Source organism: Schistocerca nitens, chromosome 7 (assembly GCF_023898315.1).
Source record: "Schistocerca nitens isolate TAMUIC-IGC-003100 chromosome 7, iqSchNite1.1, whole genome shotgun sequence".
Lineage (NCBI taxonomy): Eukaryota > Metazoa > Arthropoda > Insecta > Orthoptera > Acrididae > Schistocerca > Schistocerca nitens.
Window position 1 is genome coordinate 146,334,825 of NC_064620.1, and position 72,089 is coordinate 146,406,913.

Consider the following 72,089-nt stretch of genomic DNA (forward strand, 5'->3'; position numbering starts at 1 on the left):
GACTGATGACCTCAGAAGTTAAGTCCCATAGTGCTCAGAGCCATTTGAACCATTTATACATGGTGTCCCAAAAACACATCAACAAACTTTAGGGACAGGTTCCTTAACTTACTCCAGGACAAGTTAACAAGGGCTGCAAAGCTCATACCTCTCGAAATATGAGCACTTGCTCGGTACAAAGCGTGTGTTTCACAGTAGTGAAGGTGAACAAGTGTTCATAGCTCTTAAAGAATGCATTTTAGACTCCATGTTTACCAAACTCTTTTCTTTCTTTGGTCAATACTTCCTCCTCCCAACTTGGGGAAAGCAAAGACCTTGCAGTATTAGAGATACGTTTTGTAATATCGAAGAGGAATAATTATTAGTACCTCTTAAGGTATGCATTCTAGATCCCATGTTTACGCGACATTTTTTACTTATTTATGTGTAAGGATCCCGTCCCTAAAGTTTTACAGTGTTTTTCTTTGGGAACACCCTATAATGTAGAATAGTTCACCGCGTGACGTGACACTGAATCGCTCAGTGGGCAGTAGTCATAATGTTATGGCTCGTACGGGTGTATCAACAGCGGGCAAATAAATCGTCGTTTGTTTATTCCTAAGTGATTGCGAAAAATGTGGGTAGTTTTCTGAAGCATGCAATTGTCACACACTAGGTGTACTGACTTAGAGAAACACAGCGTTCTGTATATTTTTTATTGTACTACAATAAAAAGTACCAGAGTAAATTGAAATTTATTTTTTTCATCTTGGCGGTGACGGTTACCTATTGGTGGCCTAGCAGCGGCTCCTCGTATTACCTGGGTAGATCAGTTGTGGTCTGGAAACGTTTACTACAACGGAATCCGGTCACCACCAATAGAAAGAAAAAGGAATGCTATTCACATTGGTATTTTATATTCTTATATAAAAAAATCGCTGAGTTTGCAATAAGTTGCCAGCATTGACTTTTATTAAATTCGTGTTTCAGTCTTTAGCGGTTCCCTGTGGCTAACTCAGGAGAATAGTTATTGTCCTTCATCCAGGCGCTAAAGTTGCGAAAGAAGTTTACTTCTGTCTTAATCATCCAGCTTGGGCGAACCACCACTTTCAAGGGGCCAGATTTGAAATTCACTGCAAATGCCATTTTTACTAGCACGGAACACGCTATCGCGGGCCCTAAAAAAAGAGCTCGTCTGACTGCATGTTGATACTATTCGACCGCTACACTGAGAGCCTATGAACAATTGAACCACACAATTCCTAGGGGTGAGCAACTTTTCTCGACTGCAAGCGTCAATTGTAATGTTGCTTTTACGATTTTATATCACTTTAATGACACACGTATCTCATCAGTTCTCTCTCACTCTTCGACATATAAAGGCGATATGAAGACATACAGTTAATACATTGCCTTCTAAAATTACAACCACCCCATATTTTCTGTGCGATGGTTCCAATTTTCGTAAGTGTGACTGTAAAGGTGTTTGGTTGAATCGACAACCTTTAAATTTGTGTGATTTATCGTGTAGATTTAAGTGATACACTGAATGGGATACTGCAACATTTGCGCTACTGGCAACGGAGATTTCACGAATCAGGAAGAACACGAATGATGGTCTTCTGGAAAGTTTCTGTGGTAGTAGTCTACATTGATTTCGTGACGTTTATCAAATGTGATGATACCCGATTTTGTAATTTCTATCCCAATAATTAACAGCAGTCGCTTTACGATTCAGAATATCCACCTCTAAAGGAAGCAGACTGATAGCAGCAACATTTTGTGGTACGGTGAAGCACGGGAGAGGGATTAAAATTCCATTCGTTACCGTAAGTGAAACGAACAGAACCAAGGAATCGTTTTATTCGTCCTGGAACAAGCTGAAGAATATCTTACTGAACTATATTATTTCGTCAGACGATTGTCCGAAATGTTTATAAGCCAAGTAAATAACATTTGTAAAATCAGAAATTAACTACGATGGAAAGTGTGTTAACGAACGCAAAATGAAATCAAAAAGATGAATCTAGAAGATTTTTATCTGAACTTTTCCAAGGTTTTTTTTTCAGTTTAGGGCATTAGCATGCCAACAAAAGAATTAAACGAAGGCCGATTATTTTTTAATCTGATAATGTTCTATATAATGGCCGTTTCTTTATTTGCAAACATGTTTTTAATATTCGACATAACGCGGTTTGTGAACAGATATTTTGTTCGAGCATGCCTCAGTACAAGACTTCGAGAAAACACGTTCTTTTATCGCCGGCCGGAGTGGCCGTGCGGTTCTAGGCGCTACACTCTGGAACAGAGCGACCGCTGCGGTCGTAGGTTCGAATCCTGCCTCGGGCATTCGATGTGTGTGATGTCCTTAGGTTAGTTAGGTTTAATTAGTTATAAGTTCTAGGCGACTGATGACCTCAGAAGTTAAGTCGCATAGTGCTCAGAGCCATTTTAACCATTTGAACGTTCTTTTATCGATGCTATCAATTTATCACCCCTGCAGTGTTTTGCTAAATCTATGGTAAGTTGCTGTAAATCGGAGGTTCTTTTACGGTGCTTAAGACCACTTAATGGAACCTAAGTATGCACGGGAGCATTGTAAATTTTTACGAACTACATTCTCCTTTTAAGCAAATAGCCGTTATTTTAATGGCACATGCTTCTGCTCAAACATGAAACGTAAACAACGGAAGCGTTTCTCATTTACGTTTCGTACAACGTTAGTTTTTCTTTGCCGTGTTCTGTCGTCATTGGCAATATACCAGTAAATAACGAGTAGCAAAACACACTCCAGTGAGTCACTATCTGCTTCTGTGTTCTGCCGTTTTTTGTAGAATTTTATGGGATGTTGAGTGGTGGTACTTTAAAGCAGATGATGAATGTTTGTGGGTCGTTCGTCCTCTTTATCGTCACGTTTGTTCCGAAAAGCACTCGAAGTCCATCAAGCAAAATTCCCCATTCAAGCGCAGTCACCATTCAGTCAAATGCCTCTCGTCACTTCGCACAGATAAAAACCTATTTACGAACTCTGCAAATGTCTTTTAGTTCTCTTCGCGCAGCCGTTACTTTAAATAAGCGTCCTTATGAACAAAAAGAGATGTTATCACGCCTCTGAAATCCGACGTGAGTGCACTACGAAATAGTTTCGGTTTACGACATTGAAATAAGCTGGAAAGCTTTGAACAACATGGAAATAAGTTTTCAGCAGACGATGATAAAACTTCGCCGAATCTGTTATTTTTGGGAGGCAGAAGTAGTAAGCGGATAAACGGGGACTCCACGCTATTTTCCGGAATAGCCCATACTCAGTGTCATGATTTTGAGTTCGGCTTCCTGGGATGCAGTGAAATCAGAAAGCGGAGATCATTAGACCAGTTCTGTTCATGAGTCCACTGGATTATTTTTTTAAATTCACAAGTAGCAGAAAACGTTGGAAGCTATTTAGGAGTGTTCGAAAATAATGCGCCCGTCTGTAAGAAAGTTGCAACGCTAGAAGGCAGTATAGGTTTCGAGAATGACCTAGCCTACAGAGAATTTATGAGAATTTACGCAAATAAATGTAACATATTGTGCATGCACAGGAAAAGAAATCCATTACTGCACAACTATGTTATTGATGGCAAACTCCTGGAAACAATATCTACGGTAAAATATCTAGGAGTAACTATTCAGAGCGACTTTAAGTGGAATGAACACTTAAAAATAGTAGAAAATGCGGATGTTAGCTTCGATACATAGGAAGAATCTAGGAAAACGTAACTCATTACAAAGAGCAAGTTCGATCGATTCTTTAATATTTTTCATCAGTTTGGAATCTTTACCGAGCAGGACTGACTGAAAAGATACAGAAGATCCAATGAATAACGGCATTTGTTGTCACGGGTTAGTTTATTCAGCGTTAACAGGTATGCTCAACAAATTCCTGTGGCAGACGTAACAAGAGAGGCGTTGTGCATCACGGTGAGGTTTACTATTCAAATGTCGAAAGAGAACTTTCCGAGGCGAGTCGGACAACATGTTAATTCCTCCCACAGACGTTTCACGAAATAACCACTAAGAGAAAATACGAGTTATTGGGACTAATGGAGAGGCTTACCGACAATTATTCTACCCACGCACCATTCGCGAATGGAACAGGGAATTGCGAGGGGGGGGGGGGGGGGGGGGGAGTACACTCCGCCACACACCGTCAGGTGGCTTGCGGAGTAGGATGTAGATATAGATGTGGCTTATTGTTTCCTGTATATGCCGCAGAGAATGTAAAAAATTTATATTATTGTGTAACCACATCGACAGTACTTAATTTTTTTAAGAAAAAACAGTCCAAATCTGAATAAACTGTTTATTTTTAATTCTGGTAACAAGTTTCGATCTTTATGACCATATTCAGACCATAGGCTCTGATATATATAAGTTTGTGTGTGTGTGTGTGTGTGTGTGTGTGTGTGTGCTCATCACGTCTTTCATGCGGCGCCCAATGTCGACAGGAAATGTCTCTCTGTCTCCCTTTGTTCGACAAGGTTTGATGAACCCTCTGCCAGGCACTTAAGTGTGAATTGCCGAGTAGTGACGTAGGTGTTATTGTTGACGTAGCCATGTTTACTAAATTTTGCACACTGTATACCACGCACCCAACCACAAATTTTGTGAGTTATTCTTCGTTCTGCGTTGTAAACGTACAGTAACTAAAATTTCTCTGGCGGCTATTCTTTCAGGTGTTGCAGACTTAACGAGCAGCAATTTATTTAGTTATTATACACTGCCGGAAAAAAATGGAGCACCCTCAGAGAATGTGTCCAGTGGCATCAGGATTAAATATGTACATATCGAGGCGTGCAGCATTAGTAATTCATTTGTCATGGTCATTGGCGATCAGATGACGCTAGGGAGACGTGTCCATGCGCGCTGTGTTTTGACTCTACAGGCAGTGACTGGGTGCCGAGTTCAGAGGTGAACAGTGTTTGCAACATTCATTCTAGGGTACAACCACGCCCCGCCAGCGAATACGTACTCCTCATGAAAAACTTCAGCCACTTGAACGTGATCGCATTTTGGGCCTGAGGGAAGTTGGATGGACGTATCGACTGCTTGCTGCATATATTGCTCACAGTATATAGGTGGTGTGTTCCTGCTTTCAAGAGTGGTCTGTTCAAAATTCCCACTCCTGTAGAGCAGGTTCTGGACGTCTGCATATTTCATGCGCACACCAAGGTCGATGGAATGTGCGAGCAGCGGTGCGGCCACCTTCCAGGGACGGAATCCGGGCACATATCGAACCTGCTGTGTCATGAGGGACCGCTGGTAATCGTCTGTTTACAATACGATTAACGTCATGTGTTCCTCTGGCCAGGCTACTGCTGACACCAAGACACTGCCAAAGATTGCCACTCCAGTGTCGTGAAATGGTTGACTGGAGAGAGCAATGGCGTTCTGTTGCCTTCAGTGGTGAGAGTAGGTTCTGTTCGTATGCAAGTGATGATCTTAACGTGTATTGCATAGATCTGGTGTACTGTCTGTTCCGGAATGCGTTTACTCACGACACATAGTTCATATCCCAGGCGTCATAATGTGAAGGGCTGTCATTTACAACGGGCAGCCACATTGGATGTTTCTGCAGTGTGAAGTAACCGGTGCCCGCTACATTGCTGAGGCTGTTATCCAAGTGATGCTGCCATTGCTTTGACAGGAAGCTGATGTGATTTTTCAGCAGGACAGTGCACATTCATATACGACTGGTACGATGCAACTTGGTGTTTGTGGTGTACAACAACTGTCCTATCACTAGATTTTTGCCAGTTGAACACGTAAGGGATACGGTGAGTGTCTTTTTTCAGCAGGACAATGCACATTCATATATGGCTAGTTCGATGGACCTTGCTCTATGTGGTGTCCTGGTCAGCAAGGTCTACAGATCTCTTGCCAATTGAACACGTATGGGACACAGTGAAGTGGAAGTGTACTCATTCTCCAGAGCCTACAAGAACCACTGCCGAATTTGCAAAGAAGATGAGCAAGACGCTTGGGATCATCTATTGCAGGGTGCCCTTCGGCACCTTTAAGATCGTTTGCTTTCGAGAATACATACCTGCGTCACACTGCTTGTTGATGCGACGGTTTGGACACATTTTAGCATGAGTGAGAAGTGTGGGCTTTTGTAGTAAATTAGTCGGTGGGATGTGTTCGAAGTATTTTCATTGGGGGGAATGCAGTGGGGAAGGTAGTGGGAATTCTAGCGAGATCCTCTCCTGGGAATGCAGAATCTCTAGCAGAAATAAATTGATAGAGGACAGGAGTGTAAGATCTGTGCCTTTCAGGTGCAGTTGCAAGACTTAAAGGAGGAACTAGATAGGTTGAGGAGGGTGAAGGGTGCTGGGGAATGGGAACTGGCAGTTGGTAAGAAGGCAGCTAGTAGCAGGAGATATTCAGATACTTGCGCTTGGCGTATATGCAATAGATTAGACCAACTGTCAGAGTTGAGTGGAGAGAAGCCTCTTGTAGCTGTAGGTGTAGGAAACATGCAGCAGTCATCAGCAGTTAGGAAGCCTAAGCCAGTTGCAAATTCTAACAGAGAGAAGAAGGTTCTGCTGCTAGGTAGTTCACACAGTGGAGGTGTGGGCCAGCAGTTGCAGGAAGTGTTGGGAAGTGAGTACCATGTCACCAGCATTGTAAAGCCTAGTGTGGGGCTGGCTCAGGTGAGTGGCAGCGTAGGGGGGTTATGTAGGAATTTTACGAAAGAGGAGCAGGTAGTAATTGTGGGTGGAGGAGGGAACAATCTTGATATGGACGGGGAATATGATGTAGCTGGTGACCCGGTAAAGATAGCTACTCAAACAGGTGGCACTAATGTGCACTTCGTGCAACTGTTTCAGGGTCAAGATCGGCCTCATCTTAACGCTACTGTGAGGTGTGTTAATATGGAGCTGCAGAAGACATTGATGGTGGAGGGCATGGGTCACATTTCTGTGGTACCAGTTGACTCTATCAGCAGATCAGGTTTCGCTAGACAGGGCCTGCACCTCAATAGATATGGGAAGTGGAGGTTGGCAAAGCTTATTGGTGGCAGTGTAGTGGGTGATGATGGGATCACACATAGAAAAATTCCTGTATTAGTTGGTGTTAGAGGTGCACCTTTTTTAGACCGAAGTCAACTGATAGGTATACCTACTTAAAGGAAGTCACTCTAGCAAAGGAATCACCTTCAGAGGAGATCAGATATCCAGGTAGAGGAGGAATCAAAATATAAGAGGTATTAGAGATAAAGTTAGTGAACTGTTTATAGATGTTGACTCTGACATTATTGGTATACCAGAGCACCGCTTGAATAATTTCACAGTTCAGAGGCTTTCTTTACCAGAATACTGATTAGCTGGCTGCTTTTCAAGGAGTTCTTTGCGGAGCAGGGGAGTGGCCATGCACGATAAAAACAGTATCCCACTTCATTCCGTAGATGTATCATGGCATTGCACTGAACAGGTATTTGAATGTTGTGTAGGCGAAGACGAGTTTAGTGAAAGTAAACTTCTAATCGTTGTTGTTTATAGGTCCCATAATTCTGACTTCAGAGCATTTCTGAAGCTAGAGAGTGTTCTTCGTTCACTTTATAGAAAATACCAAAATTTAGTTATATTTGGTGAGTTCAATATTAATTTTGTATATGATTGTGCAAAAAAAGGATGCTGGTAGATCTCCTAAATTCATGTGATCTGATGTAGACTGTAGTTTTTTTCAACCAGGGTTCAAGGGAACAGTAGCTCAGCCATTGACAATGTTTTTATTCATTCTTCATTACTTGAGGGGCATTCTGTTATTAAAAGGGTGAATGGCCTTTCAGACCATGATGCACAAATTTTGACACTAAAACACTTTTGTACAAAAAAAATGTTACATATAATTACAAACTATGTATAAAAGCTAATCCAACGGCAATAGAGAGTTTTCTAAACATCGTTAAGGAACAAGAGTGGCAGGATGTTTATAGCGCCGATAACATAGATGACAAATATAATGCTTTCATTAACTCATTTCTCACGCTCTTTGACAGTTGCTTTCCATTAGAACATTCTAAACTGGGTGCTAGCAGTAAAAGGCAGCCTGGGTGGCTGATTAGTGGGATAAGGATACTATGTAGAACAAAGAGGGAAATACATCAAAACGTTAGAAGTAGTCGCACTCAAGCTACAGTAGTCCAAACAGTATTTCAAACTGCTTAAAATGTCATTAGGAAGGCAAAGAGTAGACGGTACGCAAATAGAAGGAAGTGTCTGGTCAGCAGCACAAGGTCGACGATATAAAGTCAATTCGTAGTAAAATTATTTCTGTTACTGATAAGTCAGGTATGTGCACTGTATTAAATAATCATTTTCTGAGCATTGCTGGTGAATTAAATATAAACTTAGTTTGTAAAGGGAATCAACACTCTTGGAAAATGCATTTCCGAGAGTGATGTCTGAAATACTCTTCTGTGATACTGACAAGGGGGAGATTGAATCAATAATCAAATCATTAAAGACTAAGGAATCTCACGGATATGATGGGGTGCCTCGCAGAATATTAAAGTACTGTGCTTCACATGTTATCCCAGTACTTGGCCAATTTGTAATTTTGCCTTTAAGAATGGTCAGTTTCCTGAACGATTAAAGTACTCGATACTGAAGTTGCTTCATAAAAAGGGAAAAACGTGTAGTGTAGACAATTTTATACCTATTTCTATGACATCAGTGTTTGCTAAAGTTATTGAAAAGTCTGTGTATATAAGGATAACTGATCATTTTATATCACATAATGTGCTATGAAATGTACAGTTCGCCTTTAGAATTGGGTTTACAATTGAAAATGCTATGTTCTGTTTTCCCTGTGAGGTACTGGATGGATTAAACAAAATGTTTCGAACGCTATACATCTTGTTTTGATTTAACTAAGGTGTTTGATTGTGTTGAGTATAAAATATTGCTCCAGAAGTTGGACCATTATGGAATACAGGGAGTAGCTCACAATTAGCTGACCTGTTACTTTAACAACAGACAGCAAAAGGTCATTATTCACAGTGTTAGGAATGGCTACTATGTGGGTCTGAGTGGGGCATTTTTAAATGGGGGGTGCCCCAGGGCTCAGTGCTGGGACCACTCCTGTACCTTATTTATATAAATGATGTGCTGTCTAGTATTACAGGTAATTATAAAATACTGGTGATTTGCAGATGACACTAACTTGACAGTAAAAGGACGTTATGTGCAACATTGGCTCTGTTTCAAATAGTGCAATTCATGACATAGGTTCTTGGGTTGTATAAAATAAACTAACGCTACATCACAGTAAGACTCAATTTTTACACTATCTATCACACAATTCAACAAAACCTGACGTTTTAATTTCACAGAATGGGCATATGATTAGTGAAACTGAACAGTTCAAATTTCAAGGTGTTCAGACGGATAGTAAACTGTTGTGGAAAGCCAGATTCAGGATCTTGTTCAAAGACTTAATGCTGCCATTTTTACTATTCGAACGGTGTCTGAACTAAGAGGTCGTTCGACACGAAAATTAGTCTACTTTGCTTACTTTCATTCGCTTATGTTGTTTGGTATTATATTTTGGGGTAACTCTACCCATTCTCAAAGGATGTTTTTGGCTCAGAAGCTGTTACTTCGGGCAGTAAGTGGTGTAAGTTCACGAACCGCTTGTCGACCCCTGTTCACTAGTCTGGTTATTCTGACACTGGCGTCTCAACATGTATATTTTTTACTGTCATTTGTTGTTAACAATATTAGCTTATTCCCAAGAATTAGCAGCTTTCACTCAGTTAATACTAGGCAGAAATCCAGTCTGCATTTGGATCGGACTTCCTCACGTTTTGTGCAGAAAGGCGTGCAGTACAGTGCTGCATTCATTTTCAACAAACTACCAGATTAATTAAAAAATCTTAGCATTAATCCACGCGCTTGCAAATGGAAACTGAAGAGTTTCGTCATGGGTCATTCCTTCTAATACGTCGCGGAGTTCCTTGAAAAACGGAGAGCAGCGCGCTTCGTCACAGGATCATTTAGTAATCGCGAAAGTGTTACGGAGATGATAGATAAACTCCAGAGGAACACTCTGCAAGAGAGACGTTCAGTAGCTCGGTACGGGCTTTTGTTGAAGTTTCGAGAACATACCTTCACCGAGGAGTCAAGCAGTATATTGCTCCCTCCTACGTATATTTCGCGAAGAGATCATGAGGATAAAATCAGAGAGATTAGAGCCCACACAGAGGCATACCGCAATCTTTCTTTCCACGAACAATACGAGACTGGAATAGGAGGGAGAACCGATAGAGGTACTCAAGGTACCGTCCGCCACACACCGTCAGGTGGCTTGTAGAGTATGGATGTAGATGTAGATGTAGAAACGGATTCCTATGTTATATTATTGATTGCTTTTACTTAAACTTAAGGCTTGTCTTTTTAGGTTCATAAACATTTTATTTTATCTGTTATTACATTAGTCTGTAATTTCATGTTCTGACACGTTTCATGGCCTTGGAGATTTGCCCCTCAATTTGGTCCCTCGGAACTAGACGTGTAAATAAAAAACAAAAAAATAAAAATAAAACTCTTTATTGTGACATGTGTGGTTTCATGTGATCTGAATTCGGTATTAGATATTGTTAGAACAGTCAACTACCTGTTACCTCACTTCTCAAACGACCTCGCCCTTGACAGTGTTGTATATTTTTCTTTCCGGCAGTGTGTTTGCGTTCGCCGCCAGCTGCCGGTGCCCTGCACGTTGTCAGCCGTCAGCGCCAGGCCGCTGTTGGCGGTTATATCTCAGCGCGCCGCTCCGCCGCCGCCGCCGCCGCCGCCGCCACCGCCGCGGTCACCGGCCTATAGGCGGGCGCACGCACCGGCAGATCCGGGAGTCTTAGCCGCCGCCGCAGCGAGCGCCGGCTCTGGCCTTGGTATTTGGACGCGCCGGCCGTCAGGCAGCGCCCAAGGCCGCGCGTGCGCTGCGTGAGCCCGGCTTCGCACTCTCCTCCGCGCTGACGCACAGGTATGCGTGCGCCTGCGGCCTGTACCTCTCTCTCCCCAGTCCGGCAACTCTGCTCGGCTCACTGCATTCAACGGGTAGCAATGCAGCTAAACAGCCAGCTCGCTGGTCATACCAAATTACACTACTGGCCAATAAAATTGCTACACCAACAATAAATGCAGATGATAAACGGGTATTCATTGGACAAAAATATTATACTATAACTGACATGTGATTACATTTTCACGCAATTTGGGTGCATAAATCCTGAGAAATCAGTACCCACAACAAACACCTCTGGGCGTAATAAGGGCCTTGATACGCCTGGCCATTGAGTCAAACAGAGCTTGGATGGCGTGTACAGGTACAGCTGCCCATGCAGCTTCAACACGATACCACAGTTCATCAAGAGCAGTGACTGGAGTATTGTGACGAGCCAGTTGCTCGGCCACCATTGACCAGACGTTTTTAATTGGTGAGAGATCTGGAGAATGTGCTGGCCAGGGCAGCATTCGAACATTTTCTGTATCCAGAAAGGCCCGTGCAGGACCTGCAACATGCGGTCGTGCATTATCCTGCTGAAATGTAGGGTTTTGCAAGGATCGATTGAAGGGTAGAGCCACGGGTCGTAACACATCTGAAATATAACGTCCACTGTTCAAAGTGCCGCCAATGCGAACAAGATGTGACCAAGACATGTAACCAAAAATGGTTAAAATGGCTCTGAGCACTATGGGACTTAACATCTGTGGTCATCAGTCCCCGAGAACTTAGAACTACTGAAAGGGTACAGTACCGCCCAACATTCAAAATAGGTACGAAATTCTTGTCAGAACAACACATTTTTTGTGTAAAAGTAACTCAATTTCAATGAATACAGCGAAGCCGGATACCAGTGTGGGAAAGAATGACAATTTATTTATTTAATTGATCACATGTGCACTCCCTCAAAATAAATCCCTACATCCAGTTTGGTGAGATCTGTGAAATGAATGAATGTATGGTCGTCTGCTAACCACAGATAGTGAATCGGAATATATGATCATCTTTGAGTCGATCCTTTGGCTACCTTTGGTGGGACCAAAGAGATGGAAGTTACCAGAGCTTTGAGCGTCTGAAAGGTGGCTGACCAATAAGGTAGCAAGGTGCTTCTCCCACTTCGACAGAGGTGCGAGAGAACCGGAATACGGCCATGTTTCGGCACTCTGGCGCTGAACCTTCTGCTGTAAAGACCTGTTTTTTTGTTGTGCTCCATAATGAAACTGTGGAGGCATAGTATGGATGTGGAATATTTAAGAGTAGTTAGAACTAATCATTTCTCTTTCCCAGGAACTTTTGTGGGGAAAATTACAAAATGAGGCAGGTAATTTTAAGGGGATTGTAGTAAACCAACGGTCACAATGAGCCCACGTGTAGTTATAAGTTGAGATACTAGCGTGTGTACAATAAGCTGAAATATTTAAGAATTAATAGCGTGTGTACAATAAGCTGAAATATTTAGGAAATAGCGTGTGTAGCATAAGTTGAAGTATTTAAGAAATATCATTCCGTGTGACGCTAAATTTAAACTCTGAGAGAGAATCAAGGTGAGTCGGCCGTTTTTCCAGCAACGCCACTTGGCTTGCATTGCACAGGAAGACGTGCGTTTATCTCCAGAGTTCACAGTAGGAAAGTAGAATTACAAAGTGGGGCAGTGTCGTGTGAAACTGGGATAGATATTGATTGAAGTGGGAAAGCGGAAAGTGATGATGTTGTAACAGTTCTTTGTGTTGTATTTCATATTGTTGTGTTGTATATGTCATGTAATTTGGGTATGTGTGTTTTGCATGGGGGTAGCAAGATAGTTTCGAAAGATTTGTGGGTATGCCTGTTCCTTCTGTATCGCTCGATCTGGAGGAAAGTCTCGTGAGGATGATTGTGAGAGGCGAAGTGTGAGGTATAATAAAAGATCCACCATCCGATCCAGGGAGTGCACTGTTGCGGTAAATAGATTACGAGACCATAGTATAGAGATTCACTAACGTAAAGCCATGCCCACTGGGCGGAATTTCTCATGTGATTTTGTTGTAGGTTGTAGAATTTGTGTGTTTAGGAATAAATCAAATAGTGAAAAGAAAGAGATTGGTGGCGTTTTTCATTAAATTGTATGTTATCGTAATGTCCCGAATTTATATAAAAGCCGTTAAATCAAAGACAAAAAGTAAATGTGGTATTGCCAGTGCGTAGTGTGCAGTCAGAGTTCTATGAATCACTGATAGTCAGATGCGTGTTTCCGTTGCGTATTATTCATGCAGGAGGATAGTTTGTAACTAAATAGTAAGATACGAGAATTCATGTTGCTCGATAAATCAAGGAAGAATCCACTCGCTTGGCAAACCACTCATCTTGCAGGCCTGACTGCTTGATGCCACAGTATGAGAAAGGCAAGTGGGTGCCTGAAACACGCAATCCCGTGCGGCGCAAACGTCGTCGAACTGTTCGTGCAGATGGTTGTTGTCTTGCAAACGTCCCAATCTGTGACTCAGGGATCAAGACGTGGCTGCACGATCCGTTACAGCCATGCGGATAAGATGCCTGTCATCTCGACTGCTAGTGATACGAGGCCGTAGGGATCCAGCACGGCGTTCCGTATTACCCTCCTGAACCTACCGATTCCATATTCTGCTAACAGTCATTGGATCTCGACCAACGCGAGCAACAATGTCGCGATACGATAAACGGCAGTCGCGATAGTCTACAGTCCGACCTTTATCAAAGTCGGAAACGTGATGGTACGCATTTCTACTCCTTACACGAGGCATCACAACAACGTTTCAGCAGGCAACGCCGGTCAACTGCTGTTTGTCTATGAGAAATCGGTTGGATACTTTCCTCATGTCAGCACCTTGTAGGTACCGCCACCGGTGCCAAACTTGTGTGAATGCTCTGAAAAGCTAATCATTTGCATATCACACCATCTACTTCCTGTCTGTTAAATTTCGCGTCTGTAGCACGTCATCTTCGTGGTGTATCAATTTTAATGGCCAGTAGTGTATATTTTAGCATGTCATCTGAAGGCCCCTGGTAACGATCGAACATGTTTGTCATACTCACTGTTTACCATTCAGTTCGCTGTCTCAGATCTACCATCTAAGTTTGTCGAACTTAACTCCGCTCTTGCGGCAGCTGTTACGCATTGCGTATTGTGTCGCAAAGTACTCCCGTGTGCAAAACCTAAAGAGGAAAATAACTTACACACGGTGCGTCACTGGCAAATAGCACTGCTCGACCAAACTTGGAGCATACGTATAAAAAATTGCTACACTGTAGACAGAAGTAGTTGAAAGAAATACGCAATGAGACGAACGAAGATGACACTTTCTTTCGAAGGCAATAACTACACTGCCATCACCGCGATTCATGGTGGACCCCTGGATGTTGCAAAGAGAGAGACGTGGTTCTTAATACTGTGTGTGATGACCACAGACGGCAGTGCTTGCTCTGTTTCCAACGTGCTCCCATCCTGGCCACAAGGTTGGAAGGACCTCTTGTGGTGGGGCGTGCCGTACTTCCACCATTTGACAACTGCTGCCGGTCGTTGGTACATGTGCACATGCGACAATACGCCTCCCCAACGCATTTCTCATGTGCTCATTGGGATTTATGTCGGGGGGAACGGGAAGGCCAGTATATTCCCCGACTATGCTCTCGTTCCAAGATCCACCTGCGCAGTTCGATACGGTCGGGCACTTTCATCCAAACAAAGGAAATCATGCCGAACACACCCTTGAAAAGATGCACACGGCGAGGGAATGAACGCTACTTTGACCTATGCCGGTACCCTGGTATCGAGAGAGATGGGAACATGCAACGCCTCCAGGATATCGAACATAATCATTTTGGTGGTCCAGGAGTACTGACCTCCAAATCTTGGAACACGGTACACTCACTGGTATTGTGGCACTTTGCTCCAGAAGTTGGACCATTACGGAATATGGGGAGTAGCTCACAATTGGTTCACCTCTTACTTTAGCAACAGGCAGTTAAAGGTCATTATTCACAATGTTGATAACGGCTGTGATGTGGGGTCTGAGTGGGGTACTGTCCAGTGGTGGTGAGGGGGCGGGGGGTGCCCCAGGGATCAGTGTTGGGGCCATACCTGTTCCTTATTTATATAAATGATATGCCCTATAGTATTACTGGCAACTCTAAAATATTTCTGTTTGCTGATGACACTAGCTTCGTAGTAAAGGATGTTGTGTGCAACGTTGGCTCGGTTTCAAATAGTGTAGTACGTGATCTAAGTTCATGGCTTCTAGAAAATAAACTAACTCTAAATCACAGTAAGACTCAGATTTTACAGTTTCTAACACACAATTCAACAAAACCTGACGTTTCAGTTGCACAGAACGGGAATATGATTAGTGAAACTGAACAGTTCAAATTTCTAGGCGTTCAGATAGATAGTAAACTGTCGTGGAAAGCCCACGTTCAGGATCTTGTTCAAAGACTTAATACTGCCATTTTTACTATTCGAACGATATCAGAAGTGAGTGATCGTTTGACACGAAAATTAGTTTACTTTGCTTATTTTCATTCGCTTATGCCGCATGGTATTTTATTTTGGGATATCTCTTCCCATTCTAAAAGGATATTTTTGGCTCAGAAACAGGCAGTTCGGGCAATAAGTGGTGTAAGTTCACGAACCTCTTGTCGACCCCTGTTCACGAGTCTGGGTATTCTGACATTCGCCTCTCGATATACAGAGTGAGTCACCTAACATTACCGCTGTATATATTTCGTAAACCACATCAAATACTGACGAATCGATTCCACAGACGAAACGTGAGGAGAGGGGCTAGTGTAATTGGTTAATACAAACCATACAAAAATGCACGGAAGTATGTTTTTTAACACAAACCTACGTTTTTTTAAATGGGACCCCGTTAGTTTTGTTACCACATCTGAATATATAAACAAATACGTAATCAGTGCCGTTTGTTGCATTGTAAAATGTTAACTACATCCGGAGATATTGTAACCTACAGTTGACGCTTGAGTACCACTCCTCCGCTGTTTGATCGTGTGTATCGGAGAGCACCGAATTACGTAGGGATCCAAAGGGAACGGTGATGGACCTTAGGTACAGAAGAGACTGGAACAGCACATTACGTCCACATGCTAACACCTTTTTATTGGTCTTTTTCACTGACGCACATGTACATTACCATGAGGGGTGAGGTACACGTACACACGTGGTTTCGGTTTTCATTACGGAGTGGAATAGAGTGTGTCCCGACATGTCAGGCCAATAGATGTTCAATGTGGTGGCCATCATTTGCTGCACACAATTGCAATCTCTGGCGTAATGAATATCGTGCACGCCGCAGTACATCTGGTGTAATGTCGCCGCAGGCTGCCACAATACGTTGTTTCATATCCTCTGGGGTTGTAGGCACATCACGGTGCAGATTCTCCTTTAACGTACCCCACAGAAAGAAGTCCAGAGGTGTAAGATCAGGAGAACGGGCTGGCCCTGCAGATGCTGCTCGCCGACCGTGGCCCGTGTTTGTTACAGCACGCAACTGAACGTCGGAGGTTTCAAGCGTCAACTTTAGGTTACAATATCTCCGGATGTAATTAACATTTTACAATGCAACAAACGGCCCTGATTACGTATTTGTTTATATGTGCTAACAAAACTAACGTGGTTCCATTTTTAAAAAAAACGTAGGTTTGTGTTAAAAAACATACTTCCGTGCATTTTTGTATGGTTTGTATTAAACAATTACACTACTTCCTCTCCTCACGTTCGGTCTGTGGAATCGGTTCGTCAGTATTTGATGTGGTTCACGAAATATATCCAGCGGTAACGTTAGGTGACTCACCCTGTATATATTTTTTACTGTCATTTCTTGTTAACAATATTACCTTATTCCCAAGAATAGGCAGCTTTCACTCGGTTAATACTATGCAGAAATCAAACCTGCAAAAAGGTATGCAGTGTACTGCTGCATCAATTTTCAAGAAGCTCCCATTCGAATTGAAAAATCTTAGCAGTAATCCACTCGCTTTCAAATCGAACCTGAAGAGTTTCCTCATGGGTCACTCTGTTCTATCTAGGAGTTCCTTGAAAACTTCAGCTGATTCTAATTGCATTGTTGATTGCGTTTACTTGAACTTATGGACTGACATTTTTCGGGTTCATTTATTTTTATCTGTTATTACTTTTATGTTGTAATTTCATGTACTGATAAGTTCCATGACCTTGGAGATTTGCTCCTCAATTTGGTCCTACGGAACTTGACGTGTAAATAAAAAATAAATAAAAAAACTTTACTGCTTCCCCATGTGCGTCTCTTAATGGGTGTATTTGGCCCTGCATTCATTTTTATGGAAGATATTGCGCGACCGTATCGAACAGCGCACTTGGAGGATCTTTTGGAAGCACAGTATATTCGGCGAATGGACTTGCCTGCCCGTTTCCCAGACTTAAACCCCATCGAGCACGTTTGGGATGCGTTGGATAGACGTACTGCAGTACGTTCACATACACCAAACATCCAGCGATTGTCAACCGCGCTGGTTGAGAAGTGAAACGCCCCACCACAACAACTCTTTAGCAACCTTGTGGCCAGCACAGTAGCACGTTACAGAGTTTGCATTGCCATCAGTAATGATCACACACCCTATTAAGAACTATGTCCCGCTGTTTCTAATGTCCACAGGACCGTCATAAATTGCGTTGACATTAGTATAATTATTATCATTATATAAAACTACCAATTGTGTTCGTCTCAAAAACTTGTTCGAATGGCTCTGAGCACTATGGGACTTAACATCTATGGTCATCAGTCACCTAGAACTTAGAACTAATTAAACCTAACTAACCTAAGGACATCACACAACACCCAGTCATCACGAGGCAGAGAAAATCCCTGACCCCGCCGGGAATCGAACCCGGGAACCCGGGCGTGCGAGGTGAGAACGCTACCGCACGACCACGAGCTGCGGACAATGTGTTCGTCTCAAAGCGTATCTCTTTCAATTACCTTCTGTACTATGATGCATTCGTACCGAACTATGCTACTTGGCAGTGATACATCATGCGACAGATACTTTCGTCCTTCAGTTCTGTACAACAGCGTATTTTGTCGCTGGCCAATGCAGAGATTGCATTTCTTGTATTGAGTTTTACGTTGTGTGTAATGGAGGAAATGAAAACAAGGCACTGGCCCATGGAATGGTTGAAACTGACTGATAAATATATACACGAACATTTTCTAAAGGGCGTATCACACTAGAAAGCTAATTATTACATTAGCTTTCTCTCAAAGAAAGCTCAAACTTTTAAGAACCTGTTGCATTTACACCGCCCCTGAAAAATAAGACACACTTAAAAGCAAATGTGTTCTCTTCGACTTCGTCCTCTAATGAAAGTTCATTAGAAATCAAAGGCGGAATGTGTACATCTTCCGTGGAAGAATCGGAGACCTTTGAGCTTTTTATTTTATTGCACCCCTACTTGTACGAGAGCTATTTGGAAAATAAGGACCGGTTGGTAGTGAAATGAAAACCATAGTGAAAATTTTTAAAAAAATTATTCGCAACAGTTAGCCACAACTTCCCAGCTACCTCTGTAAATAGTCGCCGCTCCGACTTAGACATTTGTCGTGGCGGTGTACGAACATTCCAGTATCCTCGTCACAGAAAGCAGTCACCCGTGCTTTCCGCCAATTCTCAGCACTGGACTGCCTTTCGTTATTTGTGCCAGAATGTTGTCTTCGTAGCCAGCGGTCCATGTGAGCAGAGATGAACAACGGAGGAAGCTAATTAAGAGCTGTATTGTGGGTGATCAAACGCTTACCATCGAAAACGCTGCAGGAGTCTCTTCATTGCCCCTACACAATGCGGCTGAGAATTGTCACGAAGAAAGAAACGCATGACATTTACGGTATGTGGGCTGCATAGCTTCAGGCGAAATCTCTCACCAGATCCACATACTTGGCGGGAGACACTGTTATTTAAGGCATTTCTACGTGATCACTTTGCGCTCTGAACTGAAAAGAGCGACGTGGAGCGATCGACAGGCACAGTAAAGGCACTGCCCAACACATTTGTGCAAAGTTCCATCAGATCTTCACAGTGGTTTCCATTTCGCACCTAATCGCACCTCACTTTCCAAAAACGCCTCGTACGTTGTGTGTAGAATACTGGCTTCCTTTAGCGTCTTCCTGTGTAATATGTGTCTGGGATAGACCCAACACCTGTACCATTACGTTAACTAACCGCACTCTTGTTTTTATTTTTGCCCGTAGTTTCCACAGTTTGGGGACTCACGACGCAGTGCGGTAAATTTTAATATATCTTGCTCGTTAAAAATAGGCGGCGAAACGTGAACACTTACAACGTACGCCATCTCGTCTAACCGGCCGTCGATCAAAGTTTCCCTCAGACACGCCAAAAATGTCGCACACTGCCACATAATTTGAGAAAACTAGGTAGACTTGGCGAATTGTTTGATCGTTTTACGGAGGACTTAACAGTAGGAGTAAAAGTAAGATAAGATGACAGGAGTCTGTCATTGTAAGTAAGGTTCCAATGCCACTGCTTAAAATGTTTACCGATTATTACGACAGCTGTTTCGGAAGATTTACATTTTCAACTACCTGCGTATACAAAGTTTCAGAAGTATAATGTGCTATACTTCTATAGGAATTTTAGACTTAATTTTTTATAAGTGAGTAATTTCGTGATTTACTGAGGTCATTTATCGATTTCCGTCCCATTGGGCAATTCCTTCGTGGTGAGTTTTTTTTTTTCATCTCAGAATTTATTTCTGTCACATCGTCTATTACATAGCGTCCATGCATTCCTCATCCTTATCTACTTGTTTCCTTCGTCTACTTCAGCTGCTATCATTTCCCTGTTATTTCTCAATTTTCTCGGACGTGTTAACTTCTCCGAAATTTCAATCCCTCCAAACAGCTGCCATACATTTACGTTAAATCTCATTATTCTTTTTAATAGCTTACGAAAGTACTGCACAGATAGGGAGATGGAAGTGGAATGCCCCAGAAAGGAAAAGATGGGAAACGTCACCAAACGCTGTCCGAAGGGCTCCATTTTAGGTCTAGTGTTCTAGGATGTTGGCATACAGTCATTACTGAATCAGCTATAGTATGAGACAAAAGGTAGAGACTGGATTGCCTACACAGACGATTTGATGATTATAGTGTCTGCCAAGACAGGGGCTGAATTACGGCAAAATAGTAGTAAATTTCTTCAAATACTCGTACTTTGTAATTGGTGCACATAAAATAATTAACGATAGAACAGTTGATATTTAATTAAAAAGAACCTTGTAATGTTGTTGCTTTAATTTGTTGTGAAAGCGGTGCTGATAGACAATAAAAGCGGATTAAAAGTAGTGAGCTGTCTGGGGAAGTTAACCTTGCATTACTGAGCAAGTGTTTCACCAGGTATCCAGTCTAGCTTACCAAATTCCCAACCAGATTAACATTAATTATAATCTTTTAATAGTCATACGACAACCGGTGATATGTATATAAAAAAGAGAATTTTAATAAAAAGAAATAAATCAGTTTATATTTGGAAATTTATTTTAACATTGATCATTGAAATTTCAGCATATTAAACTTGATTCATAACTAAGCTGGTGTCTTATTTAGGATTGTGAAAATGTGAGATTGTAATCTTACGGAACACATCAAATATGGAGCCAAGATTGGGAGACTGCATACAACACTGCATTCATAAAATAACACACGAAGAACGTTGAAACATATGCAAGAGGAAATTAACCACAACCAACCGATTCAATTTTCACCCAAAGGAGTTACGTTCGTAGCGCAATCCTGTCCGTCATGAAATTACCACACACTAGTATACTAAATTCATACTAACTCTCTGTGAAATCTTCCCGAAAAGAATAGCTGAGGGCTACTTTGATGCTTTCACCACATGCTTCACGTGGTCAACTTGGTTTACACAAAGAGTGTAACTCCACAATAATTTTGATAATTAAAATAAATTACATCGAAACGCAATTTGCAAAAGAAAAACCTCGAACTAGTTACTATCGTCTTACTATTAACCTGATGGGTCAAACGGTTGTATAAGCACGTGGTACTGGTCTCACAAAGTACACCCCACATGGGTTGAACATAAAGAAAAGTTGCTATATTGAAAAATATTGTCAAGACGAGACGTTATAATCACACGAGCATTCGCATTTAAGATTGATGATCTTAGTTAGAGTTACTGATCAACACGTGGTTCCACTTTACTCACAAAGTAGTGACAAAGCAACTACCAGAAGATATTCTGAACTTCACACGCGAATTACACTGCGTTGCGATTTAAGATAACATTAGATATTTTAGAGCTAAACCTGAAATAAAGGTGATAAAATTTTCAGTTAGGCTGAACTTAAGAAATCCATTGTCCTACGGACTTAGCAGACACGCGCTTAGCCGGAGATCTTACCACTTCAGACGGTCGCCGTGGACAGACTGCCCTGGGCCCCTACCGAGGGTGCTTAACAGATACAAACGGAAGTGACCATAGAGGCAGCTTCCTATACCAACATGACAAGGGACGATCAGGACCATACTAAGAATAGAAACCTCTCTGCTTTTAGAAGGCGTAGCTACCTGTTCCGACGTTGGTCCTACTGTTCTCTAGCAGACAGGCTTGTCTGCTACCCTCAAGCATGCAACTAGAAATACAATTGCTCATTCATCCTCTCACACAGAAGGGAAGGGGGATGACAGTATCTTATCATATACAGTATATAAAAGAAAGCGGATGTAGGTTCCGTATGAGACTGTGTGACATGAATTACATATAAACTGTGTTTTAAAGTGTAGTAGTGTGACAGATCGTTCTTGTTTATGTGTAAAAGTAACACGTTCCACTACTCAGTCTCCTCCCAGATAGTCAGAAACGCCACAGTAAATTTAGACGAGGAATTTATGCCGTAAATGACAACAGATTTCAGAAATTAACATGAAAGGAATCCAACAGAGACCTTTCAGCCTTGTCAAGATTGAGAAACCCCGCAATCACAGTAACTGACAAACCTGTGAGGAGAAGAGAAGGGTACAGACAAACGTCGACGAAAATCATGCATACAAGGAATTCGTCTGCCAGAGAGGTATTAAAATCATGAACGAAATAGCAATAGTTCGACAAAGACGCTTTCAGCTCACTCTAATTGCAAGAAAATCCTACCACAAAACAATTTTAATCGCTATTGTGGCTGTTGTTCGATCGTATAGGCTCTTAGCTCCAGAAAGGTAAGGATAGAACAGGCTCCATGGCGAGCTCAGTGAAGTGCACAGCTGCGCCTGACAGGCGTTTATAGAAGAACTGCTGGTGAAGTTAGGCTTACTACTATTGTTCCTAGCAATAAGGAAGAGAGGTGCACAATATTGACTCAAGAAAGGTGAATACGATGAAATAATGGAGATACTTGGCCCAAGAGCCACATAAGATGAGGAAATAAAGGCATACATTGATAGAAAATTGGAACAAACCCGGTACAGAGTAGAAACAAGGAGGAGATCCTACCAGTTCCTTCCTAACATAAAATAAATACCCAGAATATCACTCTTCTCTCTGACCAACGGAGCTATACGGTGAGAACGAAGTCTTTTGCGATGGCATTGTTGTATAAAACATTCTCGGACCTCTTGCTGCGTCAATTGAGCGTAAAATCTTGACCTTTCGGCAAATACCTCCACCTTCTTTATCAGGAGCAACAGACTGCTTAAACGCTACTGTGGTGGGCTTATCTATACTGTTTGTCGGAGCAAGGTCCTATCCCAGCTTACTTACTGAAAACACGATAGTGCCCGACAGACACTTGCAATGTGGAGCAATCGGCATCCCAGACCACATCGTCTACGAGTTTGCCATTCACAAGATGTTACGGATCAGGATAGGAATATCTATGGTAATAAACCAGTCCATGGCATAATAGGGGATGAGGAGCTGAACAGCCAAAATGTCAAGTGACGAACTGCAAGCCTACACTAATGAGCCAAAACATTATGACCACCCGCTTAATAGCTTGTTTGTCCCTCTTTGGAACGAAATACATCACTTATTCTGCGTATCAGGGATCCGACAGTTCGTTGGTAGGTTTGTGGAGGTATGTCGTCTATATTTGTGTAATGCAGCATTGTATAACTGAATTTAGGCTATAATTATAAATTATAAGATTTATAATGTAGCCTAGTACATTAGACCAGCAGCATGTGCCTTCTGGATTCTGGATAAACGTATATCAGTTTACAAGGTGGCCAAAAGGTAGTATGTAGGTTTTCAAAATTATGTACATTATTCTTTTAAGCAGATATGTATATATATTTTTCTTAAACACCATTGTGTTTGTTGTGCTCACTCATTTGAAATTATGTTAAAATATAAAATGTTATATTCATACACATTAATTAATGTGCAACATTGGGTCTGTTCTTGTATCTAGATAACGTACCAAAAGAAAATAGCAGATAAATAAATACATGTTATTACACATATTAGATAAAAACGTGTAAAGGATATAGCTTAACACAGTGTTCATTATGTTGATATATTTGAATTGCCATATATTCTTTACCACATCTGTTGTTGCCGTAGTAGTCTTCAGTCTAAAGACTGGTTTGATGCAGCTCTCCATGCTACTCTATCCTGTGCAAGCCTCTTCATCTCCCAGTTACTACTGCAACCTGCATCTCTCTGAATCCGCTTACTGTATTCATCTCTTTTCTCCCTATACGATTTATACGCCACACCCTTCCCTCCAGTACTAAATTGGTGATCCCTTGATGTCTCATAATGTGTCCAACCAACCGATCCCTTCATTTGGTCAGGTTGTACTACGAATTTCTCTTCTCCCCAAATCTGTTCAGTACCTCCTCATTAGTTACCTGATCTACCCACTTAATCTTCAGCATTTTTCTGTAGTACTACATTTCAAAAGCTTCTCATCTCTTCTTGTCTAAACTATTTAAAGTCCATGTTTCACTTCCATACATGGCTACACTCCATACAAATACTTTCAGAAAGGTCTTCCCGACACTTAAATCTATACTCGACGTTAACAAATTTCTCTTCTTCAGAAACACTTTTTTTCCATTGCCAGCCTGCATTTTATATATCCTCCCTACTTCGATCATCATCAGTTATTTTGTTTCTGAATTAGCAAAATTCATTTACTACTTTACGTGTCTCATTTCCTAATATAATTCTCTCAGCATCACCTGATTTCATTCTACTACATACCATTATCCTCGTTTTGCTTTTGTTGATGTTCATCTTATATTCTCCTTTCAAGATACTGTCCATTCCGTGCAACTGCTCTTCCAAGTCCTTTGCTGTCTCTGCCAAAATTGCAATTTCATCGGCAAACTTCAAAGTTTTTATTTCTTCTCCCCAAACTTTAATTCCTAATCCAATTTTTTTCTTTTGTTTCCTTTACTGCTTGCTCGTATCTATTATCATTAATATCATTACTATTATTATGACCAACTGATGCACAATGCACATTGTAGTGATTACTCTGCATATTATTGTTATTATTATTATTGTTATATTGTACCGCTGCCATAATGTTAAAATACAAACGAACTCTCACTAGCTGTGAGGGAGGACCCAACGCCATTAAGTTTCCAAGTGAAACAAATGCTTAGATAAATAAATATTTCATCAAGTCAGAAAATCTGACAACTCAGAAGAATTGGCAATGTGAAATCAGAGGTTTGTGAAGTACGAGAGCATTCTGTCTAATCCCCCAATATATTATGTGAATCACTATAAAGTTAATGCCAGATAATACTTTTTGCTATATTCTTTCTTGTCGTTGAGATCTCTAACGGCGTGTGATAGGAATAATTAGTTAATAGCTCACGTGCGAAATGCATTTAGTCTAATTTTGCTTTCACTTTCTCGATGGTCGCGATACATGAATTAAAGAATATTTGTACATCCCACCCAAATAACTGGTTCTTGAATTTCCTAAGTTGTTGTATTTTATTTATTGATGTCAGTATTTCACGTGTCGAACGTATGACTTTCAGGATCTGTTTTGTAGATTAACAGTAGAACATCTGTGGTAAGTGAGTAATACATAAAAAGAATAATATAATGATCATTTCATAATTATGATTACAATAATAATAACGAGCATGTAAAAATGTGGGTAACAAACAGTACACCAAAAGAGTCACGATAGCACTGAAAAGCAAAGTGAATGCCGGCAGTATTATGAAGGCACGCAACACCTGGGCGGTACCTGGCATTAGACACATCGCAAGAATTGTGAAATGGACCTAAGCAGAGCTAGATAATCTTGACACGAAAATAAGGAAACTCGTGCTAATTCACAATGCACTCTACCCTCGAGAAAAGCAGATGGTAGAAGACTCTTGCCAGTGTGGCAGACTCTGGAAGAGGAGAAGCATGCTTTGGCATACTCTGTGTGAAAGATAACAAAAGAACAGCTTTTGCTGACGTCAGAAACAGAAAGATTCTCAAGGTACAGAATATTAAGAATCAATATTGGGAAGCTCTACTCCAGTGTCGGATGACTTCCGGTGCAGTAATGAAATGCATGGGCAAGCTGTGGGAAAGGTTGAGGGGAAAAGTAGATAAATCAAATACCTGATCTTGGCTGACCAACGCAGCCGTCAAGAAAGAAAGTGAACGACTGATTTCTGCTTCACAAGAACAATCCATCAGAAGTAACACCATCAGGGTCAGAATCGATAAATCAGCAAAAGATCCAAAGAGCAGAACCTGCAAAGAAGGAACTGTCGAACAAAGATCGCTCAGACTGAGTGCAAAAAGAGGCATAAAAACGTGGCACGAGTGATCCAAGGGAACGTGTGCCGAAGTTACCGTCTACCGGTGAAAAGGAACTGATGGGATCAGAAACCAGAAAAATTTGTCGAAAACGAACATGCCAAATTACTGTGGGGTTTCCTATCCCAGACCGACCCAATGATGGAACACGATACAACAAGCATTACACCTGCGGAAAAAAAAGAAGTCTGAATCGGCCATAGTACGTGATAGCAGAGTCGACGAGAAAGAACAGGAAAATCTTCCCAGATACGGGAACTTGAAAGTCGAACTAAAGCGGCTCTCGGATAAACCAGTGAAAAGGGTCACAGTGGTTCTTAACATAATGGGAGCAGTGCCGAAAGATCTTCATGGGTGCTTTGAAACCCCTGGCTACGATAAAATATTCATCTGCGAGCTACAGAAAGCCACTCTACAGGGATCTGCACAAATTACCCGCCGTTCCTTTACAAAGTCCTAGACGCTTGAAAAGTGTCCGGCTAAACAGGGTCTTTGCTTTAAATCGAGACAATTAAATATCTTGAAAACGACGAATCGTACGAAAAAAAATGTTATAGGTGAAAAGTTAATATTAGGAAAGGGGACATCTGTCTGTGCTACAAATGGCCACCTCCTAGCCACTCCTCATGCGTGGACCGGGACAAATTCGTATCTTAAAATGGAAAATCGTTCATTTTGTTGCATATTCAGACTCTGCGGCAAAAAATATGCACGGTTTATGCAATCATTGCTTCCCATTCATGTTAGATGGCGCTCCAATCGAAAAATATTAAGAGTGCCTGTTGCTGAAACTAAGAACCGACGCATTTTGTTCTACCTTTCATTTACGATGTAAGTGTAAACCTTCGTGTTCTAACGGTTGATAATTATTTTCCAAATTTACTTTATTGTTGAATTGTTGAAAATTTGATTGTGCAGTATAGCATGGATAGCCACTTCAGTGTGTAGTTAGGGATTACATTTAGCGTACGTGAATTTAATAGTTTTCTGTTCCCATCAGGATGCTTAATTCTGGTGAGCCCCTTGCCTCTCATCATTTGGGTGCTTGATTTCGGAGAGTTGGTTTGCCTCTCATCATTGGGGTGCTTGATTTAAGTGAATCCCTCTGCCTCTCAGCATTGCGTTGCTTCATTCTGGTGAGTCCCCTTGCCTCTCGCCATTGAGGTGCTCGATTTCAGAGAATCCCTTTGCCTTTCGCCGTTGGGCTGTTTGATTCTGGTGAGTCCCCTTGCGTCTCATCATTGGGGTGCTTGATTTCAGTGATTCCCCTCTCTCAGCATTGGGTTGCTTCATTTCGGAGAGTCCCCTTGCCTCTCAACATTGTATGCTTGAGTTCAGTGAATCACCTTGTCTCTCACCATTGGGGTGCTTGATTTTCCAGAGTCCACTTTCCTTTCACCATTGGGGTGCTTCATTTCGGCGAGTCCCCTTGTCTCTCACCATTGGGGTACTTAATTTCGGTGAGTCCCCTTGCCTCTCAATGTTGGGGTGCTTGATTTTGGTGAGTCCCATTCCGTCTCACCACTGAGATACTTGATTTCGGTACATCCCCTTCTGTCTCACCATTGGGTGCTTGTTTTCGGCGTGTCCCCTGCTCTCTCACCGTTGGTGTGCTTGATTTCAGTGAATCCCCTTTGGGTGCTTGATTTCGGCAAGTACCCGTTACAGGTGCGCCTGTCACTATCACATCATGGATATTTCATCTCATTACAGTTTACAATATCGTTTGTCTTGTATTCAGCCAGTAGCTGCATTTTCTTAGGATTCTTCGAATGAATCTCAGTCTGGCATCTGCTTTACCGACGATCAACTTTATATGATAATTCCATTTTAAATCACTCCTAATGCGTACTCCCAGATAATTTATGGAATTAACTGCTTCCAGTTGCTGACCTGCTATTTTGTAGCTAAATGATAAGGGATCTATCTTTCAATGTATTCGCAGCACGTTACACTTGTCTACATTGAGATTCAATAGCCATTCCCTGCACCATGCGTCAATTCGCTGCAGATCCTCCTGCATTTCAGTACAAAAAAATGGCTCTGAGCACTATGGGACTTAACATCTTAGGTCATCAGTCCCCTAGAACTTAGAACTACTTAAACCTAACTAACCTAAGGACATCACACACATCCATGCCCGAGGCAGGATTCGAACCTGCGACCGTAGCAGTCCCGCGGTTCCGGACTGCAGCGCCAGAACCGCACGGCCACCGCGGCCGGCATTTCAGTACAATTTCCCATTGTTACAACCTCTCGATACACCACAGCATCACCTGCAAAAAGCCTCAGTGAACTTCCGATGTCATCCACAAGGTCATTTATGTATATTGTGAATAGCAACGGTTCTATGACACCCCCCTGCGGCACACCTGAAATCACTCTTACTTCGGAAGACTTCTCTCCATTGAGAATGGCATGCTGCGTTCTGTTATCTAGGAACTCTTCAATCCAATCACACAATTGGTCTGATAGTCCATATGCTCTTACTTTGTTCATTAAACGACTGTGGGGAACTGTACCGAACGCCTTGCGGAAGTCAAGAAACACGGCATCTACCTGGGAACCCGTGTCTATGGCCCTCTGAGTCTCGTGGACGAATAGCGCGAGCTGGGTTTCACACGACCGTCTTTTTCGAAACCCATGCTGATTCCTACAGAGTAGATTTCTAGTCTCCAGAAAAGACATTATACTCGAACATAATACGTTTTCCAAAATTCTACAACTGATCGACGTTAGAGATATAGGTCTATAGTTCTGCACATCCATTCGACGTCCCTTCTTGAAAACGGGGATGACCTGTGCCCTTTTCCAATCCTTTGGAACGCTACGCTCTTCTAGAGACCTACGGTACACCACTGCAAGAAGGGGGGCAAGTTCCTTCGCGTACTCTGTGTAAAATCGAACTGGTATCCCATTAGGTCCATCGGCCTTTCCTCTTTTGAGCGATTTTAATTGTTTCTCTATCCCTCTGTCGTCTATTTCGATATCTACCATTTTGTCATCTGTGCGACAATCTAGAGAAGGAACTACAGTGTAGTCTTCCTCCGTGAAACAGCTTTTGAAAAAGACATTTAGTATTTCGGCCTTTAGTCTGTCATCCTCTGTTTCAGTACCATTTTGGTCACAGAGTGTCTGGACATTTTGTTTTGATCCACCTACCGCTTTGACATCAGACCAAAATTTCTTAAGATTTTCTGCCAAGTCAGTACATAGAGCTTCACTTTCGAATTCATTGAACGCCTCTCGCATAGCCATCCTCACACTACATTTCGCTTCGCGTAATTTATCTTTTTCTGCAAGGCTTTGGCTATGTTTATGTTTGCTGTGAAGTTCCCTTTGCTTCCGCAGCAGTTTCTAACTCGGTTGTTGTACCACGGTGGCTCTTTTCCATCTCTTACGATCTTGCTTGGTACATACTCATGTAACGTATATTGTACGATGGTTTTGAACTTTGTCCACTGATCCTCAACACTATATGTACTTGAGACAAAACTTTTGTGTTGAGCCGTCAGGTACTCTGTAATCTGCTTTTTGTCACTTTTGCTAAACAGAAAAATCTTCCTACCTTTTTTAATATATCTATTTATCGAGTGATAAACAATAGTACAGAAGAATACAAATCAGGAGAGGATTAGATGAAGAAGCCACTGCGTGGCAGACATTTCCATAATGATGACGAGGCGAATTTCGAGGTGTAGCGTCTCCTGATCAGCGATGAAGGCTGAATATGCAGAGGACCAACTACGAGTAATACCTGCACGTAAGGGGGTAGTACTCCTTGAATGCATGAAAAATAGCCAGTTTTCGTGATGTTTATTCAAGTAAAATAAAATAAAACGTAACGCTAAAACTATGCTATAGTTCTATTCCTTACCATTTTATCTCTCTGTAACCGCTGCCCCAGGTACAAGTGTCCCCTGAGGCCATAACATTGACCACCTGCCGAAATTCCTAAAGCCCTTTTATTGGATCGGTAACAAAATAATTTTGTGTGAGTAATTTTCAATATATATTCTAGCAGCTTGCATGGGATAACTGAAAACTATTAATTTTTGACAAATGTCATTTTATTCAGCCACAAAATCGAGACAAAACCGTGCGCTGAAAATATACTGTGGAAGATATGACGAAACGGACACATACGCTAATAGAAAATTCAATTTTGAATCCCGGCATCAAATGACGATGGAAATCGTATGTACCGTTCTCATGTTATGTTCCAACCAATCTGAAAAATACAGTTAGGAGAAAAACCCTTTTAAAGTTTTGGATTACATTTTTTGTAGTTGAGTTAAACATACGTATAGTCAGCGGTCCCTGGTGCACACAGTAATCCTTTCAGATCCAAAGGAGGCCCACCACCATCTTCTTGTTGGCGATGACAGACCTGTGGTCCTCTTTGGCAGCTTCTCTCATCCAGTGCTCTGCTCGCTCGATACGCTTTTCGTCCTATTTTGTGCAGAAGTTGTAGCTGGATGGCCGATTTCAAATTCGAGCATGTTCATAGTTGCCTTAACTCCTGTTAGGCCGTCGTTGAAACTACATGTCGACGGTACCTTTCCCACTTTCAATGGTTTACAAAGACACTTTTTCACAAATCGCTTTCCAACTTGATAACAGAACTTCTGGCGAACTTTGAATGAACACTAAAATAGAGTAGAAATCCCAGAAAACATTTTAATAGGAAAAGATAATAGATTTTTGAAATTTTCAAAGAGAATGGCACAAATAAGTTTTATGGTGGCAGCTTGTTTTTTCTGGAGGTGATAATTAAAACCTCATAGTAATGGAAATGTTACATACTATACCCCCTACACAAAATATGCTGCAAGATTGGGGAAAAGAAAGATGTACCACTTCCAGTAACACCAAGCCTAGTTAACCATTGTGGTATAGTAAAGTCCTCTATGTAGATCAGTGAGTGAGAGACTTTCAAAAAAGATACAGTGAACATACTAAAACCAACCATACAAAATTTATTTTAAATCAGCAATTAACACTCACATTAAAGAAATTGGGCAGCCATCTAATCTAAGAACAGCACACAACACCCAGTCATCACGAGGCAGAGAAAATCCCTGACCCCACTGGGAATAATATAAAAATGATGTCCATATCTGAATTATATATATAAAGCAAAGTGAATTTGTTTATGCGTGAATGTCTGGGACCTCTTACCAAACCAACCAAATTTGGCACAGAAACAGCAGGGCTCACTAGTAACAGCACTGTGAGGTTTATAAGCCCCTACCTTCAATAGGAGTGGAGATTCTGGCGAAACCTTATTTTCCAAGTCCCTGGAATGTAGACCTCCCAGCACAACAGGAATGTTGTGTGAGAATGGTACCGGCCTGTCAAATCAAGCTGCTTTTGCAGGATAGCCTACATGTCAAAAGCATGAAACGGTTTTAAAGGCTTCAACATGTAGGCTGTCCTGCATGGCAGGTGTGTTGTGTTGGAGTAGTATGCCCACTACATGTAATAAATATTTCTCTGAGATTAATTAACTAACACAACATACAGAATAATGCACAGTAATACGAATTTTTATTATTCTGGACAGGTGGACACCCCGAAAATGTTTCATTCACTGTTCAAAGGAATGTTAACATAACAATTCATGTACAGTTAACAGTTAAGCACTGAATGATAGCAACATACTGCCAAAACGCGTCACGCCAATAACCATTGGAATAAAAGTTAGACTGAAGTTAAGCAGGACCTATCAGGTCAGGTCAGGAGCATTCCTAGTCCCATATATCACAGTACATGGTACTAACTGCGACCGTGTGATTGTGTGCTGGGCGAACAGAACCAAACCTAACAAACTAAGGCAGAGCCAACGGAAGAGTTCTCCCTTAGCAGTATGGTGAAACCTGAGTGGAGGAAACACCTCATATACTGAACAAAAGGCTTCTGTCTTGTAGATGCAGCAAGGGACTGCTGAAGGCTAAGGGAGTAAATACCCAGAAGGAAAATCCTCCATTACGTTAGGACTAGCAAGCCAGTGAAACAGACCTTTTGTAGCTGCTTTCAAAACCTCTGAAAGAAATCAGCTCGATTAAGTCATGAACATGTGCAGACCAGATCCATGGATGATGGCTCACAGTGTGATAATAGGCAGGCCGACATAGCCATGCACAAACCACAGGGGAGACGACCAACGCGGATTGGCAACATCAGTTAACTCAACCTAACAGAGAAGTTGAAAGGAGAAAAATTATAAACTGGGGCTGAGTGAATCCAAGTGAAAAGGAAAAAGGATTGACAAATTAGGGAAAAAGCACTCACTGTATTGGCACGGCACAGAAAAAAAGATGAAGAATGGAGTTGATTGCATCATGGCCAACAATCTGGACGCAGTCACAGACATTCAAGACACCAGTGAGAAAATAATGAATGGAAATGTGTGTTTATGGAAAGAAAAACGGACTCTGATACAAGTGTATGCAACCTAAACTGGATGTTGCCAGAATGATTAGAAGCAGTTTGTGGATTGAGAACGAATTTTAGCTCTGTAGCCGACTGTGTACTGATATGAAGCTTTCTGTCAGGTTAGAACCCTGTGCCGGACCAGGACTAGAATCTGGTCTTTATTCTTTCTTGAGCAGGTGCTGTACCAACTAAGCTACCCGTGCACGACTCACGACCTGACCTCACAACCTTACTTCCACCAGTACCTTATTTACTACCCTCCAAACATCAGAGATTCTCTTCTGCGCAACTTGTGGGGCTTGCACTCCTGAAAGAAAGGTTATTTCTGGATGATCTGACAGATGTCATTAGTGAAGATACAACCGTAACCATAGGAGGCCCTAATGCATAGATTGGTAGAGACAGAACAGGAGAGGAACAGAATGAGGCTATAATAAATTATGTCATCATAGATGAAAAAGGAGTAGAGTAATTACAGTGGAGCCTTGACGGTGACCATCGTCTATTAGAAGCGGACTAGAAAAACATCCACATCATCAAAACCACAGAATAGGAAACTGCCAGAAATCAGGGCATGAGAACTGCAAAAAATGTGTAGGAGAGGTAATGATCAGAACCGAATAATAACAAATATATACAAAGATTAAGTGAAAACTAGAGGGGCTGAATGGACTAGACTACAGGACGTCTCGGTGAAGGAAGCGGTTGAAGTTTGTGAGAAGACAAGTGTTTAAACAAGAGGAAAGAAAACGCCTTGGTGGAACGAAAGAATGAGAACAGCAATAAGGGAAAAGAATCTTTCACGGAAGGGAAGGGACAGAGAAAAAAATGAAAGTGAAATGAAGCCAAGGTCAGAGTTCTGGAACAAATATACCGTAATGAGGAATTGGAAGTTAATATAACGGTCGTAGAAGACCAAGACATGGCAGATAATTACCGGATATTCGAAGAGGTTAGCACAAGCCATAAGAAACTATGGTATAGTATTATCAGAGGTAAAGGGAAACAAGGGAATACCATAAAAGTACTTAAAGATGAAAATGGAAATCTGCTTAGAAAAGAAAGAGCCACCAGAGAAATCTTGCAGGACCATTTCGACCAACTACTCAATAAATCAGTTGAAGAACGTAACAAAGAACCAGACATGCAAAGCACCTACAGCAAGGAACCTCCCATCGCCTCGACAGAAATATACACTGTCTTAAAAATACATATGCCAAAAGGAAAATCTCCAGGCGCAGAGGTGCAGATGAAGCGCTTGTGGGGATTGTGGAAGCTGCAGATGTCTGGGAACTGCAATAGCTACACAGAACACTCAGTGCAGTGTTTAAAGGCAAAAAGAAGTCAGAAGACAGGTGCAGGGGTGTTATATTTCCCCCGTTTAAGAAAAGCAGAAGAAGGAAGCCCACTAGATGAGAGCACAGCTTGAAAACTCTAGAGATCATACAACGAAGATTGACAATGATCATAGAATCGCAGCTGGGAGAGGAGCAGTATGGCTTCAGAAGGAACAGATCAACAGTAGGTGTACTTTTCAGTACCCACACGCTGATGGGAAAATACTGGGATAAACACAAGAACCTGTTCCTTGAATTACAAGGCATAAAATAGGCCTAAGGTAGTGCTGTAATAGTGAAGGAATGTTTCTGAAAGATTGCTAAGAAAAATCCAGAAGATGTACGAGGACTGTACTAGTTGTGTACAAGTTGCCGAGGGACGACCTTCATTGTTTTAGATCGAGAGAGTAGTTGAGCAAGGCAGTGTGCTGTCCCCGCCACTGTTATGGATCACATAATAAAGAACATTGGGAAAAGTTTTGGTGAACTTAATGCAATTGGCTTTGCTGATGGTGTCATGATTAGGGGCGAAACAGAAGTTTAGACCAGGCTCAACATGTGGGAATCCCAGATGCAGGACCACAACCACCACAGCAGTGAGACCAAGACAATGGTGATGGCAGTCTACAGAGATGGGCATCCCACAAGTGTGAAACAAAGAGAACACCAGCTAGAGTGTCAGAACTGTTTTCTCCACCTCAGAATTATGATCTCCAGGCGTAATTTGCTTAGACAGGAGATTACCAACAGAGTGCAAAGGGTTGCTGAATTCTATCAAGAAGTGGAAAATACTTTGGGGGATGACACGACTACAGAAAACGGAAAACAAGTGATGTACAACAGCTATTTCTTACCAATATTGAACTGTGGTGTCACGTGAGCACCCGCACAAAGAGAGAGGCATCGAGACTCCATACATCAGAAATGAAGTTCCTTAGATTCATCATCCAGAAGACCAATATGGACAAGTTGAGAAAGGGGGAGGTGGGCAAGAAAGTCCAAATCAAGACATCCCTTTTGGTCCAAGTCAGCACATCCTGAGTGTGGTAGTACGGTCATGAAATGAGGTTGGAGCCTGAAAAATCTGCCCCAATAAATCTGGGAAGAGAGGGGGGAGGAAAACGTCCTGTAGGATGACACAGAACCCATTACATTGACTTGATGAAGGATGATTTTGCTGCCAGAGGTAGAACAATGGGTGATGTTCTCCGTGACAGGTTATACATGAACAGAAAGAAGTGGAAGTGGTGCATTGACAGTACTGAGAAACTGGAAAAATGTTTCATTCTTTTTTTTTCTTTATCTCCGCATTCCAGGCAGGTCATGATGCACGCTTCTGACACCTCGCAGAGTGAGTCAGCGACACGGACGCGGGGCGCCGAGGACAGGGCGTCGATCCCAGGTGCGGCCAGTGGCACGCCGTGGCGTGGCCGCGATCCTGGGATTCCGCACACACGGCAGCCCAACCACGCCTGCCTGCCTGCCCGTCCGACAGCTCATACATAATGCAGTGTCCGCCGGGGCGCGCCTATTTGTTTTTCTGGTCCGTTCCGCCAAAATCTTGTTCACTGTCTGCACGGCTGCCGGGCGCGACCGTCAGATTCGCGCGAGTAGCCAGCCATCACTAGCGTCGTGGTCAGGCGCGTACTCACATCTCCATGTAAAAGGGCCTCGACAGATACGCAATAAGATGCAGTGGCATGTCTAAAACGCAAAACAACCTGTCAAGAGTTCTGAGCGTGAGTGCGTATACACACTGTTGTACAAAACGTAAGAGCGAAAGCCATTTTCGCATCATGTGTCACAGATACAGGACGACAGTTATTGAACTACATGAAGTAAAACCGTCATAACTTCTGAATGCTTTGCGTTAGGACGTTCAAACTGCACGGTTCGCTGATGGGCATGATGGGAATTGGTACGGTTTACCGACAAGCCCACTTTCCTTCGGATGGGTCCGTCAATAAGCAAATTTGGCGCATTTAGGGGACTGAGAATCCGCATTTCGTCATCGAGAAGTCTCTTCACCCTCATTGGGTCGTTGTGTGGTGTGCAATGTCCAGTCATGGACATCGCACGCCACATAGTGACGTTACGGAGATGTTAAACAAACTCCACTGGCAGACGCTACAAGAGAGGTGTTGTTCATCACGGAGAGATTTACGATTGAAATTTCGGGACAGCACCTTTCAGGCGGAGTTTGTGCAACACATTACTTCCCCCCACATACATCTCATATATTGAGCACGAGGAGAAAATTCGAGAAATTAGAGCCAATACAGAGGTTTACCGACAATCATTCTTCCCACGTGCTATTCACGAGTGGAACACGGTTGGAGAGATCAGATAATGGTACCGAAAGTACCCTCCGCCACACATGATTAGGTGGCTTACGGAGTATGATGTAGATGTAGATAATCGGTCGATATTCCTTGAGGGCACGGTGACTACCGAATTGTAAGTGAAGGTTTTGGAAGATGATTTCATCCCCATTATCCAAAGTCACCCTGATTTCGACAACAAGATGTGGTACATGCAAGACGGAGCTCAATCCCATCGAAGCAAGAGACTGTTTCTTGTCATGGAGGAGCTGTTTGGGAACTGCGTTCTCGCTCTTGGATACCCAGAGGTCACTGGGAGGGCCTCGATTCACCACCATATTCAGCGAATCTGAACACATCCGACTCCTTTTTGTGTTGCTATATTAAAGGCAAGGTGTACAGCAATAACCCCAATACCACTGCTGAGCTGAAAACAGCCATTCAGGAGGTCAATGACAGCTTCGATATTCCGACACTTGAGCGGATCATGCAGAATTTCGCTATTCGTCTGCGCCACATCATCGCCATGTCATAACTTAAATCCGAATATCTGTAGTGACGTTTACATGTTGAATAAAGTGTGTTCACTCTGTAGTTTGTAACTAATTTAGGTTTTTTTCATATACACTCCTGGAAATGGAAAAGAGAACACATTGACACCGGTGTGTCAGACCCACCATACTTGCTCCGGACACTGCGAGAGGGCTATACAAGCAATGATCACACGCACGGCACAGCGGACACACCAGGAACCGCGGTGTTGGCCGTCGAATGGCGCTAGCTGCGCAGCATTTGTGCACCGCCGCCGTCAGTGTCAGCCAGTTTTCCGTGGCATACGGAGCTCCATCGCAGTCTTTAACACTGGTAGCATGCCGCGACAGCGTGGACGTGAACCGTATGTGCAGTTGACGGACTTTGATCGAGGGCGTATAGTGGGCATGCGGGAGGCCGGGTGGACGTACCGCCGAATTGCTCAACACGTGGGGCCTGAGGTCTCCACAGTACATCGATGTTGTCGCCAGTGGTCGGCGGAAGGTGCACGTGCCCGTCGACCTGGGACCGGACCGCAGCGACGCACGGATGCACGCCAAGACCGTAGGATCCTACGCAGTGCCGTAGGGGACCGCACCGCCATTTCCCAGCAAATTAGGGACACTGTTGCTCCTGGGGTATCGGCGAGGACCATTCGCAACCATGAAGCTGGGCTACGGTCCCGCACACCGTTAGGCCGTCTTCCGCTCACGCCCCAACATCGTGCAGCCCGCCTCCAGTGGTGTCGCGACAGGCGTGAATGGAGGGACGAATGGAGACGTGTCGTCTTCAGCCATGAGAGTCGCTTCTGCCTTGGTGCCAATGATGGTCGTATGCGTGTTTGGCGCTGTGCAGGTGAGCGCCACAATCAGGACTGCATACAACCGAGGCACACAGGGCCAACACCCGGCATCATGGTGTGGGGAGCGATCTCCTACACTGGCCGTACACCACTGGTGATCGTCGAGGGGACACTGAATAGTGCATGGTACATCCAAACCGTCATCGAACCCATCGTTCTACCATTCCTAGACCGGCAAGGGAACTTGCTGTTCCAACAGGACAATGCACGTCCGTATGTATCCCGTGCCACCCAACGTGCTCTAGAAGGTGTAAGTCAACTACCCTGGCCAGCAAGATCTCCGGATCTGTCCCCCATTGAGCATGTTTGGGACTGGATGAAGCGTCGTCTCACGCGGTCTGCACGTCCAGCACGAACGCTGGTCCAACTGAGGCGCCAGGTGGAAATGGCATGGCAAGCCGTTCCACAGGACTACATCCAGCATCTCTACGATCGTCTCCATGGGAGAATAGCAGCCTGCATTGCTGCGAAAGGTGGATATACACTGTACTAGTGCCGACATTGTGCATGCTCTGTTGCCTGTGTCTATGTGCCTGTGGTTCTGTCAGTGTGATCATGTGATGTATCTGACCCCAGGAATGTGTCAATAAAGTTTCCCCTTCCTGGGACAATGAATTCACGGTGTTCTTATTTCAATTTCCAGGAGTGTATTTCAATAATTGTCACCCTATAAGTGACAGAGCTCGATGAAACTTGGACCACACGTAGAGCGAACTGCTACAGCGTAGAACTAAAGAAAATATGTAATCAGTCGAACAGAAATGACACTTTTATTGAGTGACAATAATTACACTAAATACACTGCGATTTTCGATGGTCCCCTGGACATTACAAGAGCCGCAGTACGGTTCTCAGTAGGATGTGTGAAGACGACGGACGACGGAGCGTGTTCTGCAACCTGTTCCCAAGCTGCACACGAGGTAGGCAAGGAACTCTTTTGGTAGGGTGTTCCGCTCTCTCAACAGCGCGTTGGACAGCTGTTGGATCCTCAAAGAAGCAAGTGGACCTGCTTCGATACACCTCCCCAATCCATTCCACACGAGCTCGATGCGATTCAAGCTGGGAGAACGGATAGGCCAGTCAATCTGCGAATTGTCAGGTCATTCCAAGATCTCCTCCACCTCAGCTGTTCGATGCGGTAGCCCATTGTCATCCATAAAAATCAAGTCAGGGTGCAATTCGCGCCAGAACAGATGCACATGAGGAAGGAGTATAGGATCACAATCAACACTGGCCGGTAAGTGTACCACATTTAAACATCTGTAGGTCAGTACGCCCATGCAAGATCATGATTCCTCACACCATAGCACCGGGACCACCAAAAGAATTTTGGAACACATTGTGTTCGAACATCATGAATTACCTCGAAGACACTATCTACTGACACACAGTCAACACGGATTTAGAAAACCCCGTTCTTCTGAAACACAACTAGCTCTTTATCGCATGAAGTGTTGAGTGATACTAACAAGGGATTTCAAATGGATTCCGTGTTTCTGGATTTCCGGACGGCTTTTGACACTGTACCACACAAGCGGCTTGTAGTGAAATTGCGTGTTTATGGAATATCGTCTCAGTTATGTGACTGGATTCGAGATTTCCTGTGATAGGGGTCACAGTTCGTGGTAACTGACGGAAAATCATCGAGTAAAAGAGAACTGATTTCTGGCGTTCCGCAAGGAAGTGTTATGGGCCCCCTGTTGTTCCTTATTTGTATAAACAATTTAGGAGGCAATCAAAGCAACCGTGTTACCTTGTTTGAACATGATGCTGTCGTTTATCGCGTATTCATTAGAAGATAAAAACAAATTTCAAAACGATTTAGCAAAGATATGTGTGTGTGGTGCGAAAATTGGCAATTGACACCAAATAATGGAAAGATTGTCACCACACACATGACTGCTAAAAGGAATCGGGTCAGACTTCGATTACACTGTAAATCAATCAAACCTAAAAGTTGTAAATTCAACTAAATACTTAGGAAATACAATTAAGAACAACTTAAATAGGAATGAACACACGGAAAATGTTGTGAGGCAGGCTAACCAAAGACTGCTTTTCGTTGGCAGAACACTTAGAAAATATAACAGATGTACTGAAGATACTGCCTACACTACGCTTGTCCGTCCTCTTTTGGAGTACTGATGCGCGATCTGAGATCATTACCAGATATAGTTAACGGAATACATCGAGAAAGTTCGAAGAAGCGCAGCAAGTCTTGTATCGCCTCGAAATAGGGCACAAAATGTGACTCAAACTATACAGGATTTCGGGTGAACATCATTAAAACAAAGGTATTTTTCGTTGAAGGGCGGAACCTTCTCACGAAATTTCAGTAACCAGCTTTGTCCCTCGACTACAGAAATATTTTGTTGGAATCGACCTACCTAGGAAGAAACGATCATCACAATAAAATAAGGAAAATCAGAACTCTCACGGAAAGATATACGCCATGTAATCAAAAGTATCCGGAGACCTGGCTGAAAATGAGTTACAAGTTCGTGTCACCCTCCACCGGTAATTATGGAATGGAATATGGTGTTGACCCACCCTTAGCCTTGATGACAGGTTCCACACACTCGGGCATACGTCCAGTCAGGTGCTGGAAGGTTTCTTGGAGAGCGGCAACCTATTCTTCACGAGTGCTGCCTGAGGAGAGATATCGATGTTGGTCGGTGAGGCCTGGCACGCAGTCGGCGTTCCAAAACATCGCCAAGGTGTTGTATAGCGTTCAGGTCAGGACTTTGTGCAGGCCAGTCCATTGCAGGGCTGTTATTGCCGTGTAACCACTCCGCCACGGTCCAAGAATTATGAACAGGTGCTCAATTGTGTTGCAAGATTGAATCGCTATCCACGTATTGCTCTTCAACAGTGGGAAGCAAGAAGGTGCTTAAAACATCAATGTAGGCCTGTACTGTGATAGTGACACGCAAAACAACATGAGATGCAACTGGCCCCCAGGACAAACACGACCACACCATAACACTACCGCCTCCGAATTTTACTGTAGGCACTATACACGCTGGCAGATGACGTTCACCGGCCATTCGCCATACCCACTCCCTGCCATCGGATTGTGTACCGTGATTCTTCACTCCACACAACGTTTTTCCACTGTTCAATCGTCCAATGTTTACACTCCTTACACCAAGCGAGGCGTCGTTTGTCATTTACCGGCGTGATGTGTGGCTTATGAGCAGCCGTTTGACCATGAAATCCAAGTTTTCTCACCTCCCGCCTCATTGTCATAGTACGGGGTGATCAAAAAGTCAGTATAAATTTGAAAAGTGAATAAATCACGGAAAAATGTAGATAGAGAGGTACAAATTGACACACATGCTTGGAATGACATGGGGTTTTATTAGAACCAAAAAAATACAAAAGTTCAAAAAATGTCCGACAGATGGCCCTTTATCTGATCAGAATAGCAATAATTAGCATAACAAAGAAAGACAAAGCAAAGATGGTTCTTTAGAGGAAATGCTCAATATGTCCACCATCATTCCTCAACAATAGCTGAAACGTACCCTTTTAATAATTTTACAGGACTGTGCTTAGACTGACGCACAATATTTTTTGCGCAACGCAATCTGACTTTCAAAAAAATCCCTACAAAAGAATGGCCCTCACTAACATTAAACTATACCTTTCACAAATCACTTACCTCACAAAAATCTTCGCTGCTCAAGCTACTGCAATACAGCGAGCGCCACTACTGCCAGCTAAATAAAAGATTCAAACTATGGAAGGCACTAACTACTGATAGGGATAGTTAGCAAATGAAAGATATTAATAGAGAACAAACAATGTATTTACCTTGATATCATCATATATAAAGCAGTTCATGACAAATTTCAAAACTCCGCCATCTCTCTCCCCACATCCACCACTGCTGGCGGCTCACCTCCAACTGCCCAACGCTATGCGCTGTTCACAGCCAGCTGCCCAACACTACAATGGCGAGTATTACAACAATGCAAAGCAGCCACAGACTGCACACCGCACAGCCAGTGATTTTCTATACAGAGGTGGCGTTACCAAATAAAAAAAACGATATTAATAGAGAACAAACAATGTATTTACCTTGATATCATCATATATAAAGCAGTTCATGACAAATTTCAAAACTCCGCCATCTCTCTCCCCACATCCACCACTGCTGGCGGCTCACCTCCAACTGCCCAACGCTATGTGCTGTTCACAGCCAGCTGCCTAACACTACAATGGCGAGTATTACAACAATGCAAAGCAGCCACAGACTGCACACCGCACAGCCAGTGATTTTCTATACAGAGGTGGCGTTACCAAAAAAAAAAAAAAACCTAAACAGCCTACTTACATAGCCCCCATGCTCCCCACAAAAAATTTTACAAATTGGTTTGGGCAGTGTCCAATACAGATTTGAAAAAATTTTTCATAATTACAATAACAAAGAAATCAAATGCACACACTTATTGATACAATGTTGGTCAAAAGCTAAAATTTTCTCACAGTCCATAAAGACAGTCCTAATCGTTCATCACAGTAAAATATCAGTCTTTTTCTCAAAGTCTGAGCAGTAAAAGAAAATGCACACAGAAGTAGTGGATTTCCATGCAGTCTTGAAGAAGTATTGTTGTCCTTCCAACGAAAAGACAGTGCTGACTCTACATGCAGACAGGTAATGGGCCACAACAGAGTAAACCCACAGCGGAGTCAGTCGAAATTTTGAAGAGTATTGGTGGGTAGGTCATCACAGAGCAGACCCACTGTAGTCCTGGTAGAGATTACGGTATTGGTGGGCCACCAGAGGCGCAGACCCACTGCAGTCCTTGTAGAAATAATGGTACTGGTGAGTCAGCAAAGACGCAGACCCACTGTAGTCCTTGTAGAGATTACGGTACTGGTGGGCCACCAGAGGTGCAGACCCACTGCAGTCCTTGTAGAGATGGCCAGCAGCCATCTGTTGTGACTGTGCGGGTGCACAATCACCATTGAAGAGTCTTGCGGATAATATAGCAAGTCCATAACCACCACTTGTGCACTCACAAAGTTTTTGGAATTGTCCTTAGAACCAGCAATGCTGTTATCCAGTCCCTTGCTGAATTATTAACACACGTGCAAACACTAACAGTCCCTACTTCTCACATATTGCCCATATACTATGACCAACAGAAACGTGTGCAGTGAGATGTAACTTACAAGTTACTTAATTTGATGAACTGCTGTCAATTACAATTTTATAACATGAGAATACAATTACAAAGATACAAAATACATCATTAAAGAACATAACAATACAGATAACATTTGTAGTAAAACAGGCTTTACAAAAGAATAGAAATAGACATATACGTCAGTGTTACAGGAATTATGACATGAGTACATACATAAAAGATCAGAATAACTTTCGAAACATCAACTTCACACATGAGCATTAAAAAAAACAAAATAAATAATGTCTAAGCATATTGACAAGGTAAATAACATATTATTAATACCAATTATATTAGAGGATAACAGTATTCCTCATCATAGTGAATAGTATTAGAAAAAAAATTCTATGAAACTACACAGAGACAGGAAGAAAACAAATACACAAGGGTACACAAACACATAGAGGGATAACACAGAAGGAAAGGACAGGGTTTGTTTTACTGCAGTATTTTGCAAACAAAACTTTCTTTACTTCTCGGAGATCTCCCTGCGTTCTTCATTATTTCCAAAAGGTCCTATCTAAACCTCCTTCCTGTATTCTATTCATATTTCTCTCAAAATAATTATTTCTCATTGTACAATACTCATTTGGCCCAAATCTTTTTCATATACCTTGTTAATGCATTGCTTCCAATTCATCATAGTTAGTTTCCTATATAGTCTACCCCCTCTTAAGCTAACTTAAATCTACTGAGCTCAGATATATATACCAAGGGACGAGGCAATGCAGCATCACATAAAACAATTAATATAAACAGCAATGAAAAAAACGCAGATTTGCGAAGCAAGCAGCATTAAGAAATTAGCAAAGCAATTGTAATATTACAACTAATCTAAGGCAATGTGCAGCAAACAATAAAAATATAAAAATAAATCATTAGTAAAACTGGCTTAACAGAATAATACAAAGTCAAATTCAATAACACTATGCCTGGCAAACAGCAGCAACTTATACCTAAACATGACATAGCTCAAGCAGAAAAAATATTACAGTAAAAATGGCCATGTTTAAAACTTACGTCACATCTTAATGTCTAAGTAATTAAAGTGGTGCACCACAAAAACTTATTGTAAAAAAAATATTACCATGTACTTGAAAAGACAATTATGTGTGCAGTTACTCTTACTAGTCCCTTCTTATTGTTCTTTGCTTTCCAAGTGCTCCTTTTTTTTAAGAATGTGGATTACAAAATTAGTATTTAATAGATCTGTTGACAGAAAGTGTTCACATTAGCAAATGCATTTTATTTTATAAAAGCAATGCTGCAACACAGCTGGAAACTAGATATCAAATGAAATAAGCAACTATGAAAAGCGAAGCATAAAAACATCATTCAATAGCTATGTGGCATTTCGTAAGTCAGTAGCTCTCAACTCTCATAGTATGACACTTGTCATAATCAGGTGTATAGACATAAAAATATTTCTCATCATTTCATTAGGCATCCAGTGTAATCATATGTTTTCAAGTTCGACCGTGTCGTTTTTACGATGCTTTCTACAAAGGAATGTCAGAAGCGAGGTTAATGGCCTCCCCTTTTTTTTACCTGTGCCGCTGGAAGGCTAATGGCTTTTTTTTTTTTCGGGCGGCTGTCGCCCAGGTGGGTGCCCGCGACGCATTACGTGCAGGTGGTCACTTAACTTTCGTACGGAAATATTTACGACAGCAGTTTGCGCTACAGTGGCAGTCTCATATAAAAATATTTCACAGGTCAAGAATTAGCGTTGCAAATCTGTAGAAACAAAATCCTATAAATATAAGTGTCCAAAAAAAAATATTCGTCAGCATTGTGATACATTCACGCATATACACACATTTCATTTCTAAAAGTACGATTCTCGGTTTCCAACATACGTCTTCACAAGGCAGAGTTCCTAACCGCTACTCATTTCTCCTTACCTTATTACACATATATATATTCGTCGACGCTTCTTTGATAATTCATCATATGAAATACGTAGCATAATCAAATTCCTCATATAGCATCAGCTTCTTGACCATAAACATACCTCAGCAGCATAATACACATCGTCGTCGTAAAAATATCATAACATCTCAGTCAATTCTCAAAATCGTTGTAGCTTCCTCCAATAATTTCAAAACCTAAAAAAAATTCTCTGCTCATGTCAAAAGTGTCATCCGCCTCAAACGCACTTCAAAAATCATGATCCCATACCAAATACATCATTCAAAGTTCTCATAGTATCACAATGGTTCCAAAAAAATATGAACAGTTCACAAAGTACTGACAAAATGCAATTTCATAAGTGTGAAGTTATCCAACTGTGTAATTGCGTAAACATCTGTCATTAATGCAGTAAAAAAAAGTTTATCTCTCAGTTAAATGATCAGATAGCCGTGTAATTTGTGTGTTAGAGAAATATGGTACCGATGTGTAAAGTTGTATAAGCAAATACCATATTAGCTAGGGTTCCTTGTGGTTGCCACACACATGGTACACAAAGTAAGCGTGTACCCCCCTGAGGATTAATGTAATTATACCCTCAGGTGTTACAGATTACAGCAATGGAATGAAATGTATCACGGAAAACTTTCTTTGTAATTCAAAAATCTTTAAAAATAAGTGTTTTAAGTATAAGATTAATCACTCAAATACGTGTACTGTAGGGCTACACTGTGCGTCATGTTGTAAGATAATCTCTGTGGAAGTGTCGTAGTTATCGTCCTCCGAAAGCTAAGTTCTGCAGAAGTCAATGTACTTACCTCATGATACACAAAAGTGAAATGCTTTGCGTATAGATATCTTAGTTATTACGCTTATTGCCGTGATGAGGAAAGTACTGTACTGTAACGTATTGTTGTGCTACGAAAAAGGCTGTCTCATTGTTGCTATACCACAAAAGTTACTACTAAAACATGTTTTAATTTCTTGAATAATGCAGAAAAACTGTGCAGAAATAAAACAGAAACACTGCAAAAGCAACATTGTAAATTGTCACTCATTAGTAGCGTCGTGATAAAACCGTGTCGTCTGGTATGCCACAGAAAGCACGTTAATTTCAGAATGTATTTTCAAGTAAACCAAAATTAAAATCTCATTAGTAGTACTGGTAAATGTTCTAAGTATGTGAGCCTTATAGTCGTTACGTAATCATGCAACTAACAAGCAAGAATGTAGAAATAACAACACTGTGTCGTCTGTTCACAACAACAATGCAATCGTAATTTCTGTTTAAATAAGTTCTCTTGGTTCTTGACTGGATATTTAACTTCAAACATTGTTGCATGTTAACAGTTTCTAAGATTGCAAAAGAGTACTACTAACGTGAAGTGAAAAATTTTATAGCAAAGACTAAGTTAAAAAGCAGATTATCTCTCAATAAATGGTTTTACATGTGAAATGTGGTGTAACCCTTTGCTCTTCCTAGTACGCAGAGTTTCAACTTGAAAAGCAATTGTCACGTGGTATACGTCGGTAAAGAATGCTAAAATTTTTCTCAAGGCTAGCGTCTTATGTTATTTTTCTCGGAGCCAGCGGGCGCACGCGGCTGCCTGCTGTGCGAGTCATTGTCTGTCTCTTTGTTGGCGCGCGCCGTTATTGGGATTAGGAGACCTAACTTCTACAAATTCACTCTGACGAGAAGGCCCTGCCCTGTTTAAATCCCGCCAGTTCTGATGCAATTCAGGTCTGTCGTTACGAATATATCGTCTGTCGTCATGTCGGTAGGTTCCGTAGTTTCTTCCTTGTCCGTCACGTGGTGGAGAATTTCTCCCTGAATCGTAACTTTGCGCCGAACTGTTGCGTCTAAAGTTATTCTGTCTCCCTTGATAATAATAGTTCTGGTTACCATATTGTCTGTTTCTATGATTGTCTCTGTCATATTCATTACTACGGAAATGCGATCTTTCTCTGTAACTATTATTACTATGCGAGTGGTTGTCATATGGGTGGTGTCTGTTTTGGTCACGATTTGTGTTGTGAGAATAGCCTTGTCGTGTATTATTTCTTTCATCGCGGAATTGCGACGGATGTGATCTGTAATTGTTGTGCTCGCGCGTTCCGCGATTGTCAGTGTCAATTTCTAATTCTTGTAAGAGTCCCTGAAACGCTTCAATGTCGTCTTTGCAACGTCCTGCTAAAATAATATGTCGTAAATATTCAGGCAATTTGATTAAGCAAATCCGGATGAGTTCTGAGGGGCTGTATGGGTTTGAAAGATACTGATTCTTATGCAACATGTCTTCAAAATATTTGACAAGACTGGAAAATTCAGATTGTTCAAAGTGTTTCATCATCATGATGCTATGTTTTACTCGGTCTTGTGTAGCTTGAGACCAATACGCTGAGAGGAAGGCATGATAAAATTCTCCTTCACTGTGGCAATCGTGAATGACCGATCGCGTTCTTACAGCTGGTTCATTCTCTAAGTAGCCACACATAAATTCTAACCTGTGTTCTAACGACCAGTTGGGAGGAAAACAATGAGAGAATTGATGGAGCCATGCTTGTGGATGAATGTCGTTGCCTGAATTCTTAAATGTTTTGAATTTACGTGTAGTAATGAACAGCTTATAGTCAAAATCATCATGTCGGCGAGTCGCATATCGGTCATTGTTACGTCGTGTCGGCGGTTCCATCTCAAAATTCGGTGTGCCTAGCCAATTTCTTTCATAATTTCCGAAGTGTCCTGTGTTATTATTTTGTGGTTGATCCGTATTTCTATGTCCCTCTTCCCGTATTGGGGCGCGAGTGTCCTCTGAAATACGTAATTCTTGTATTACCTGTGTCAGCTGATCTTGTACTTCGCGGATTTCTCTTTGGTGTTGCGTATTAATTTGATTCAGATTTTGTTTCAGTTTCCTAATTTGTTCGCTCTCTTCTATGTCATTAAAGACTACCGGTTTTGTGTCGTTCAGATTATCATCTACCTTCGTAGATAAGTTAGTGAACTGATCCGAAAGTTCGGCTACTTTCTCCGATAGTGAACACATTTCCTCAGTGTGTTTTTCTGAACCGAGTTTCAGATTGTCCATTTGTGTTGAAATCGAATCTACTGTGTCCTTCAAGTTTTCCTGAGTTTTTGCAAGTTGCGTAACCGAATCGGTAGATGCAACTGAGTCAAATTTAGCTTGTAAGGTCTCATGATTTTCATGAACAGTAGTTTGCAGTTCTTTTATGGCTGCTTCGTGATTCTGTAGTGCATTTTCATGACGCGAAAAAATAGGTTGGAAATGCTCACAAATTTGTGTTTTTACGTCGTTACAGACTTTTTGACATTTCGATTCAATGTGATGTAACTCATTAGTTAAATCCTCACGTGTTTGTTCAAGTGTGGTGTCTAACTTTTTAAGATTTTGTTCCACTGTGTCTAACTTTTGAAGATTTTGTTCCATTATGTCTAACTTTTGAAGATTTTGTTCCATTATGTCTAACTTTTGAAGCTTTTGTCCCATTTGTTGCATTAATTGTAATAACAGTGCACTGGTGTCTGAAACATGTTCCTCAGTGCTATTCGGCAGTGAAGTTGCACCGGCAACATTCACATTTTGACAAGCAGAAAATGTGTCTTGACTCATTTGAGAAAACGGTGAGGACCCAAAACCTGGGTCTACAATATTTGCGAGATTGTTTCCTGTCATTTCGGATTCCTGAGGCGAGCTGTTGCCGACCGATCGATCGATAATGCTTCCCTGTTCTCTAATTGTTTCACTGTCTACACCATTGTTTGCCGCCCGCTCCATTTCCCTGTGCACAATTACCAAATTACTACTTTGAACATTAGTTAATTCATTACTCTGCGGCGCTAACACACTGCTTTCGTCTTCACTGTCATTTCTCAATTTAGTTTGGAGCCTAGTATTACGTTTTTCACACGCCATTATTGTCACAGTATTTCACACGACAACACAGAAAAACACAATTTCAAGAGCAAAAATAAGAGAACACATTAACATAACACTGAAAATAATATCTAGTTAATTGCAGCTGCGAAATACTTGGTGCAAATCTACATGCGTGCCACACCTGTTTTACTGTACAACAATGAAAGACTGCAACTACAAAACAAATTCTCTACAATTACGCGCTAGCAATAAACAAAAGCTACACTAATTACACAAACTACAAGAAAAAATCAGATGATTCCAGGTTCGAATCCTGGCAGGGTCGCCATATGAAACGTCCCCTTTTAATAATTTTACAGGACTGTCCTTAGACTGACGCACAATATTTTTTGCGCAACGCAATCTGACTTTCAAAAAAATCCCTACAAAAGAATGGCCCTCACTAACATTAAACTATACCTTTCACAAATCACTTACCTCACAAAAATCTTCGCTGCTCAAGCTACTGCAATACAGCGAGCGCCACTACTGCCAGCTAAATAAAAGATTCAAACTATGGAAGGCACTAACTACTGATAGGGATAGTTAGCAAATGAAAGATATTAATAGAGAACAAACAATGTATTTACCTTGATATCATCATATATAAAGCAGTTCATGACAAATTTCAAAACTCCGCCATCTCTCTCCTCACATCCACCACTGCTGGCGGCTCACCTCCAACTGCCCAACGCTATGCGCTGTTTACAGCCAGCTGCCTAACACTACAATGGCGAGTATTACAACAATGCAAAGCAGCCACAGACTGCACACCGCACAGCCAGTGATTTTCTATACAGAGGTGGCGTTACCAAATAAAAAAAACCTAAACAGCCTACTTACATAGCTGTAGTCGAGGAATAATGTGATCAGCACTGTAAATCATGTCCGCAGTTATGGTGAGGCATTGGCGTCGGATGTTGTTTTTCAGCATCCCTAGACATGTCGGCCGATCACGATACACTTACGACTTCAGGTAACCCCAAAGCCAATAATCGCACGGACTGAGGTCTGGGGACCTGGGACGGCCAAGCATGACGAAAGTGGCGGCTGAGCATACGATCAACACCAAACGACGCGCGCGAGAGATTTGTCGGACATTTTGTGAACTTTGTTTTTTTTTTTTTTTTTTGTTCTAATAAAACCCCATGTCATTCCAAGCATGTGTGTCAATTTTTACCTCTCTATCTACATTATTCCGTTTTCAAATTGCAGCAGCAGATCCTAATGCAGTTTGGAATTCCTGTGTGACAGCCTTGATAGATCTCTATCTATTGCACACTACGATCCTCTTCAACTGTCGGCGGTCTATGGCAGTCAACAGACGAGGTCGGCCTGTACGCTTTTGTGTTGTACGTGTCCCTTCACGTTTCCACTTCACTATCGGAACCAATGGAACTAGGGATGTTTAAGAGTGTGGAAATCTCGCTTACAGATGTATGACACAAGTGACATCGAATCACGTGGCCATGTTCTAAGTTCGTGAGTTCCGCGGAACGCCCGTTTCTGCTATCTCACGATGTCTAATGACTACTGAGGTCGCTGATATGGAGTAACTGGCAGTAGATCGCAGCACAAATGGTTCAAATGGCTCTAAGCAGTATGGGACTTAACATCTGAGGTCATCAGTCTCCTACACTTAGAACTACTTAAACCTAACTAACCTAAGGACAACACACACAGCCGGCCGGAGTGGCCGAGCGGTTCTAGGCACTTTATTCTGGAACCGCGCGACCGCTACGGTCGCAGGTTCGAATCTTGCCTCGGGCATGGATGTGTGTGATGTCCTTAGGTTAGTTATTTTTAAGTAGTTCTAAGTTCTAGGGGACTGATGACCTCAGAAGTTAAGTCCCATACTGCTCAGAGCCATTTGAAGCATTTGAACCAACACACACATTCGAAGTGCGACCGTTGCAACGGCGCGGATCGCAGCACCATGCACCTAATGTGAAAAACGTATGTTTTTGGGGGTGTCCGGTACTTTTGATCACGTAGGGTACGTGTTCTTTTTTTCCGGACGCTGTTCTAGACTGGAATAATAGAGTGTAAAGGTGTCTCTATGTACACTCTGCCAGGCTCTTAAGCGTGGTTTGCAGAGTATCCACGCAGATGAACGATCGTGTCCCTGGGTGCATTAACTGGTCAGAGGTGGGAACGCGCACAGCGCATATGGAGGAACTCTGGAACGAGAGTCTATTCGACGAGTGGATTGGCCTTCCCGTTCTCCCAACTTAAACCCCTTGAAGCACGTTTGGGATGCGTTGGAGAGACATATTGCACATACACGAAAGAGCATCCAGCAGTTGCCAACCCCACTGGCGGAGGAGCGGAACGCACTTCCACAACAACTCCCTACCATCGTTGGGTCCAGCGTGGCAGCACGTTGCAGTGCATGCCCAGCCGTCCTTGGTGGTCACACGCTCTATTAAGAACCGTGTTCCGCTGTTTCTAATGTGCATATAACAGTCCAAAGTCATGGGGACTTCAGTGCAAGTATTGTCTTTGAGTAAAAGATACGTCTCTGTCCATCGCACTGTGCATTTTCCTAAGTTACCTTCTGCACTATACTGCAGCACTTCTTTCTATGTATGGTCCTAGTTTCATTGAGCTCTGTTACTTACCAGTGATACATCGTGTGCAAGTTACTTTCATCTGTAAGTTTTGCAGAACAGTGTATAATTAGGTCAGATACGCCAAACACAGCATATAACAACAAACAGGGGATGAAACTGGTAAAGATTAACTTTGTAAAGCTAAACAATGTGTATGAACATAGATGTAGCATGTAATATTATAGGGCTAAGAAATTTTGGACCAGAAGCTAGCGCCGTCCAGGCAACTGGGGAAGCCTTTACGAGTTCGTCTGCAGTACTGGTCCTTGGGCGTTGCTCGCACTGCGCAATGTGGCGAGGAGTCTGCTCGTGTCCACAATTGCTCAGCACCTGTGCGTCTGATAATCCCCATCCATTCATGTTACTTTTGTTTCTCGTAACTCCGGGACATAGTCTGTTCAAAGTTCACAATGTGTCCAGCTCCTCCACGTATCTTGGGGGAAATTTCTACCCTTGGTATAGACCAATCTCAGAGATTGACTTTATTTTACTGTTCTTCACACAGCTACGATCTGTTGCGATAAATTTTCTCTGGTGTGCAGGCAACTCCTCCTCGATTTAAGTCGTCGGCAGGATGGCTGGTATCCAAAAAGGATGTAAATAGTTTACTTACTTCCTCCTTGTCTGCCATTTCGCGTTTGATGCTAAGGGGGCTACGGAGGCTAGTGAGTACATCTTGTCTATCGCTGTAGAAAACCGATCCACAACCGATCTCTCTTTTCCCACTACCGTCTCACTTCTGATGCGCCAGTCTCTGTGCGCAAAGTGCCTTCACTTCCCTTACGATTCCCGTTCTTTTCAGAGAGGTGGTCTGCCACTTGGTTCTTCATCATTCAGACTTATTTGATCACAATGACAGCGTCTGGGTTACCTAACCACTGTGTCAAATGATGCTGCATTGTTACTGTTCACTTCCACCAGCCAGGTATGAACTTTTGTGGCGGTGTCCCCTTTGTAATGCAGAAAAAGAATTTTCGCTCAATATTCTAGTTTGTCCTCAGTGCACACAATTTTATTTTGACTTATGTACCAACGTACTGGTCGAATGTTCTGAGCACACTACTTTGTGATGTTGTGCATCAGATATACAGGATGTTCGGAAATGCCCGTTAGAGAATTCTAGGACCTGTAGAGGGAAGTAAGTACATAATATTCTGAAAAGGAACCCATGTCCGGAAACGGAAAACATGTTTTCTAGGTAGGAATGCAGCAGTGTAGTCATGGTAGGCGGTGATTACGTAGGATCAGTTGATGTCATTTGATGTCTGTCCTATCTCTCTGACCTGCTTCGAGTCTCATCTACGTATCTGTGAGTGTTATAGTAACATGGTTCAGTATACGTTTGCAGAATACATCTATATGGCCGATCCTTGTGGCCGAGCGGTTCTAGGCGCTTCAGTCCGGAACCGCAAGACTGCTACAGTCGCAGGTTCGAATCCTGCCTCGGGCATGGATATGTGTGATGTCCTTAGGTTAGTTAGGTTTAAGTAGTTCTAAGTTCTAGGGGACTGATGACCATAGCTGTTAAGTCCCATAGTGCTCAGACCCCTTTGGACCACACCCTTTTCGCCACAATTACGCAACGGCTTCGAGAAAGTGTACCTTCACCGTCGGCAGGGGTGACTGTAGTGCTCCAAGGAGTCGCCGCACACCAACAGTGGAAGGGTCCGTACTGCACCACGTAGAAGAGAACTCGTCGAAGAGAACATAAGCAATTTCTTTGGCTATTCATGGGTGTAATTGTAAAACAAGTGATGTACTGAGTTACGCCTAATCTTATGAGACTTAACTGCTAAGGTCATCAGTCCCTAAACTTACACACTACGTAACCTAAATTATCCTAAGGACAAACACACACACCCACGCCCGAGGGAGGACTCGAACCTCCTCCTGATCAATTATTTGAGGTCATATTACCAACTTGTTTCCGATTGGTTGTAGCACGGAAACGGTATGTTTCCGGACATGGATTAAAATTCAAAATATTATTTGCTCAATCCCCTAGACGTTTGTAACAGGAACTTCCGAACACCCTCCATAAGTTCCTCGCTGTTCTCAATTCACCAGAGAACCGTACAGTTGCTTACACAGCTACGGAGCACCATTTCTCAAACAGCCCACGCGCAACAAGGTCGTTTGCGATCAGCGCGGAACATGTGCTGGAATCATTTCGCGTGGGGCGAGAACAAATTCAAGTCCAGTGTTGGAACCAACTGCTACCCCTGTACTATAGTCACAGAGTAACTTCAGATTTATTACAGTACAGAAGAGGCTACACTCCTACCTCTGTTTTTGATACGGCGTTTTACGGCATTTTAAACGAGCTGTATTCTCAGGTAGCTCTGAAGAGGGGGACTACGTTAGTTGCTCCTTCCCTGCTTTGCCGGCCGAAGTGGCCGTGCGGTTAAAGGCGCTGCAGTCTGGAACCGCAAGACCGCTACGGTCGCAGGTTCGAATCCTGCCTCGGGCATGGATGTTTGTGATGTCCTTAGGTTAGTTAGGTTTAACTAGTTCTAAGTTCTAGGGGACTAATGACCTCAGCAGTTGAGTCCCATAGTGCTCAGAGCCATTTGAACCTTCCCTGCTTTTCCCTGATCGTGTCGTCAAGATAGGGCTACCTCAAGACATCACTGTGTTCACTGCTAAATTAAACGCGAGCTAGAGAACACTGTGGCACAAGAGATATGCTGCAACTGCTAAATTCTTCTTCTGTTCCAACTTTTTTGAGTTCATTCAACTCTCCACAAAACTTGTACCGTTTAAATAAAGTTGTCTAGGATATCAAGGACTCCCTTCTCTATTGTCCACATACAAAGGTTGGGGAAAGAGGTCTCTTTTGCGCTGGGTGCCAGGGTGCATGGGTACTGTAGGGAATGAAAGGGCAGATACAGCAGCCAAGGAAGCGTGCCGTGACAATCAGATAGTTCAGTGTGTCATCCCCCTGCGTACTGTTCACGTACAGAGTCATGGGTAGGCGGGAAGAAGAGTGGCTGGGACTGACAGACAGTAAGCTGTGACTAGTACAGTCAACAATTCGGCCGTGGCGTACCTCCTTCTAGCCAAACAGACGGGACAGGGTCCTTCTCTGTCGTCTTCACATGGGTCACAGCCATACGACCCAAGGCTTCTTGCTCTGGCACTATGGGACTTAACTTCTGAGGTCATCAGTCCCCTAGAACTTAGAACTACTTAAACCTAACTAACTTAAGGACATCACACACATCCATGCCCGAGTCAGGATTTGAACCTGTGACCGAAGCGGTCACGCGGTTCCAGAATGTAGCGCCTAGAACCGCTCGGCCACTCCGGCCGGCATAATCATCCAAGTTGATAGCAACTACTTCACCTAAATATCTGCTGTCTACTTCATTGCCAATGACGGGAATGTGGCGTGACCTTTACTCTTCCGTGGAACGCGCGAATTCTTCCCAAAAATTTTGGTAAGATGTTTTTAATGTGTTATCTAAGTGATTAGCCAACCAATTATCCCTGTTTAATTATTTCAGATTTCCTCTCATATTACATCTGGCGTTCAATAAGTAAAGCAAAGCACTTCTTCAGGGCCAATTTCGATTGAAAAATTGTGGAATTTGTTTTGAAACGTAGTAGAATATTCCCCCTTCGGCTCCCATAGTTCTATGAAATTCCGACAGGCGATGGCGCTATACGTACCCTTCAGATTGGCGTCTGTAACAAATATGCGCTCCAAGCAGCGAGCTGTCATTGAGTTTCTTTTGGCGGAAAACTAGAGGATCGCAGATATTCGTAGCCAGTGAACAAAAACACAGCGAGTCATTGGGCAAGAAGTCTGTCATCATCGCAATAAGGTCGCGAAAGCTTTCCTCAACCATCCTATAGCCCGGATCTCGTACCTTCCGACTTCCATTTGTTTGGCCCAATGAAGGATGCTTTCCGAGGGAAGCAGAACGTGGAGGACGGGAGGTTATTGCTGCAGAAAGACGTTGGCTCTGAGGTCGACCGGTGAGGTAGTACCATGCGGTCATACAGGCTCTCCCACAAAGACAGCGTAAGGCCGTCGCATAGAACGCTGATTATGTTAAAAATTGGGTTTTGTAGCCGAAATAATGGGAAATAATATGGAGTATTGTAATCCTGAATAAAACCAATCTACGTTCAAAAAAATGTGTTGCTTTATTTATTGAACGCCCCTCGTACTCCTACGTTTCAAGTGACAGTTTCAGATCATCTGACTCTTCTTGCGCCTTCTTACAGGATGTGAGGCTGTGTGATTTTGTTGGTGACCGAGAGTGAAATTGAGAGAGAGTGAGTGCAGTCACTTTGCCCCTTACTTCTACACTACTGGCCATTAAAATTGCAACACCACGAAGATGACGTGCTACAGATGCTACATTTCACCGACAGGAAGAAGATGCTGTGATATGCAAATGATAAGCTTTTCAGAGCATTCAAGGTTGGCGCCGGTGGCGACACCTACAACGCGCTGACATGAGTAGATTTCTCATACACACACAGCAGATGACCGGCGTTGCCTGGTGAAAGGTTGTTGTGATGCCTCGTGTAAGGAGGAGAAATGCGTACCATCATGTTTACGACTTTGATAAAGGTCGGATTGTAGACTATCGCGACTGCGGTGTATCGTATCGCGACAGTGCTGCTCGCGATGGTCGAGATCCAATGACTGTTAGCAGAGTATGGAATCGGTTGATTCAGGAGGGTAATACGGAACGCCGTGCTGGATCCCAACGGCCTCGTATCACCAGCAGTCGAGATGACAGGCATCTTATCCGCGTGGCTGTAACCGATTGTGCACCCACGTCTTGATCCCTGAGTCAACAGATGGGGACGTTTGCAAGACAATACCATCTGCACGAACAGTTCGCCGACGTTTGCAGCAGCATGGACTATCAGCTCGGAGGCAATGCCTGCTGTTACCCTTGACGCTGCGTCACAGTCAGGAGCCCCGGCGATGGTGTACTCAACGACGAACCTGGCTGCATGAATGGCATAACGTCATTTTTTCGGATGAATCCAGGTTCTGTTTACAGCATCATGATGGTCACATCCGTGTTTGGCGACATCGCGGTGAACGCACATTGGAAGCGTGTATTCGACATCGCCATATCCGGCGTGATGGTATGCGGTGCCATTGGTTACACGTCTTGGTCACCTCTTGTTCGCGTTGACGGCACTTTGAGCAGTGGACGTTACATTTCAGATGTGTTACGACCCATGGCTCTACCCTTCATTCCATCCCTGCGAGGCCCTACATTTCAGCAGGATAATGCACGTCCGCATGTTACAGGTCCTGTACGGGCCTTTCTGGATATAGAAAATGTTCGACTGCTGCCCGGGCTAGCACATTCTCCAGATCTCTCACCAACTGAAAACGTCTGGTCAATGGTGGCCGAGCATCTGGCTCGTCACAATACGCCAGTCACTACTCTTGATGAATTGTGGTATCGTGCTGAAGCTGCATGGGCAGCTGTACCTGTACACGCCATCCAAGCTCTGTTTGACTCAATGCCCAGGCGTATCAAGGCCGTTATTACGGCCAGAGGTACTGGGTACTGATTTCTCAGGATCTATGCACCCAAATTGCGTGAAAATGTAATCACATGTCAGTTCTAGTATAAAATATTTGTCCAATGAATACCCGTTTATCATGTGCATTTCTTCTTGGTGTAGCAATTTTAATGGCCAGTGGTGTATTATAACCTTTTCGTCGTTTTAACCACTTTAATTTCTACTAATTTTCCTAAGCGTCGCTAAACCGTGAACACACACACAAACGCAAACACGACTTTGTCATGATCGTCTGTTTATTTTAACCAGTGCCAACCTCATGAATAAAATAACAGGCATCCCTTGTAAAAGTCCGAATAGTCTGCTTATGCCTGAATACCCGAGTCACGTACAGCAACAAACCATTTCAGGCACCAGTACCCGATCAGTACCCGACGGCTCGCCTTCTACTGCGCTGGGACAAACTACATGCAATAAAGACACCAGCTTAGTATAGCCTACAAAACACTGTGATCGTTTCCTTTGCTTTAAAGTCCAACCCCGAACTCCACATGGAATAAAATATCGGTACAAATGAGACCAGTGCTGTGAACACAGTTGCAACATTTATCGAGGGAAGGTTTTCTCTCTTGAAAACCGCAGCACTGCTAGTACGGAAAATATTGTCAGTGGTAAAAGAGGCCATCAGTCATAGGATCTACTGGTGTACACACACCGTACTTTAGATCTGTAGCGTGACCCATTCGGCCGTCGACTGAAATCTCTGACTTATGTGCGTATGGTTTTGGGAATACGAACGTGATTTTTCCATTAGGTTTAGTAGTCTGACTGACAACTCTTATACTGTATAATTCTATTTTTATTTTTACATTTCTTTCGCTGTTTCTTCGTGCATAACCTGCTGTTTGCAAAAACGTTATTTATACATCTTGCGATCTCCCATTTTTCTCCATCATTGTTAACTAAACCTCACTTCTGTATAATATAACAGTATTACCTTTGGTATTCTAAGCTCTCGTTTTGGCATGACATTGAATTTCACTTGCCTCAAAAATTTACATACAAAGGTGTTTTCGTTTACTTCCAAAACGACTATAGCTCGATAGACCGGAAATTCATTCTCTCTGTACTAATCGAACTGAACCTAGATAACAAAACCACAAACCTAATTAGAGACACCCTTACAGATACATATTCAAAGTTAAATTCATGGGACAACTCTCCGGTCTATTTGAGATAAAAACAGGTCTACAACAAGGAAACAGACTTTTCCCACTCGTATTTGATTACACGACAGAAAAAGTAGTCACAGAGATAAATACGGATCCCCACAATGGAATTCGACTAAGAACAAAAAGCAGAGGCATCACAGACATTTTCCTAGGATTTGCAGGTGGCATGTTCCTACTAGTCGAAACTTGGAGAGAAACCAAAAAACAGATCCTCTAACTACAAAAACAGAAAAAAGAGGTCTCAAAATCTGCTTCGAAAAGGTGAAAGTAAGGACAAGCATAAAAAAAATCAATCTAAACAATTTAAAGTGAGAGAACGGATAATAGATATCGACAAAGCATTCATGTATCTTGGAGACTGCATCAGCTGGAATTCTCTCGAGAAAAAGACATAGGAGTCTAGAAGAGTAAAGTTGAACTAGCACTCCAACTCACGAGAAACATATATAAAAAAAGTCCCTGTCATGGGATGTAAAAGTAAGATACTGTAACGTGATACTCAAACCTGATGCCCTATAGACTGTCTTCCACCAGCCATGATTGGAGATCAAAGAAAAGATGTTGCGAAAAATTTTTGACTCAGAATTCTACAGTAAGAAACTAATCTACATTAGAAATGAAACACTTTACTAAGTAACAGAAAACCTCTCAGACGCAATGGTGGCAGACAATGTTATGGACACGTCCTCAAAACGAACCAAAATAAGGTAGCCAAAAAGAATTTTAGCTACAACAACAATAAAAATATTGGTTTAGGGAAAAGGAAGAGGATCGAATTACAAAATAGATGCGCACAGATCAAATCCAACTTAACGACCCAAGTTTCTGTAGAAGGAAGGAAAGCAAACTCAGAAACAATGAAACAATACTGGGCTTCAAGAAATGTACAGAACAAAGAAAGTGAGTAATGTAACGAACTCACAAGTCGGGTGAAACGAAAGAAGAAAAGGACGATAACATCTATTCATCATTTGATCATTTTTTACAATGGTATGCCAAATCATTTCTAAAGGGGCATACCATACGCAGAACGCAGATAACATAGCATGTAATTTCATTTTTCCTTTTACTACTTTCGGGCAGACTGAAAATTATTGAGTACGTACTCGTACCCCGTCTGATGGCTGTATCTTCCTTCTGTAAATATCATAGTAGCTCGTTAATAGTGAAAGATTTGCTTGACAGCGGATCAGAAGTGAGAACACTCTGCTGCTGGGAATTTGGCAGTTCACTGAAACCGTACCTACACCTACACAAGTACTCCGCAAGAGACAGTACGGTGCATGGTGGAGAATATTCCTTACCCTTGCTAGACATTGCCTTTCCTGTTCCATTCGCAAATAGAGCGAGGGATAAACGACTGTTTTATATGCCTACGTACGAGTCTTAATTTCTCGTATTTGTCTTCGTGGTCCTTATGCGCAATGTATGTTGGTGGCAGTAGACTCATTCGATAGTCAACTTCAAATGCCGGTTCTCTAAATTTTCTCGGTGGTGTTCTTTGAAAATAACGTCGCCTTCTCTTGCGATATTCCCATTTGAGATACCAAAGCATCTCCGTATTGCTTACGGGTTGTTCGAACGTACAGGTAACAAATCTAGCAGACCGCATCTGAATTGTTTCAATGTCTTCCTTCAACCCGTCCTGGTACGGATCCCAAACACTCGAGCAGTACTCAAGAAAAGGTCGCACCAGCGTCCTATATGCGGCCCCTGATACATATGAACTACTGTTTCCTAAAATTCTCCCAACAAACCGAAGTCGACCATTCGCCTTTGGTATCACAGTTTTCACTGGGATACAAGCATGCGCTACTAAATCCGTTAATGACTCTGGTGCCTTCCACTTTCCTGTACTATATTACTAGTCTATTTAGTTTCTATAACACTTTTCACTTTTCTCCAAAACGCCTGTGTACAAATATTCGGTCCAGTTTCTGAGCGAAACTTGATCCAGCCTTCCTTCTCTGCTTCTCGTATACGCTTCCTAATCTGAGTATTCTTCCACGTCATACCTATGAAGGTCTAGCAATTAGAATCATCTCGGGCTTGATCTCCAGGGCATCTCCTAATTGCAGCTTGAGGTACACAGAGGTCCGCCGCCGCTTGCGGCAGTTAAACCTGACATTCGCTGGCGCACTCATGAGCGTGTCATCGCAGACAGCTCTATGGACTGCATTGTCCATCCGTGTTGTAAGTCGGCACAAGGTACGCATGATTCGAACGGCTTACACGAATTGACACTGACCGCGCCCAATAAAGACTCGTACGTGGAACTCGGGGCCGACGAGAAATACGGGCCCTGAAAGGAACTTGTGACGACACACTAGTCGGCTTGTCAACCGCACTAAGCATACGCTCGGCTCCGTGTAAGACCCATGGAAAATAGATATGTAATTGAAGAGGTTGAGGCGTAGCGCCGGATACCGATCCCGCCTTGGAGGCGGTTAAGTGGGAGATGTGTCTCAGAGCGGGATAGTGACAGATGGTGACGCGAGACTGGACGCGCACGTAGTTTACGTATCAGCCGATAGAGGACAGTATTGGACTGGGGACTGTGATTTAGTTTCTTTGTGCCCACTAGAGTGCACTAAAGTAATAGAATGTTTTTCATAAACTGTTCTAATATTTTCATAAAGTGTGTAAGACGTATGCTTTGCCGGCGATGGGCGAGGCATGACAGAATCTCTGACCAGAGAGTAGTTTATCGTTAGTTGTTGCTTGTCGCTAGTCTGCGCTTGACTGCGCGAGTCGACAGCAGTAGTCTGGTGTAGTCTGGTGTAGTCTGCGGGAGTCGGCATGCGTCGGCTGTGTGCTCTGCTCGCGACTCTGGTCAGGACTCTGGAGGATGAGTATTGTTGTAGAAGGTAAAGAAGCAGCCTTGCGAATATTTAATAATGTATGTTAATTGTAATTTAATTTGTTCAAAAAAATACCCCAATAATAATTTTTATAATATAAAGTAACTCTTTTAAAGAAAAAGCATTCATTTCAATTTAAAGAATTTTTCCAATGCATTATCATTGCTTCCAAGAATAAAAAAAATATACGCCAGCATTGCACGAAGCTGTGTCGAAAAATGACTAATTAAGAGCAGATGTAATTGCAGTTTTATTGAGGTAAGAATTTTTGCTTTTTTTATTCAGAATACAGGGCCGAAGGGCAGCGCTGCTGTCCTCATAAAATTCATCAGGTTACAAAACTTTCTTATTATTTTGGTGTTTAGGAATTTTTCTATTTCGAACTTGACATTGATTGAGAAAAGAATTTTGTGGGAATATTAAATGTGAATGCATTTTTGCACACAGACTATAAATCGGAGCCAATTTTGTTCAGAGGTTACAATATTAGAAAAATTCATTTAATCATTATTTTTTGTGGCGAGGCTACGCTTGGCACATTTCCATTTAACAATATTTTGTGGGGAGTGTACGCTTGGCTCCATTTACATTTAAACATTATTTTTGTGGGGAGGTTACACTTGGCTCACATTTTTCATTAACATTATATTTCTGCTGGGAGGTTACACTTGGCGACCCTGCCAGGATCGTATTTCTTAGTGAATCTTCTGATAAGTCGTCATATATCTGCTCTTATTTACTTAAATGTAGTTTGCATCTGGCGCAACGCATTTACTAATTTGTCGCTCTTTCTTTCACAGATCATCGGCAATTTGTTGCTCTTTGTTGTATTTGTGTTTGTTGCATTTTGCATTGTCTTTATTTCATTTGTGAATAATTTTGATTAGTGAAAAATGCCGCGAAAAACTGTTAACAGTACATCGCGATGTGCAATGAGTGAAATAGCCGACTCGAATAATTTGACCGATAGTACTTGCGACACTCAGTGTAATGATGACAATCGTCCATTTACAGACAATCAGTGCGTACTGAGCACTAGTAATGATTTTGATCCTAATGATGAGCAAATAAATTCAATTGTGCCGTCTGTTAATTTAACGACAATGGATGATGCGGCACGTTCTATTACAATGAACGCTGCTCAGTTAAGACACCCGATTTGCAAAATTTGAATTGTGAACAGATAAATTTTTCTAAAGAAAATGAACAGTGTACTCAGAATACGTCAGATTTATTTAATTGCGGTGTAGTGACCAACAGTGCACATCCGATTAGCAAACATCATTTTCAAGAATCACAAAATGAGCGAATGGTTACACAAAACGTAACAATTGCAGGTACGCCATCAAACAGCACAGAGAATAGAGTAGGTAATATTGGCTTGGATCAAGTTATGGCATTAATACTACAACTCAATGAAGAATGTGACAGATCGATCAAACAACTTAATGAAATTCTCAACCAGCAGGATGAAATACTAGATAACCATTTCAAACAAGTTACTGAATCGCGCAAACAACTTAATGAAAGTTTCAAACTGACGAACGAAAAACACGACAACCTTAACGAATAGAACAAACAAGTTAGTGAACAGATTACAGCTGTTACCGTGCAACATCACGACATGAAAGAACAATTATGTGAGGAAAGTAAGGCTCATGCTAGGAACAGTAATGAAGAAATTACATCTGTTGTACAAGAATTAAGTAGTACACGTGTAGGCACAACAGAATCACTCAGAAATGAAATTGATGCAGTCACTGAACAATGTTCAGAAAATGCGACACAGTTACACGACGAGTTTAATTTAAAGTCACCAGAACTTTCACACACTCTGGATACGGAAGTCGATAAGAAATGTGAACAGCAGATCATCCAAATTGACGAACGTATTAAAGTAACAGAAATGAAAAATGTTTTAGCCTCTAACACGGGACAGCATACGCCACATTCTGAACATTTGCCACACTCACACAGCCAGTTTAATTCAGGTAATTTACAGAGACTACGCGACTTAGAATCCGAACAGACACAGACAAATAGATTCTCATGCAATCGTGAACCTGTTCACAAAGTCAGAGACGATAACGTTGATTACGAGCAATTTTTATCCGTAAAAAAATCTAAGGTATTTGAAAATGACAGAGCACTGGTACACGCTTTGAACTGGATACGTCGATTTATTTTTGTACTTTCACTGCCATTACCTGTGGTGCAGGGGCTGGCTTTGGACTGGATACTACAATTTTCTTTCGAATTTTCGCCGCCATTGCCTGTAGCGCGGAGACTAAAATTTATTTGCAGTGCGTAATTGACCTCAGGGGATTCATTACGCTTTAATGAATATGTGCCGTAGCGTGCACAGGGCCCCGAGCCGTAGTAGTGCTGTTTCATCTTTAGTTTTCTGCACTGCTGCCTTCTCTTCTACTATCCTTTATATCTATTAAAACAGCTCTTCAACTATTGCTCTATCTAGGATTAAGAAATGAGTAAAAGAAAACCCGATATGACAAATTTTACCGAAAGTGACAGTTCTCTTTAGCCACTCCCGAAATGACAACTATCGCCGTAACTTTAATAACAGATAAAGTTGTAATCATCGGTATGTGTAAAATTATAAGCAACAGCAAACTCATTTTGGTAACAATAGAAGTTTTTCACCGCAACAGCAACAAAACCAGCCGGTTAGCATACCTAACCAACAATGTAATGCACAAGGTCAACCAAGCTTTAATGTTTCGCCGCGTACGCGTATAGCGTCGGCCTCAACAAATAGTACCGCACAGCAACAAGAGAATCAGTACGTACAGAAAACATACCATTTCAGTTTCTATCGCAATGCACCGTATAGAAATGCCTATCATGACAGACGTAAAAAAATTGAGCACTATTTTCAGCGTACATTTAATAACAGTCGATCTTATCAGCAGCAAGAGCATAAGCGACAACATATTATCATGAATGAACCTGACAGTAGGTATCAGCCAGAACGTAATACGTCTGGAAGAAATAATAGAACAGTACAAATAGTGGAAATGCCACAGCATCCTCCCGAAAATAATGACATGTCAGATGGGATTTGACTAGATACAGTACAGGTTGCATGTTCCAGTAACGCAAGCAATACTTTTGACACGCAGAATCTTGTTCACGAGAATGTTATTTGAAACATGCTTTGTTGAATGCACCACTTTTATCGCACCCAGATCTTACCAGAAATTTTTCCATTGCCACAGACAGTTCTAACACCGCTTTAGGCGTACACATTTTTCAGGAAATTGAAGAAGATGGTTGTACAGTAATTAAAAACATCGCTTTTGCAAGTCGCATTCTGTCACCTGCTGAACGAAATTATTCTGTTACAGAACTCGAAACATTATGTGTTGTATGGGCTTTTGCCAGATTTAGGCATTTTCTTTATGGAAGACACACTACCGTTTACACAGATCATAGAGCGATACTATTTTTACTTTCGGCTAAATTTACACACGACAGATTAAGCAGATGGAAACTTTATTTACTGGAATTTAGTTTTACAATTGTTCACATTCCCGGTACACAAAATATTGTAGCAGACGCACTATCCCGTTCTCTTAACAACAATCAGCAAGACATCGCAACCAACTTCTGCAAAGCAAATTTCAGCGTCATGTACATTCAACAAGTTGCATTTAAAAATTTCATTTCGTCGTCATTACAAGACATAGCACAAGAGCAGAGTAAAGACAACGTATGGAAAGAAATTAAACACCTTTGGCAAGATAGGAATAATGTTACCATTAGAAACCATTACACTGTACGCAATGACATTCTGTTTCGCCGCTCTCATCCTGACAGCAACAATTGGTTATTATGCATTCCTGACGAACTTGTTAACAAATTAATCTGGTATACTCATTTAAGTTACGCACATTACGGAGCCAGAAAATGTTTTCTTATACTGAGACAGAACTGTTATTTTACCAACATGGAGAAACGTATTTGACGAGTTTTAGCGTCATTTAAAATCTGCCAGAAAGCTAAATCAGACACGACTTCACATATTCCTCCATTACATCCCATTGTACCTGTTAAATTGAGGCATATGGCCGCTGTAGACATTTTTGGTCCGATTCCCAGAACTAGTAGAGGTTTTTGCTACATCTTTGTCGCTGTTGAACTCACTTCAAAATTTGTTACCTTCACTCCGTTATGCAAAGCTACTGCTAAAACTGGTTCGAAAGCATTTGTAAAACATTTTCTATTTCATGTAGGGCATGTGTTGAAAGTAATTTCCGACAATGGACCACAGTTTCGATCTGCTATATGGGCACATATGTTACGAGCTCGAAACATTTCTCCGATCTATATATCCAGGTACCATGCTTCTTCGAACCCTTGTGAACGATTAATGAAAGAAATTGGTAAACTGTGTAGAATATACTGCCATAAAAAACATATTGATTGGGACACATACATACTCTCATTCCAGGATATAATTAATTCCATACCATATGAATCTACTATGCTATCTCCGTCTGTTATACTGAAAAATGTTGAACCGCCTAACAAAATTAAAGAATTAGTAACCTTTCCTACATCTCGTCGACTGCGACACCATGAAATAATTGACATTGCGCTGAACAACATCAAACGTGCCGCAGAGCGCCGGAGAAGACAGCAAAAACAGGTTTGTACACGCCGTGACTTTCACATTGGACAGAAGATATTAGTACGTACACACTATTTATCCAACAGAAGAAAGAGTAGATGCAGTAAATTTGAGCTTCTATACGGAGGTCCATATCGGATTCGCAGCATTCCTCACCCCAATGTAGTACACGTCGAAACTTTGAGAACCAGAAAACCAAAGGGAACCACCACATGTCGAACATCAAACCTTTTATTGAATGAACATACTGTATGATTTATCACACTGTAATGCCATTTCCTAATTTTTTATGACCACTTATGCAAATATATTCACATGAACACCTACTGATAATTATCGTATTTTTTTTTTCTTGGCAAGTGCCGACAAGGTAAGGTTAGCAGGTCGCTTTTCTTGTCGTTACACAACAGACCGTGCATATTTTCCATTTTTTATGTATCTATGATTGTTTTCCTGTTTTGTTTGTATGCACTATGAAATAGTTAAGATATAACAAACACCAGTTGACTTTAACATTTTTTGCCATATGATATCTCAACATTGTGACTATTTTACATTTTTTTTTTTTTTTTGCTGCTACATTGTGATACACTGTGTACATTTTTGCTTCTGAACACTGTCGATGTTTTTGACATATTACGTTTTCTGTCATGCTATGCTGTATGCTCAATTATGTTACTATAAACCAGTTTTTATTTAATAGGTATATGATTTAAATACTAGACATTAATCTTTGTTCATCGTTTTCAAAAAGAAATAACGTGTAAACGAAATAAATTAAACAGAAATGGGAATTTCACCTTCGGAATGAACGAAAGAAGATGCAATACCTCGTGACGAAGAGTAAATGGATCAGAATTAACAAGAATATATTATACACATCGTAGAATAGCAGTATTAACTAATTTTTTCTTTCAGAATACGAGGCGATTGATGCAGGCTGTCAGACAGAACTACACATCTTAGTTTTAGTGATGAAATATGCTAGAAATAAGGAATATTTGTATAATGAATAATGAAGTGACTTTTTTGCAGATGATAATGAAAGGTGATAAATAATGATGAAGAATATGCTACTATGAATAATGAAGTTTTTCTTTATAGGTGATGATAATAATGGAATTATGGTAATATGAATAATGAAGTTTTTCTTTACAGATGAGGATAATGATGAAGTTTATATATTTACTGTTAGTTAAGAGATGCTATGTAGTTATTTAAGTATTTGTTGCAGTTCGTTTTGACAGTATGTCTTATGTTGCATGGTATGATGACTGAAGGTTTTGGAAAGGACAGCTAGAGAACATATATATTTTTTATACACATTTCACTACCTGTTAATTCGAAGTTCACTACTTTTCAGCATAATATGCGTTTCTTCTTTCAGTTTAATAATCCATTTTGTATATTTTGCAGGAGAAATTATTCATTAAATTAATGTGCTATAAGCAATTGTTCATTAAACCCATGTCATTTATGAATGTGATCACATATACTCTACTTGTTTCATAACCTTGCTACAGCTGACTCATGACGAATGACGTTCTGAACTACAGTGCGTTTGCACTTTTGTCATTTGTCAATATGATTTGTACTCATTATGTTTATTTGTTGTAGAAATGCTAAAGAGTTTTACAGTGTGTGTGCACTTTTGCCATTTGTTAATATGTTTTGTACCCTTTGTGTATACATTTTGTCATTACCTGATATGTTCTGTACTCAGTTCTTGTGCACTATATTTTATTTCATGTTCTGCACCTATATATATGTACATATTCTGTGATTGTAAAGTTAGTTAATTAAGAAAAATTTATTGCTCATGGCAAGTCCAATTGACTCACCATCGCTGCCAAATTTTTGCCCCCCCAGTGGAGGGTTATGTAAGACGTATACTTTGCCGGCGATGGGCGAGGCATGACAGAATCTCTGACCAGAGAGTAGTTTATCGTTAGTTGTTGCTTGTCGCTAGTCTGCGCTTGACTGCGCGAGTCGACAGTAGTAGTCTGGTGTAGTCTGGTGTAGTCTGCGGGAGTCGGCATGCGTCGGCTGTGTGCTCTGCTCGCGACTCTGGTCAGGACTCTGGAGGATGAGTATTGTTGTAGAAGCTAAAGAAGCAGCCTTGCGCATATTTAATAATGTATGTTAATTGTAATTTAATTTGTTCAAAAAAATGCCCCAATAATAAATTTTATAATATAAAGTAACTCTTTTAAAGAAAAAGCATTCATTTCAATTTAAAGAATTTTTCCAATGCATTATCATTGCTTCCAAGAATAAAAAAAATATACGCCAGCATTGCACGAAGCTGTGTCGAAAAATGACTAATTAAGAGCAGATATAATTGCAGTTTTATTGAGGTAAGAATTTTTGCTTTTTTTATTCAGAATACAGGGCCGAAGGGCAGCGCTGCTGTCCTCATAAAATTCATCAGGTTACAAAACTTTTTTATTATTTTGGTGTTTAGGAATTTTTCTATTTCGAACTTGACATTAAATGAGAAAAGAATTTTGTGGGAATATTAAATGTGAATGCATTTTTGCACACATACTATAAATCGGAACCAAGTTTGTTCAGAGGTTACAATATTAGAAAAATTCATTTAATCATTATTTTTTGTGGCGAGGCTACGCTTGGCACATTTCCATTTAACAATATTTTGTGGGGACTGTACGCTTGGCTCCATTTACATTTAAATATTATTTTTGTGGGGAGGTTACACTTGGCTCACATTTTTCATTAACATTATATTTCTGCTGGGAGGTTACAAGTGTTATTATGTCTTTTTGTGTATGTAAAATGTGATGAATGTGTTTTCGCAATATGAATGATGCGTGAGTGTGGTTTAAGGTTAATATGAAGATCATTGTTTAACGAGTTATGTAGTGGGATTTAGGACGGGAATATTTCGAAAAAGTATGGATGTGGACAAAGGGGATTTTTGTAGAATAGATTTGTAAAGTAAGTTTATGGTAAAGGGAAAGTTAATTCAGGTATAAATAACAATAGTAAATAACTTTATGCATATACAAAACTTCAGCATATTACATAATTACGTCGGTAAAAAGTGCAGTCGTTAGGTTTACTATTTTGCGATTGGATTGACGAAACGCGAGGACTGACGCGGGAGAATGTTGTTTTGCTATTAGTTGTTGAGTAAACTGACCAATGGTAAAGCAATATTCTTCGAGCGCCTTTCTCTGCTGATAGAGAAGACAGAGTATTCTAGAGAGGAGTCGGACGGAACCTAGCCATGAAACAGTTCGGACGGGTGTAGTAGTAGTTCCGATGGAAATGATAAGTTGCCGGATCTCGTAGTGTTTCATAGATCAAAAGTGTTGTAAAGTGACGGCATAATTATTCCGATGGGTGTGTAGAAATTTCGGAATTTTTAGGTGAATTTTGTGAAGAGAAAAGACATAAATTCCGCGTGGCGTATTGAGCAGATCGGTGGCTAAAAACTGTGACTGCATTTGGTACCGAAAGACTTAATATTTGGCGAGCATTCTCAATCAAAAACAATCCGTATTTTTGTAGCTATTGCGTTTTCGGGAAATGCAACACCATAAAGTTGCTAACGTGAGTGAAAGGGATTGTGAGTGACTGTATTAAGACTAGCACGGGCATGGCAGTGATACTAGTTTACCTAAGTTTCAGAATATATTAATTAAGGACAAAATTTCCAGCCTTTCATTTCGCGTGAAAACTTTCTCCCGAAACGTAGATTAGTGAATTTAATTGCAGCCTGGTTCACGTCGAAGTACAGTAGGTTTCGCTCGGCTTCCCTACTGATGATCTGCTGAGACAATGTTCACAGGTAGGTGCAGGTTCGTCGTAAAAGGACGGAAGGAACCGCGCCCTTGCAAGGTACCCACTAAAATAGTTAACTTTTTCGTGTGCTAGCGAGAGCTTGCAGACATCTAAACGCGCAGTCAAGATTATTAAACTCGTCTGAAATACACTGAAGTTCAGAAAAAAACAGAACAAAAAAATGGTTCAAATGGCTCTGAGCACTATGGGACTTAACATCCGAGGTCCGCTAGAACTTAGAACTACTTAAACCTAACTAACCTAAAGATATCACACACATCCATGCCCGAGGCAGGATTCGAACCTGCGACCGTAGCGGTCGCGCGGTTCCAGACTGTAGCGCCTAGAACCGCTCGGCCACTCCGGCCGGCATAAAAGAGAACAACATGAGCGGCTGGAGATAGGATGTTCATATTCACAGTGAAAGAGTCCTGTAGCCACCTTTCATTAGTCCGGTAGCCCATTTTCACTAGTATATCATTTCTTTCCTTGTTTATCTTTTCTCATAACTCATAGTGGTGTGATTCAATGAGTGTCGTTGTGTGTCACTTTGCTAGACGGTGGCGTAGTCTGCTGCAGAAAGTCTGCGATAGTCATATAGATTCAGCAGCAGTCGTACAGAATAGCCAACTCTCGTAGTGGTCAAGTAGGCAAAGAGGTTTGCGCTACTTGTGAGACATCCACCTGCGTTAGGTTGGTGGCGGAAATGGCATCTTCGGGTTTTCCGGTCCACGCGGAGCGTGGAAGCGGCTGGAGAAGAAGCGGGAAGGCAGTCTGCCGTCGCTACGGGAAGCGTCCACAGCTGTGCTCCAGTCGAAGAAGGGTGAGTTAGACTGACCGCGTGGCGCGTTGTTACTTGGCGAGGGGAGAGCTGTTAGCTTTTGGTCTCGCTTTTCAAATCTGAAAGATTGCTTTGCCTTGTCGCAGCAAGGAATGCAAAACTTTAGCAGATTTTTGTTTTAGCAAATTTCTGTAGCAGACTTGGATCCGCCGGAAGAGCGCCACACAAAGGTGTCGATAACAAGTGAACACTCGCTTCTGTATGAATGTCTGTTTGCCTTCCGCTGTGCCTGCATAAGCTTGCACCTTTCTAAATATTTAGAGCCTTGCCTTCTCGTAAATTTTCCATGCTTTATGTGTCTTTCGTCCGTGGGGAGCCAACCACGTGGTAGAACATTATAGTTGTTGGGCTACCGGCATCACTAACTGTCCGATCGCATGTTTGTTTTAGATAATGTTAACATGATTGTGTGATGTGATATTGTTGCAATTTGGGCACTATACCCGGAAATTCTGTCTCCACAAACCACGTGTTATCAGGAATCGTGTATATGCCTCACATCCTTATCTTAGGAATAAATGATTTTACCTACAATTTTCTCTTGTGTTCCTAGATTACGTTTTTGTACCTAAGCCACTCATCTCGTAGCTTTCCCGTTAGCACATCCAATGCGTTTCCTTATGCACAGGTCCAGTGATTAGTCTCCTCTTGTATTTTATAACAAATGCTTTAGATTAAGTCATATTTTCAGGTGTGTTGCTGGGAGCTGATCTTATGCAGTGTTCATGCATTTTCTATTTTATTTTAAATGTTTGATTGTCGTGAACAGTGCACGGGCAATACTATAAATTACATCGTATCCGCTGTGAGCGACCTCACAACATATGCATTTTTGTGAGTTTTTGGTCTGTGATCAAATTAATTTATTTTCCGACACGACCAACCCTTCGATTAGTTGTATGGTTAGAGTCGGTGGCGACCCTAATCTTCTCAAGTTAATTTCATAAGCAATAAGTATTTCCATTCCCAATAATAAGGAATAACCTGTAGTAACAGGTTAGTTACAACAGCAAACGTGCATTAGTGTTGAGAGGCACCCACATGCCTTGCTCATACTGTGGCATCAAGCTGTCAGGCCTGCAAGATGAGTGGTCTGCCAAGCGAGTGGATTCATTCTTATTTATCGAGTAACATGAACTCTCGTACTCACAATTAAGTTACAAATTATCTTTCCTGTATGAATAATACGCAACGGAAACGCACATCTGACTATCATTAATTTACAGAACTCTGACTGTTCACTACGCACTGGCAATACCACATTTTCTTTTTGTCTTTTATTTAACGGCTTTTATCAACACGTGGCCACCGCACTGAATATGAATGGCGCACACATTATAAATTCGGGACAACATGACAACATACAATTCGAAAGAAAAGTCCACCAATCTTTTTCTTTTCACTATCTTATTTATTCCGATAAATTTTATAACCTAAACACACAAATTCTATAACCTACAACAATAACACATGAGAAATTCCGCCCACTGGGCATGGCTTTACAATGGTGATTCTCTACCTTATGGTCTCGTAATTATTTAACGCTACAGTGCACTTTCTGGATAGGATGGCGGATCTTTTACCATTTCTCACACTTCGACTCTCACAATGATCATCACGAAACTTTCCTCCAGACCGAGCAGTACAAAAGGAACACGCATAACCCACTAATCTTTTGAAACTACCTCGCTACTCTCCCACGCAAACCACACATACCCAAATTACATGACATACACCACACTACAACATGGAATACAATACAATAAATAGTCACAACACTATCACTTTCAGCTTTCCCACTTCAATTAGTATTTCTCCCAGTTTCACACGACACTGCCCCACTTTGTAATTCTACTTTCCTACTATGAACTCTGGAGATATATGCACGTCTTCCTGTGCAATGCAAGCCAAGTGGCGTTGCTGGATAGACGGCCGACTCACCTTGCTTCTCTCTCAGAGTTTGAATCTAGCGTCACACGGAATCATATCACGCAAAGTAATATTAAGAACATATTCATCACACACGCGAGTCCTCAACTGATACCATGGACGAGTACTTCTCTTTATCCTTTGTCTCATACGCATATTGAGACTCACACAGTACTCACCACGTGGAAGTACTCGTCTCTAATTTCAAGTCCTGCACATGCCATTTCTTAAATATTTCAACTTATGGTACACATGCTATTTCTTAAATAT